We start from the raw sequence: 72,089 nt of genomic DNA, 5'->3' as shown, positions 1-72,089 counted from the left end.
TTGAAGTTTCAGCACAGGGCCATAGAAATTAGCTCCATCCAGCTTAGCACCCCAGCTCCTGCAGTGGCCAGGAGCAGATGATTCAGAGGAAGGCGGAAGAATCCCTTTAACAGACAATTATTCCATAATTGTCTATCCTAGGCACTTATACAGCCCACGTTACCATAGTATTCAAGCACCTCACAATTTTGAATGTGTATATCTTTGCAACTCCCCTGTGAAGCAGGGCTGTGCTGTTACCCTCATTTTACAGATGGGGAACTGAGGCAACACAGAAACAAAGATATTTAGGCACCTAAAGATGCAGATGGAACTGGGTGGGGTTTTCAGAAGTGCCTAGGCACCTAACTCCCTTAGAGGAATCCCCATCAGGGCCTATCTGCATTTTTAGGCATCAAATACTTTTCAAAATCTGGTCCTTAGTTACTCATCCCAAATCATGAGTTACTTTTGGAGATGTGGGCCCCAGGTGTTTTGTTTTTCCTCAGTAGTTTTACTTCAACAAGATCCCAGGAATATGCCAGACTAGTTTACAGTAGCCTTACTTTGCATTTGTCAATAATTAATTTTATCTGCCATCCTGTCGAAGTGCTTCCCATTCACCTCTGAAGTTCCTCACTCTTCTTGAACCCTGAGGAGCCTAAATAATTTTGTATCCTCTGCAGATTTTGCTACCTGTCTCATCCCCCCTCCCCCTCATGTCCAGATAGCGATGTGGGAGGTTGTGGTGAGTTATGATGACAAGGTGATGCTGGAGAAGGGCAATTTAGCTCCTGTGACTCTAGCTTAGGAAGTAGAATCCATCACAGAGGCTCCACGCAGAGGAAGTCTGTGCTGTAAACGTTTGTGCCTGTCTTGCAGCAGCTGCCAGCAATGGGGCTGCACCATCAGGGTAGGCAGGATTCAGGTGTATGTACCACTGTGTCATGAAAACCTGCTTAGAGCAAGAGGAGGTGACACAATGGTATCACCCGAGTTTGGTATTTCCTGGTGTTTCTGCACTGGCGTTCACATCACCACTACCACCAGGGTAGGGGCATCGCTGCCGGGACATGGGTATTGGTCTCTGTAGTGCAGGGGTCGGTAACGTTCGGCACGCGGCTCGCCAGGGTAAGCACCCTGGCGGGCCGGGCCAGTTTTATTTACCTGCTGATGCGGCAGGTTCGTCCGATCGCGGCCCCCACTGGCCGCGGTTCGCCGTCCTGGGCCAATGGGGGCGGCGAGAAGCGGCGCCGCGGCCAGAGTGGCATGGAGTGGTTAGCTGGTCATACTCTAGCTCCCTGGCATCCTGGCACACCCTCCACCCCTTACATACGCTACCTCCCAACTCTGTTTCCTTATTTGGTTGCCACTCTCCTGCCTGTTGCCTCAGTGTACACGCCATGTCCGTCCATGATGGCCCCTTAGAAAGCCCTAGCATGGGAACCAGGGCCTGCCAGCTGGCTCCATTCTGCTTGCCCTCTCTTTCCCTGGACCTGCCACTGCAGTGAGCTGCTTCTGGGACCCCCTGCCTCTGCAGTTCCATCCCCTGCTCTGTGCAGCGTGGAGGCTGGATTGCTTTCTCCATTGGTGCTGAATATTTTATTTTGTGACCTTCCCATAATCAGGTGCTTTATCTCAACCTTTTTTTTTTAAAAAAGATTTTAATAAATGTAACCTCTTTAAATTGTGTAATTGTCACTTTCCTAAGACCTTAGTGGAGCAGTAAGGGGGAAAAATATGTACCGAGCAGTTTTGGTGCATTGATAATTTATTATCTAATAATCTCTTGTCTTCCTTTCTATTCCCAGCTTTCTCATTACTCGTACATGGCTTAATGCCCCGTTGCTAGCAGCAGGGCTGCGACGATATTGCAGAGCCAATTCTGCTCCTCGTTAGGGTCAGGATGCAGTGGGGGGAGTGGGAGCTGTGTTGGAGGTACAGATCCAGGCAGGATATAGATGTAAAAGACCTGAGGCTGCCACGGGTGCTGAGTGATTTAATTCCCCTCTTTATCAGGGGAGGGGATGGTGATGGTGAAGAACTGCAGTTTCTGTGGTGGATGCTGTTGAACCAGTTTATAGGACTGATGTGATTCCAAATACATACCTCATGCTCCAGGAAGGAGGCTGCCGACTGTGCCTGGCCAGCTGTGTGTTCACGTGCTGACATATGTTTAGTCAAATCTTCCCTTCTGCAGCTCTTTGTTATATAGATCTTCAGTAGTTTGCAGCACTCTGAAAGCAGGAGTGTGACGAATTCAGCCGAGAGTTCACATTCCCTTTGCATCTCAGTCGTGGGTGAAGTGACTCCTTTATACAGAATTTGGAAGAAGCTATGGGATCCCTTAGCGTGAAAGGCACAGTATTGATCCTAAGGGCCAGATTCTTACACACCTAGGCCTTGTCTACACACACAAGTTGTACTGCTTTATCTATACTGTACAACTGCCCTACAGTGGTTGCAGTTATAATGGTATAAAGTGCTTAATTTCGGTATAGCGGTTGCTGTACAGGAAGGGGAATAACTGTACTGGTATAAGTGTTATAGCCGTGCTGGTCCCAGGATATTAGAGAGACAAGATGGGTGAGGTAATATCTTTTATTGGACCAACTTCTGCTGCACAGAGTTCTTCATCAGGTCTTCTTCAGGACCTGAAGAGCTGTGTCACTTGTAAGTTTGTCTCTTTCACCAGCAGAAGTTGGTCTAATAAAAGATATTACCTCACCCACCTTGTCTCTCAAATATGCTTGTATAAGGCACCTTTATACCAGCATATCCCTGCTCACGGTAAGGGTTGTACTGGTGTAACTATACTGGTAAAAAATCACACCCTTAATGGATATATTGGTACAAAACTGTGTGCAGAGCAGACCTTACTCTAACTGGATCAAGTGGGGAGTACTCAGTATGATACTGCAGCAGAATCTAACCTTAAGCTAGTAGACATCAATTCAGCATGGTACTTGGTTGTAAATGGCCTAATTGTGTTTAGTCGTGCTTAAGTACTTTTCTGAATTGAGGTCTTACTATCAGTGGTTATAATAACTCAGCTATTATTTAGATCTGAAACAGGCCCTCGAGTTTCTCCATTCCCCAGTGGAACATGTGTTTCAAGTTAATGAGCTAACTCCTGTCCAAGTTAAATAAGTATCTATTATTTGTACTGCTGTGCCAATTGAGATTGGAGTCCCATTGTCCTGGGTGCTGGACAAACACAGTGAGAGACATTCCTGGCCCCAAAGAGCTTCTGGTCCAAATAGACAGCACAGGCTCTGTCTTCTCTGCCAAAGAAGGTGTGCTTTCACGTTGCGATAGATAACAGTCGAGCTGTCAAATTGTAGTGGAGACAAGGCACCTAGCTAGTCTAGGTCAGCCCCAGGTGGGAAAGTTATAGGATTGACTTCACCGAGCACAGCGAGGTAAATACTGCCTGGGCCTTCTCACCACTCAGATATTACAGCAAGACGGCTATCTTGAGTTTTCTATCTCAATGTGAAAACACACTTTATATTCCAGTGAAGAGTTAGCAAAAGACAGAGAGTGAGAGGAGAAACAGTGGCACGGAGAGGTGAAGTGACTTCCCTACGGTCACACAGCACATAAGAGATTGAATTGGGATTATAACCCATGTCTCCTGACTCCTAGTTCAGTGTCCTGCCCACTGGACCATGATGCCAGCATCGACTGTCAGGACTATATTTCCAAGGAATCAGAGATTGGAAACTTGTAACTTGTAGTGGTACAGTAGTGCTGGCATGCATTGCTTTTCGTCTCGTCAGCCTGCCGTCTTTCCATTACGGTTATAAATGGAAAATTCTTTCCTTTACAGTTTAACTTCAGATGAAAATTTGTCTGACAGCTTTACCTCCACCAGAGAGCTTCTCACAGAAATAAATTCATATGGCAAGTCATTTCTGAATCAGAGGGTTATTAATGAAGAGCCAGCATGGGTCATATAACTGGTGACTGCTGTAATTTGCAATTATTTATTGCATTTGAAAACATGTGAAATTTGTACCATCAAGGTTTGAGATGGATAGATTGATGGATATGATTCACTGAAATTGTATACAGCATGATTGCAATAAGGATCTGGGAGGTTAAATGAAAACACTACTGGTTAGCTACCAAGTGTAAATTATTTACTTCAGTGCTTTAAAGCTTTGTATGTTTGTAGATTTGCAGCTGACACTGGTGAGGAAGGAGCAAAGTGATACAGAAAACAAGTTTTAAAAATGGTGGAGCCAGATACATGTAGTGTAGCGGTGTGCTGAATAGGGAGCAAGAGCTGAGCTTTGACTACAGGGTAGAGAGATGTTGCTAGTCAGAGAGCAGAGCTGTATCGTTTTATATAAAGAACAAAACAAGAGGCATGGTTCGGTGGATAGGGCACTGGGAATGATGAGACTTGGGGTTCTGTTCTTGACCTTACATTCATTTGCTGTGTGACCATGTCCTTTGTGATGTAGCTTAGGCTCAAATTTTCAAAAGTGGCCTTTAATTTTGAGTGCCCAGTTTAAGATATTTAGGAATCCAAGCGGAGCAGCCAAAAATGGAGGTACATCAAATTAGAGTCCACTTTTGAAAACTTTCCCCTTCACTGTGCTCTGCTTCTCTGTCTGCAAAATGGGGATAGCACTACGTATCTACCATTGTCCAGGGCTTTAAGGTTTCTGAGAGTCCTTGGACTGGCACCATTCCTGAGTTCTATTCCTGGCCCTGCCGTTCCACTGGTGTCTGCATGCAAGGCTATGTAGTCCTGGCTATGCCACTTGAGAATGGGTGAAAGTCATCAACTTATAAGGGCCTCAACTGGAGTATTGTGTTCAGTTCTGGGCGCCACATTTCAGGAAAGATGTGGACAAATTGGAAAAAGTCCAGAGAAGAGCAACAAAAATGATTAAAGGTCTAGAAAACATGACCTATGAGGAAAGATTGAAAAAACTGGGTTTGTTTAGTCTGGAAAAGAGAAGACTGAGAGGTGACATGACAACAGTTTTCAAGTACATAATAGGTTGTTACAAGGAGGAGGGAGAAAAATTGTTCATAACCACTGAGAATAGGACAAGAAGCAATGGGCTTAAATTGCAGCAAGGGAGGTTTAGGTTGGACATCAGGAAAAACTTCCTGTCAGGGTGGTTAAGCACTGGAATAAATTGATTAGGGAGGTTGTCGAATTGCCATCATTGGAGATTTTTAAGAGCAGGTTAGCCAAACACTTTTCAGGGATGGTCTAGATAATACTTAGTCCTGCCATGAGTGCAGGGGACTGGACAAGATGACCTCTCAAGGTTCTTTCCAGTCCTATGATTCTATGAACAGTGCACGGCTCACATAGGGAGGGAACCAAGTGGCAAAGTTCTGATCCGGACCTGAACTTTGACATGTTGCAAAGGGGCTTGGGTCAGATCTTCCTGCTATTTAGGCCCATACCACTGTTTCCCCAAACCCCTCAGTTCCTTTTTTTTTTTATTAAAGGGAGTAGGATCAAGGGGGAAGAATAATCAGTTTTAATATTCATGGCAGACTGGGATATCTTTCCTTGCCAACCAGTGCAATTCTGACATAAGCGTCAATCTGAATAGTGCTAGATCACTAGATCTGACTTTGAGCTGGCCTCATCGAGGGAAATTCATCCCTGAATAAATTAGTTGGTGACTGACAAGAAAATACTACAAATTATGTATTTGGTTATTTTATTCAGTTACCTGTGGAGCAGGTTGAATAGTGGAGAAATGTATGTGTGAATGCATTGTGATATTTGACAGAAATACTGTGCAACCAGCACCAATCCAAGTTCTCTTGTGATGGCTCCATGACAGCAGGAGCTTCGTGAATCAGACACATGAACAAAAGCAAAATCTCCATCCTAGGCCAGCATACATTCTGCCAGGCATTTTTAGTGTCATGGCAGGTTATAAAGGCTAACTACTATAGTCTTGTGACATTCTTCACCTACAGCTGACAGCCTCTGGAAAAGGGTGCAGAATTCTGTCCTCCTTTTGAAATCCTCAGAGGAACCAATACCAATCTGATGCTTGCAAGTGAAAGGCCCACAGATCAGATTGAGCTATGGGAAAGCTTATTGCCATCAGTGGGAAATGGGCTTTTGGAGAAAGGGATTTGATTCACAGAGCCAAACCATTAAGTCAGGGGTGGGCAAACTTTTTGGGCCAAGGGGCACATCTGGGTGGGGAAATTGTATGCAGGGCCAGGGCAGGGGGTTGGGGGTGTAGGAGGGGGTACAGTGTGTAGGAAGGAGCTCAGGGAAAGGGATTGGGGCAGAGGAGGGGTGCGGGGTGTATGAGGGGCTCAGGGCAGAGGATTGGGGTGCAGGAGGGGTGTGGGGTGTATGAGGAGGCTCAGGGCAGGGGGTTGGGGTGCAGGAGAAGTGGGGGGGGGAAGCAGGGGGCTCAGGGCAGGGGGTTGGGGTGCACAGGGGTGTAGGGTGCAGTAGAGAGCTCAGGGCAGGGAATTGGGGTGCAGGAGGGGTGCAATGTGCAGGCAGGGGGCTTAAGGCAGGGAGTTGGGGGGCGGGGTGCAGGAGGGGTTCAGGCTCCGGCCTGGCGCCGCTTACCTAAAGTGGCTCTGGGGTGGCAGCGGTGCGCACTGGGGCCAGGGCAGGCTCCCTGCACGCCTGCCCTGTCCCCAGCCCCATGCCACTCCAGGAAGCACTGCAGACCCGGGGGAAGGGGGGAGGGCAGAGGGCTCCGCGTGTGCTGTCCTTGCCGCGCCTCCAGGTACCTCCCCCAAAGCTCCCATTGGCCGCGGTTCCCTGTTTCTGACCAATGGGATCTGCGGGGGGCGGTGCCTGGAGGCAAGGGCAATGCACGGAGCCCTCTGCTCCCCCCGCCCGGGGGCCGCAGGGAAGTGGTGCCGGCTGCTTCTGAGAACTGTCACTTCTTGCTATAGTCTGTGTCTACATTGTGGTTTTTTTCACCCAACGTAGCTACAACAATGCAGCCATATCAGTGTAAAACCCCAACGTATCCATCTAACCTATATGGCCCACGTCACCATAATATCTGCACTGTTCGTGTGTGTGTAAGGACAAAGTGAAGATGGGATGCATGCAGCTTATCAACTACTCCCACACCAACAGAAAATCTGGAAAACGTGGCCAAGTCCACTAGAAATTATGGTACGAAAAAGATGCCACTAGGAAATATCAGTGTAATGGAATGAAACTCACAGAGAAAAGGGGGGACTAATTCACGAGGCAGCTCAGAATGGAAATAGCAGCACTGAACAGTATATCCAATCTGTTCTGAGCCATGACTCACCTCTACCACCATGTGTGGGATCTTCTCCTTCCTCACTTGGTTTAAAATGGTCACAGAGAGAGAGACCTTCTAAATGCAATATGTAATTAACCCCTGGAACTCACTGCTATTGGATATTGTAGAGGCAAATTGCTTTGTACAATTCCAAACTGGATTAGACATTTTGAGGCAAATTTTCAATTTCTCCACACCATCTGGGGACAGATTTTCAAAAGAGCTCAGCACACTGTGCTGAAATCCTCTGAAAATCTGGTCTTTTTTGAGTAAAAACAGAAGCTGAAGTGATGTTAATTATGGCACAAATGACAAGGGACCTCAGTCCACTTGCTTGAGAATGTAAGCTCATCATCAGCTGGACTCAGGGTGAAATTTCACACATAGTACAAGTGTCAGGATTTTTATGTTTTCTTCTTTTGAAGTATCTAGGACTGGCTCTTGTTGGAGACAATAATAGCTTGTTGTGAGTTGTTTTTAATGGAAAATTGGGTTCTGACTATGTGAAATGTTTTATGAAAAGTGTCTGCTTTCCATGGAAATTTTTGATTTTTCATTGAAAAATGGAACCCCTGAAAACAGAAATATTTTAATTCTGAAATGCTGCCACTCTGCACCATGGGAGTTGCCATTCACGTGATTCATGCTGCTGTTCCTGTGTGGATTGGGATTCCCATCCAAACGACATCTCCTAGGATGCCCTGCAATCATGCAGCTACCATGATGGTCAGCCTCTACTCACTGAGAGGGGTGCCTGTGGTGCATCCTGGAAGATGTAGGCCAACCAAGGAGCCTGCTCTATAGAGAAGAATTGGAGCATGAGGTACCCAAACTACAACTCCCATGAGGCCTGGTGGTGGCATTCCAGAATCAAAATATTTTGATTTTCAATTTTTCTCACCAGAATCTTGAAATCTTCCATGTGGAGAGGGGAACCCAGTTTCCAACCAGCTCTCGTGACAATGTGTGTCTAGGTGGCTCATTGAGATGCAGCAATTCCAATGTAGGTGAGGAGAACTGTGTATGGTTTGTGCTCCATGTGAACTAATTTTCTGAATGGGAGTGCAAGACTCCTGTGATCCTAAGGCCTCCACTGTCTGGGTGTGTCTCCTCAAAATGTAATAATCCTCAAGGTCTCCCCAAAGTGCCCAGAAGCAGTTTATGAGAAATAGGCCAAGTTCTGTGCCCTGCTTTGCTGAAGAGGACACACACTGATTTATATTCTGCTGTAACCCCAGCTGGGTCTATTCCACACACATACATTGAGGCTGCTGATCTCTCCTCCTAGCTGCATCCCTTGGATCTGAAATGAAAGCAGCATAATTGGATGCACCACCACAGCGGTCAATGACAAAAAGCATTTTTCTAAAAGCATCCCCCCCGCCACCATTGCAGAAAGATTACATCTGCTGTGATAAACCAGCATCGCTCCCCGTTGGTACCACTGCTAAGTAATTTACCCTTCCAGAAAGGAGTCTGGTTATTGCAATACATTTGCTGCGGCCATCTAGGTGAAATTATTTGTTTCAAACAAGGAAAAAAAATAGGAATTTTGCTTTCATATTTTCCAATAATTCAAACTCCTTGGAGAAAAATGAGATATAGACCTAGAGTCAGAGGTGGAGAACACCCATTACTGAGCATGATTAAAAAAGGATGGAGGCAAGAGGAGAGGACGGGGGTTCGGACACACACACACACAAACCAAAGTGCAGGAAAGATACAGACCTAGCTTGAAAATGGTCTAAAGGAAAGAGGTGCTAAAAACAGAAATGGGGATTGCTAGAAGAAAGAGGTGTGTACCTGTCAGCATGAAGGGGTTTCCATTGGGACTAGGTGGATGGTTCAGGGAAATAAATATGAACCTGTTTGGACTATGTATGATTCTGCCAACCCACATTTTGATACCCAAAGGGGGGGCGGAATTTAGACTTTATTAGGATTGCCAACCCTCCAGGATTGTCCTGGAGTCTCCAGGAATTAAAGATTAATCTTTAATTAAAGAATACGTCATGTGATGAAACTTCCAGGAATGCATCCAACCAAAACTGGCAACCCTAGACTTTGCTGGATTTGGATGCATCAAAACTTTGGGGCTCATTGTCCCAAGGACACCCTCTTCCCCTCCCCGCCTTTTCTGTATAACTAGCAATATGTGTACAGTGCACACTAACCAATCTGGAGTCTTGGTCATGCCTGTCCCCCCTCACTCTTCCCCTTGGACATGCTGTAATGTGATCTAAGGCAGTGGTTCTCAAATCCGGTCTGCCGTTTGTTCAGGGAAAGCCCCTGGCAGGCTGAGCCGGTTTGTTTATCTGCCGCATCCGCAGGTTCGGCTGATTGCAGCTCCCACTGGCCGCGGTTTGCCGCTCCAGGCCAATGGAGGCTGCGGGAAGCGGCGCAGGCCGAGGATTGTGCTGGCCGCCCTTCATGCAGCCCTCATTGGCCTGGAACGGCGAACCACGGTCAGTGGGAGCTGCAATCGGTCGAACCTGCGGACGCGGCAGGTAAACAAACTGGCCCAGCCCGCCAGGGGCTTTCCCTGAACAAGCGGCGGACAAGCCTTGAGAACCACTGATCTAAGGGGAGAAAGGGAATCATTTGGATGGACAGTACATTTCTTGCCCCTGGGATCCTGCTTTGGCAGCAGCTAGCCAGCAGCAATGCAATGTTCATTGCCTCCTGCCCACTGGTGTGTCTAGGCCCCCTTGGACCGACTGCTTTGGCATGCTCATTCTCCACTGAGAGTAGTGTGAGTTTGGGTTTGGCGTGGCATTGTGATGAGATCAGAAGAACTGCAACTGTGGGGATTAGAGCTGTCAAGCAATTAAAAAAGTTAATCGTGATTAATCATGCAAATAAAAAAATTAATCACAATCATGCTGTTAAACAATAATAGAATACCATTTATTTAAATATTTTTGAATATTTTCCACATTTTCAAATATATTGATTTCAATTACAACACAGAATACAAAGTGTACAGTGCTCACTTTATTTTTATTATAAATATTTGCACTGTAAAAATAAAAGAAATAGGTGAATTGAAAATACTAATACAAGTACTGCAGTGCAATATCTTTCTCATGAAAGCTGAACTTACAAATGTAGAATTATGCACAAAAAAACTGCATTCAAAAATAAAACAATGTCAAACGTTAGACCCTACAAGTCTACTCAGTCCGTCCTACTTCTCCTTCAGCCAGTCGCTCAGACAAACAACTTTGTTTACATGTGCAGGAGACAATGCTGCCTGCTTCTTGTTTACAATGCCACCTGAAAGTGAGAACAGGCATTTACATGGCACTGTTGTATCCAGAGTTGCAAGATATTTATGTGCCAGATGCACTAAAGATTCGTATGTTCCTTCCTGCTTCAACCACCATTCCAGAGGACATGTGTCCATGCTGATGGCAGGTTCTGCTCAATAAAGATCCAAAACAGTGGAGACTGACACATGTTCATTTTCACCCTCTGAGTCAGATGCCACTAACAGAAGGTTGATTTTCTTTTTTGGCGGTTCGGGTTCTGTAGTTTCTGCATTGGAGTGTTGCTCTTTTAAGACTTCTGAAAGTATGCTCCACACCTCATCCCTCTCAGATTTTGGAAGGCACTTTAGATTCTTAAACCTTGGGTTGAGTGCTGTAGCTATCTTTAGAACTCTCACATTGGTACCTTCTTTGTGTTTTGTCAAATCTGCAGTGAAAGTGTTCTTAAAATGAACAACATGTGCATCATCTGAGACTGATATAACATGAACTATATGGCAGAATGTGAATAAAACAGAGTAGGAGACATACAATTCTCCCCCAAGGAGTTCAGTCACAAATTTAATGAATACATTATTTTTTTAACGAGCATCATCAGCATGGAAGCATATCCTCTGGAATGGTGGCCGAAGCATGAAGGGGCATATGAATGTTTAGCGTAACTGGCACGTAAATACCTTGCAGTGCCGGCTACAAAAGTGCACACATCCGTTGGCAATCCTAAAGCTTCCAACCTGGATCACATCGTAAAAACTGGAGGGAGAGAGTGGAATAGCATCAGAGATGTTGGAATGCATGTATTTCGTACCACCATGTTTAACATCTGGGGAGTATGAGATGAGGTTAAAGCCATCAATACCATAACATCATGCTACGCTGATAGCAACATGAGTTTCTTGCAAACAGATTATACCAATACTGTGACAAGTGGCTAAAGCACTAATGATGCTGCACTTGGCTGTTGACAGACCCTCAACATTAAACTGAAGAATTTGCAGCGCCAGTCAAATGTTAAAAGTTGAAGAATGGCAATATATTGGGGTTGCATTCAGATGGCATGTGATCATGATTCACTGCTGAATTTGGTCTGCGGGTTGGATCAGTACAGATGGACAAGCCAGGATATCAGATCTTAACCCATCATAGGGGTCTCAGATTTGAATATGTGGAGCTGAAACACCCTAAAATTTTGGGTCTGGGTCAGAACCAAACCACAAGGGGCTTATTTCTGGTTCAGTGCAGCTGAAATCTTGTAAGAGCCAGTGATCTCCTGAGGTGTCGTCCATTTGTGGGCAAAATCTTATGTAGAAGAGTTTTTGGTGATATTGACTCCAAACCTCAATCCCAGCTCTGATTTGAACTCTGACCTTAAACTCCAGATTAGACCCATCACCCCCTTGACTCATCTCCAATTATCGTGCTGGGTATACAATTCTGCCACCCTTAATTTCTCTAGTTAGCAAAATACGAGGCTTGCCATTCAGAGGCTGGCTTGGACAAAGAAGATTTCTTCTTGTTTTTCAATAATTTTGCAAATGCTGTCATCTGAAGGTAGGTGCTCATCCTGGCCAGCACTTGGGAGTCTAACGTTCTTCCCAAGACTAAGACAAGTGTAGCTGTGTGTGGAAAAAAGTGCCTTTTATTTTCTGTTAGGAAAAACAAGGAGAAAATGAAACAAGAAGGGAGCAAGATATTTACAGCTGAAGGGAAGAGAAAAGCAGCAGGTTTAAATTCCTGCAGGAAAAAATGAAGGGACTATTGTGGTCATCTAGTCTGACTCCCTGTATGACACAGGCCAGAGACCTGCCCCAAAATAATTCCTAGAGTGGATCTTGTAGCAGAACATCCAATCTTGATTTTAAAATGGTCTGTGATGGAGACTCCAACACAACACATGTCCCTTGGTAAGTCGTCCCAATGGTTAATTACTCTCACTGTTAAAAATGTATGCCTAATTTCCAGTCTGAATTGGTTTACCTTCAACTTCCAGCCATTGGATTGTGCTACACCTTTCTCTGCTAGATTGAAGAGCCATTATTACATTTTTGTTCTTGAGGCAGGCTCTTATAGACTGTAATCAATTCATCCCTTAACCTGCACTTTGTTAAGCTAAATAGGTAGACTTAAGGAGCTCAATTACTATAAGGCATGTTTTCTAAATTGTGAAGTCCTATCCATTTAAGAACTTCAAGGCAGCTTACAAACACTTTACCTGTGGCCTCACGACAGTGTTGTATGAGGTAGGTCAGTATTATTATCCTCATTTTACAGATGGGAAAATGGAGGCACAAAGATGCTAAAAGCTTGTGTCTACTTGGGGGTGGATGGGTAATGCACTCTATGGGGATGTGATTTCTAATGCACACTGTGTTGCACATTAATTGGTTGGTGTAAACCTTGCTGATGTGCACTAAGGGTTCCCTAGTGTACTTTAAGGTAGTACTGTTTCAAACAGCACTATGATAAAGTGCACCAACAGGGTCTAAATGCACAATTAATTTGCAACTCAGTGTGCTTTAGAAACCACACCCACATAGAGTGCATTTAGTCCACCATGTAGACAAGCCCCAAGAAACAGGAAGTGTATGGCAGAGCCATTCATAAAGCCCGGTTCTTCCGGTTCCCAGCCCCATGCCTTAATCACAAGATGGCCTTTCTTGTAGCTATGAAGATGGAACCAGAGGAAAAAACTGTGAAGAGGCTGTTGATAATGTGTCATTTCATGGGGAAAACTAGATCTTTCTCTTTCTTTCCTGTCATTTTTCAACATTGTAAAACATTTTTGACCAAAAAACCCCCCAAAAGTGAAAAATTTTCACTGATTTTTTTTCAGCCAGCTCTATTGAAAACTTGGTGCATTTCTGGGGGATTGAAGGGGGGAACTTGTTGAGAGTTCTTTGGAAGGGAAGGACTTACCTCAGGCATAACCTTCACAGTGGGGCTACAGCTTGAGAGTCCATAGATTTTTAAGACCGGAAAGGTTCATTATGATCATCTAGTCCGACCTCCTGTGTAACACAGGCCAGAGAATTTCACCAAGTGTTCCCTGCATCATAACTTGTGATTGAGCTAGAAAGACATCCAGTCTTGATGTAAAGACTTCAAATGACAGAGAATCCAACATATCCATAGACAAGTTGTTCAAAAGGTTAATTCCTTCCCTGTTCAAAGTGTGCACCTTGTTCCTTACAGAGTTAAAGGGACAGCTCTGCTTTACTTATAGTTCCTTCCTTAAATTCTCTCCCGCCAAAGGCTTGTGAAGCTTCTGCACCTCAGGGGCCCGGGCAGTAAATTTAATATTTCCCATGAACATGCAGGTCAGTTGATGGCTGTCTGACACACTTGAACATGATTAAATATCATGCGCTCGTCTCTGAGGAATCAGCAGTGGGACTGGATGGAACATAGTTCCCCAGGAGACTATTTTGCAAGCTGAAAATGAAAGCCTAAAACCTATCAGGATGTCTCTCCAGCTCAGAAAGAAAACCTTACAGGAATTATTCTGAGCCTTGTTCCTAATCAACCAGACCCAGTGGAAAAACTGTTATACTGAGACCTAATCAAGAAAGACCCAGCAGGGTCCAGCTGTTCCTCCAAAGTTAGAACTAGCAATGTGCCAGGAATCATGAAAGCTAAGCAAACTGCAACCTCTCAAAGCTTGTAAATGGAAGCCTAAGCAGATAAACTATCTGGAGAATGCAGCGGAGAAAGTTAGACATTACCAGTCTAAAACCTACTACTCTGAAACCTATCTGGAGAATGGTTGCACTCTCTAACCTGCTTAGATTCTCAGTACACGAACTGGCCGGATAATGACAGACAGATCCTCAAATCACAATTGAAAGTGTTGTGAGAGAGCTTCCTCACTCTACTAACTTTCAATAATTGGGGAAGCGGTTGCAATAGAGTTTGTGCACTGCAGTGGAAGAGATCTATTAAGAATACTTTCCAGACCTAAGCTGCTGGAGAGAACAGTTAATTGAAACTACAGCACTTATTTTAATTGTGTCTTCCTGTAAGCTTTTGCTTGAATTGCAGTGCAGAACTGGCTTCACCACTCTGATAGTTTCGCTGCTGAGCCGAGCGACTGTACAGTATCAATATGTGTTTCTGCATTAGATTGGGGTTTACTTTTTAATTTTTTGTTTAAGTTTAGCAGAGTTTCAGAGTTGTGCAGCATTAATTCCTGGAATTCTCCCGTTTAGTGGGAGAGGGCTGTTTTCCTGTTTTCAGTTCCCAGCGTGCCCATAGCCTCAGTCTCAACTTGTGGAGCTCCCTGTTTCCCATGCTGGAGTGGGGGGCTGCTCTACATCACGCTGGAATGGAGCTGTTGCTATTTCTCTAGCCCTCAAGGTTCTCTCAGCCCTATAGTGAATGTTTTCTGATCTCTAACACCCAGTGTTCCTTACAGCTATGTCTGGGAAAGGCTGTCTCCATACCAGTAACACACTCTTAGGGTGAGAACCTCCCTCCTGCTCACAGTTCCATCTGCCCCATACTAAGAATAGACTAGCTTCAGACTTTCCTTGACTTTTTTCCCTGCATTTTTATGAGCGTCCATCTCTTGATGGTGGTGGGCAAAGTCCTCTGATTAGGATTTCTTATCCACTGTCCTTCCTATTATCCACTTCAGCTCAGATGATTAATTTCTCTTGCTCGGTAATAACTTCTGCTACACGCTTTGCAATCTTATCAGTGAAAACCTTACCACAGGCTGCAGTCTGACCAGTCCCACTTACATCAGCCTTGCCCTGTGGATGAAAAAATGAGGGTGATCTCCTTGAATAAGGGACCCAAAAAAGATCAGACGGATGCACGTCTCTGCTCTCTTTAATGTATCTTTAATTCTGGAAAACATGTTCGATGCACTGCAGCCCTGTTGGCAATGGCTTCAAAGAGTCCTTGTATGCTCCACTTTACGTATAACACCCCTTGTTTTTTGGTTAACTTGTTGAAATCAACAAATGATGTGGCCCCGAATGGGTGCATAAGGGGTAAGGGCACAAAGAGTCTTCTCTTCCCCTGTATTTCCTGCACGGGGTCCAGCCATAGCTACGCTCCTGCTTCCAAACCCCTCACTAGCATTCCCCCAGCCAGCAGAGGAGGAGTGTGCTGCACCAGCCTGTGGATGCATATGTACCCCCTGTGCACTGGGTCATTCTGGGAGGCGCATCACTTCCTGAGCTCCTTACTGAGGTGGCCTAATGTTTTGGCACCATGGGCCTGAATCAAAGTAATTTCTACTGGTGCAAATAATGATACAAGGATCATAATTCTCATTTACCCTAAAGACACTGTATGCTGCTATGGCAGTGTCAAGGCCCTCACGGGGGAGGGATAGCTCAGTGGTTTGAGCATTGGCCTTGTAAACCCAGGATTATGAGTTCAATCCTTGAGGGGGCCACTTAGGGATCTGGGGCAAAATCAGTATTTGGTCCTGCTAGTGAAGGCAGGGGACTAGACTCAATGCGGTCCCTACCAGTTCTAGGAGCTAGGATATCTCCATTAATTTAAATTTACATTGCCAGAGTGCTATAAAGATGCCAAGGTATAAATGAGAATCAGGCCCATTGTTTTAAAAATCTGATCACCTTGATCTCGGATGGGATCCCCTGGGAGCAGCAAAACTGTCCAGCAGAAGGTTGCTTTGTTTGCTTGGATTAAAAATGCAAATGTTTTTAGGCTGTGAATGTAGAATGGGGAGAAAAGAAAAGATGAAAAAATATTATGCACTTCCGATTTTTAGATTAATGCTCTTCCTCATAAAAGTGAGAGTGACATTTATTTGGCTGGCTGTATAATCCATGTTAACAAGACAATTAGTATATGATGAAAGTTATTATCGTCCTCGGCACGTCAAAGTCGGGGCTGCTGCCGGATTTGGAATGGAGCCTCGATTCATTTCTTATTCTCAGCAAAAGATAATATTGAATTTTTCTCCGAAGATCTTGACAGCGTGTAATTAATATTTTTCGGCATTAAATAAAATGGAGCAAAACACAGCAACCCACATTAAAAGAAAAATCAAACAAAAATGAAGATTTTTTTTTAAAATATTATATTTTGAGTGAATTCCACACTTATGAAAGGTAACTGTTTGACAGCCACGGGTGCCTGCAGTTCTGTTTATTGACAGAACAGGTACAGTGTTGATAATGGCAGCATAAGCTTTTTTCAAGCACCATGGTATATCTATACTAGGATATTTTTCCTAGGGTTTCTCACCGTTGCTTGGACTGGTTCAGTGCCATCAGTGCTAGCAAAGGTGGGAACCCTAGTGTAGACAAGACTCCAGGTGGCCAATGCATTGTATAACCCTACTGAGATGGAGCAGGCCTGCAGAAAATAATGCTTACAATGTTAGTGGTGGTGATCTGCAGCCTGTTTCCATTGGCGACTGCTAGTGGAGTTGAGTCAATGGTAGGTGTGGTAGGAAAAAGTTAGCAAAAATTGCCCACACTAGACAAGGCCTGTATGTGCTGATGTGCTGCAGGCTTCTCCCAGAAGGACTCTGCCTCCCACAATAGCTGTAAAAGGGAGGTTCAAGACCCCCTCCTCAGCTAATGAGCAATAAGCACCAAACGTTTGGCTGCCTGTGCATGAGGAACTGGATTAAGACCCTCATTTCACATGGGCTGCTGAAGTGATCTGAAGGTATGACCATGGTCAGACCCTGTCTACCAAGGCTGGATCAAACCAGCACTCTAGTAGAGAAAATCTTTGAAGCATTTCTTGCATTTCTATGTATTTCTACAGGGTTTACCACAATGGGTCCATGAATCTGATTTGGGCTTTTGGGTGCTACCACAGTACAAATAATACCTTATGGGGGAAGCTGGTAGCAACACCTCTTTTTAGGTTGCCTAATGCAAGAATCTTTTATAATGGAAAGCAACTATTTTTTTGAGAAGCTTGAACATTTCTGTGGTTTGCAGCTGGCCTTTGAAATTCAGCAGGGAGGAGGCCCTCACGCTAGAGAAGTGCCTTTTCTTTGTCCCATGAAATTCCATTCAGGTTTAGTGGGCTTATTAACTTTTCAAAGTTACCTTTTCTTTTCTGTTGCTTTGGCTGTTGGCAAAACCTTAGCAGCCTGCCAGAATAACTGAACATGAACATTTGAAAGAGCTAAACCCACACTGCTACCAAAGCAGTCCCAGGAACCCTAGGGGCAGACAGCACACCTGCTGCTGGAGCAAGAGTAGAAAGAGACCTTACCACGTTCCGCCAATAACCCCTCGGACCTGTAGATGGCTCCAGTGTCCCATCTCTTCCTTCTGGGGGCACCATGTGAGGCAGGAACTGCCTTAAATTCAGGGTGGAGAGAGAGAACTGGGCCACTCTTCCTCCAGCTACCTCCTGGACCCAACATGCAGGTTCAGTGCCCCATCCCCCCTCCCCTTTAAGATAACAGCCCTACATTAGCTGGCAGTGGGAAGTTAGTTCTGAAGCTGAATTGCAATGCCAGTGATGGATGGTGGGAGAGTTGCTATAGGACCAAATCCTAGATTTTGTTTTTTTCCCCCTTTTCCTTTAAAAACAAACACACAAGTGTCACAGGGTAACTGGTGTCTGTTGATAGACTGAGCCCAGCGCCCCAGGACTGAAGCAGGTGAGCCCAATCCAGCTAATTAAAGAGGGGCTCTAAAGTGCTGCTAGTAGGCAGCTGGAAGGAAGGACTGGGACAGGCTGAGCTCTGGTCAGCAGATGCCACACTGGAGTGGAGCTAACCCTTGTGATGGGTCCCTGGAGCAAGGGGGTCAGGGGCTCAAGGAAACAACCCCAAAGCTGCGGCTCCAAGAGGGGAGCAGAGCGGGAGGAGGCAAGGAAGCTGTCAGGAGCAGGAGAGCCAAAGGTCTCTGGGACGGGTGGCCCTGAAGCCTGGGGGCCAGTTATTGACTTCAGACTGCCTTCTGGGTGTTTGTTAACCTTTGTTATAAAAGAATAAACCTCCTTGACTGGGAGTGCATGTTTGGAACTGGGGTGCTGCCCTCTCCCACCCCGGTGACACCAAAATATTACATAGGTTGCAAAGTCAAGCACTTGAAAGTTAAGAAATGCCAGAATTTAGATTGCATGTGCAGCCTTAATTCAGCCCTGCTGTGTGTATGCATTATGATAGTCTTTAAGTATATGAATGCATGCTATTTTTTCCAAAGGTCCTCTGCCTCATCTAGTGCACAGGATGGACAGTGCTCAGGGAATGAATTAGGGCTGCGTACAGAATGGGGCTCTTGGTAGAATTCTTTCATTTGCATTGGAAAGTGTGTGGAGAACAAGGCAGGCCACTTCCGCAAGAGAGAGATGGATTTGTGAGTAAGGCAGGCAGATGCCACATAGAAGAATTCCCTGCCTCTGCCACAGAGGTTCTATGTGATGCTGGGCAAATCACTTAACCCCGGAATTTTGGTGGGTGGTCACTAATTGTGTGTGTCTCATTTTCTGGGTGCCCTGGGGCCTGAAGTGCTGAGTGCTCACGGCTGCAACTGAAGTCAGTGGGAGCTGTGGATGCCCTGCATCTTTAGCAATGTGGTCTGGAGGAATGGGCACAACACTGGGCGGAAGGAGATCCTGAGTTCTAATTCTGACTCTGCCCTTGATTCACTCTGTGTCTCATGCAAGTCAGATTGTCTGTGCTTCACCATCTGTATAAGGGGGCTAATAATTCTCACATCTCCCAGGGGAGATGTGGTGATAACGTCATTAATATCTGTGAGGCAGAATGGTGATGAACACCGCAGAATAATCCAGAGCAGGGGTTGGATTGAGTGCAGTAAATAAGGCAGGGGCCATTGTATGAGGATAAAAAGAAACAATGAACAGCTGTCTCAGTCCTTGAACACTAGCCATCCTGTGCACTGAATGAGGCAGGGATATCCAGGAAAAAACAGTGTGTAATTAAAGGCTGTATCATCATTCCTACAGATAAGGGGCTGAATTAAGGTTGCATGGACATTATAATAATTAAAGAGAGGAAAGGAGACGTTCAGCTTGGAAAAGAGATGACTAAGGGGGGGATATGATAGAGGTCTATAAAATCATGACTGGTGTGGAGAAAGTAAATAAGGAAGTGTTATTTACTCCTTCATGTAACACAAGAACTAGGGGCCACCAAGTGAAATTAATAGGCAGCAGGTTTAAAACAAACAAAAGGAAGTATTTTTTCACACAACGCACAGTCAACCTGTGGAACTCCTTACCAGAGGATGTTGTGAAGGCCAGGACGATAGCAGGGTTCAAAAAAGAACTAGATAAATTCATGGAGGATAGGTCCATCAATGGCTATTAGCCAGGATGACAGGGATGGTGTCCCTAGCCTCTGTTTGCCAGAAACTGGGAATGGGAGACAGGATGGATCACTTGATGATTACCTGCTCTGTTCATTCCCTCTGGGGCACCTGGCATTGGCCACTGTCAGAAGACAGGATACTGGGCTAGATGGACCTTTGGTCTGACCCAGTATGGCCGTTCTTATGATGGGACATGTTGGGTAGTGGGGACTGGAAAAACCCTGCTTACATTAGGCATGTAAATACCATTTAAAAAGTTAACCTTTTAAACGATTAAAATATTTCATTTAAATGGTTAACCGATTAAAGGGCCAGCCGGACGGCACGGCTGAGGCCGATCTGGATGGACAGACGGCAGGGCTTGGGCCAATCCAGCCGGGGACGGCATGGCTGGGGTTGGGGCTCCTCCGGCTGGGGCCAGCGTGGCTGGGGCCGCACCAGCCGGGCAGCGCTGTTCCACCCACTCTGGCCGGCGCGGGGCCACTGTGGCTGCTCCAGCCAGTGCGGGGCCAGCCCCGGGGCTAATGCTTAAGGCGGGTTAACTGGTAAGACTAATGCTTACCGGTTAGCTGGTTAACATTTTACATCCCTAACTTAAATAAAACAGATCAAATTCACCGCTGTGGTAACACCTTTGGCTTTAGGAGAGTTAATCCTGGGTGAAATTAGAACAAAAGTCTTTGACAGATAGCAAATATGGCAGGGAAATTGCTGAAAAACTTTAGAGAGGTAAAAAGATTTAAGGGTAAGTATGAAAAATGTAAGTGTTTCTGACAGCATGACAGAGACTTTTCAGAATCATATTTCAATTCCTATACGAGACAGTTTTATTCAGGAAGGTCACCAGAGCTACTGTGACTTGTACATATGTTTGTGCATAGAGACAGAAATGTCACTGCAGTGTCTGTTTTTTCCGATTGAGTTCTGTATTTTACAAACCCAGTGCCCCCCAAAAATTCTTAGCTGTGGGATTGAGGGGCTGGTGTTCTTTAATTACTCCAGGGCTGGCTTATCTGGGAAAAATAAATTCCCCCAACTGGCAATCTGATGTGTCCTGTCTCTGGTTATTCCAGGCCCAGTTCTTCTGCAATGAAGTCAATTTTGCTTTAACTACAATAGGAGCAAGATTGGACCTTTGGACTGGACATTTTATAGAGAACTGTTGTCAGCCGCGTGCCCGGATCAGCACTGGAAAGGGGATTAATTCCATCCATCAGTGGAGCAGACTAAATGGCTTTAACCAGCATATCCGACTGTGAGTTGTACCTATTACCGACGTGTACAGAGTGCTTTGCAGAAGCAGTGATTTCTGCATTTTCTCCTGCTGTTGAAGTACTAAAATAAAATTGCTCCCAGCTCTAAATAAATGATTTGTACACGGTTTATCCTGGTGTCTGGGCCTGGGCCAAGCATTGGTGTTGTTTTAATAATTATTCTGTTCTTTATCTGCTTGATCGGGCTAATGTCTGATTTTTGTCTGCTGCTAGCACATCTTCCCCCAGAATCTCAGCAAAAGACAGCCAGACTATGCAAAAATTAAGCTATTTTCCAGACATATAAATGACATGTTTTTGTGTGTGTATGGATTCACCTTTTAGGGGTATTTATTGATTAGCTCCACCTCGATCCTCCAGCAATAGGAAAAGAACCATTGCTCCACTTCCAAGAAACAAGAAGCTCATTGGGAAGAAATACCGTGGACCATCGAAACATACCACAATGGAACCAGCATTTGGGGTGAAATCTCCCAGTGGTGCAGATCCACGGAGGGGGGTTCAATGGTGCGAGCCCTAGTGTAGACAGTGCTCTGGATGGCTGCTGGTATTTTTTTAAGCACAAGCAGGTCTTATGAGATGGTGGTAAAAATGCCTGGAGTCCTCTTGGTGCTGTCATTCCCACGATGGTTATCATGGGTGGATCTGGATCCTTACTATAGCAGCAGTGAGGGATTTCCTCCAAACCTGCTAGTTCAAGGAGAGTTCAATAGAGAGGCAAAAACTTGAGGTGAGTTGCAGAGAATCTACAGCATGGTCTGTGACAGCAGACACATGTGTTGTGCAGTGGGCTTCCTGCGCAGTCTCTTCAAAGGGAGAATTTATTTTTCATCTACGTGATGAGCACACCAGGTCTCTGAGAGAACTGGAATGGGGGAAAACCCCAACAAGACTCTCTTTGGAAGCCAGAGAGCTCCTTAAAAGAGGATGGGGCTCTCTTTACCCATATCTGTACCATAGCACTGAGAGGGAAGGAGGCGGGTCTGTGAGCCTACTGTGCTGGGGTATCCTCTGGGTTAGATCTATCCAACAGTCTAGTTCTCTTTTCCCACTGCCCTGTCTCTTTAAGACATTGACATTATTTTCTGCTGCATTTGTTCTCTATCTTTTCTGTTCTATTTTGGATGTCCCCCCCTAGGGAGGGAGGATGGGAACAAAGGCCCAGATTCTCAAAGGCATTTAGGCTTCCATGGATTGGTACAGGCACAGAAATCATGGACTGACTGAGCCATTTTTCAAAGAAAAATAAAACAAAGTGGGAGGGCGACTGAGGCCATAAACTTTTGCTGATGTAACACCACAGTTAGTATGTCGTTTGTGCCGCGTGCATAAGGAGTGCTTGTGTCGATGCATAGTGCAGTGCACCATGGGTAGGCTACCCCTCGCTCTCCTGGCTCATGAAACCATACACCAGCCATGTCCACAGCACCAAAGAAAGGTTCAGCTATTGGCTCAGCCGGTGCAGAATGACAGTTGAATAGATTGAAGGGATGCTGGAGTTTCTTGCTTACAAGATTGAATCTCAGTGAAAAAAATCCCAGTGATTATAGATGCCCATTGTGTTCTGCATAATATCTGTTAAGCAAAGGGGGGAAAGTTGTCGCCAGGATGGTGGGCTGTCTGCTGTGAGTTTGAACACCCAGACACAGCAAATATTAGAAGAGCTCAACATGGAGCTATACAGCTGGAAGGCTTTGAAACAGCACTTTAACAGTGAGCCACAGTAAGTCATTATGATTCACTCTTATCTACCTGGCCCTGCTGATGTGATGTATGGTGCTTGGTGTGCAACTATGAATATGCCACTGTTAATGCATCTATTTAATTCTGTGGTGTTTGCTGTACATTTCTGATCATTACACTGTGTGTGTCACTGATCCTATGAGTTATGTCACACTGTACAATAACAAGTAAGTGGGTGTTTTCAGTTCTGCTGCAGCAGATATCATGAACTAATTAAGGTGAACTATTTTCCAAATAATAGAATTATACTGAGTAACAAAGCCAGTGTGAAAAAAGCGCTGTGCAATTTAAAAGAAAATATATTAAATTCTCTTCCATTACTTATTAAGTTTTTTAACAAGGGGAAAGAATGTTCATGGCCATTTTAGCTATCCATACACTGGCCTGTGAAAGCCACAATTGCTGTATGTGAAGCTGTGTTTGTTCTTCCTGTTCCACAGTGTGGAGTGGCTGGGGTAGGGATGCAGCCCCTGATGCCATGTGGAATGTTGAGGGTGGATGTTAGTGAGGGGCTGTAATGGAGTTCTCCATGGACTGCAAAGGGAGACAAGCCCGTGATTGATGAACCTGTCGTGCCACAAGAGTGTGCAGCATCTGTGTTTTCTGACAGAGAAGCCTTATTCTGTCCTAGTTCATCTCCCTCTCCTTTTTCTGGGCCTTTCTTCTGTCTGCTCTGTCCTTCTCCAGCCAGTCTGCAATATTCATCCTCCAGGCCCTCTGCTCACAGACCAGTGCAGCACTGGCATGCAGGATCTGGCTGAACACGTCATCCAGAGTCCTCCTTTTTCTCCTCCTTATCTGGCTCAGGCGTTCCAGGGTGTGGAGGAGGACCCCCTCAAGGCCACAATGGCAGCAGCTACAGGTAAAACACACAGAGGTACCATTGTCAGCCTGGTCACAACGTGAAGCAAAAGTTAAGATGCCGAACTCCCCTCCTTCCCTTGCTCCCCTAAAGTTTTACACAAGATGTGCTTATTCACACTTCTGCTTCAGAGCGCTTGTGCACGGTGCCACTCTCAGCACCAGCTGTGGTGAGTCTAGCCCTCCAGGGGCAAGAGACGTGAAGAGGGAATTGCTCGGTTGCATGAAACTCGGAGTATAGGGCAATGGGACTGACTATTGGCACCATTTTCCACAGGCAGTGGTGATTTTTAGTGGATATCTCACGCCTGAGAGTAACAAAGGCACAGGGAGAATAGCTGCTGCTGGCTTCCTGAAGCCACCGGGCCTTTATGCTGCTAGCCTATTTACTGCAATGGTGTCTGCTAAAGCTATCACGGACTGGTGTCCTACCGCGGAGGAAGAAATAAGGTTGCCATCCTTGGAAAGCTTTGGGAGAGGAATGCAGGTACCTCCACCAAAGTTCCATTAAGATCTCTCAGGAGGATTCAAGGGACATCCCAATGTACGTAAATAAACTGGTTTGCATGTCCCCCTTGCCTAACTCTACAGGGGAATGAAAAGCCGATAACAACAACTCTGCCTCTTTTTGTTGTAACACTAGCTCTTCTAGTATGAATAAATTAATGAAAAGTTGATAGCAGTGCCCTGTTGGCGGCACCACTGGTACATCATTGTAATGGGAAATATATTTACACGCTTATCTGAGGTTGCTTCCCCTGAATCAGGCTCTCCCATGCTCAACTGCCAGGAGTGGCTGGCCTGCCATGAAATCTCCAAGAGGTCCTGGCTCATGGCCAATATCTTCTGTCTACTCCAAGCCAGCGTGCATCTGGAGTGTAGCCAGCATGGTCAGCTGGGCAGTTGGACTCAATGGAGAGCTGCTAGCTGTGGTTGCCAAGCTGGACAATCAGGAAAAGGTATTTCAAAAATATGCAGGACTTTACAGGGATGTGGGCTTGTGGTCTCTGTGACTCCTGGGCAATGGAGTTCAAAATTGTGACCAGAGAGGTCAGTGTCAGGCATTGTGTCAGACAGCTGTTGGAGGACTGTTACGGTTGACGTAGGTGATGTGGTGTCTGCACTCGTGTTGCACTGAGCTTAGTACATCGACCATGGCTCAGTGCTGCTCAGAGGGGTGGTGTTACAGTGCCACTGTAAAAGGGCATTTACATCGGTGGGAGACATTTAAGTGTAGACACATGGACAGCTGGGTCGACGCCAGACAGTTTACATTGACCTAACTTTGTAGCGTAGTCCAGGCCTGAATACAAAACGTCTTTGTAATTTCCTCACACAGAATTTGGAGGGAACAAGGCTAGACAAGTTATCGTATGAGAGGTAGAATTTTGGATCTAGATTAGGGCAACGGGCTCTTACAGTTTGTTGAACCCTAGAGAGTGTGCAACTGCCAAGCAGTCCGTTGGTTTTTATTGAGTTGTGTTGATCAGATTTGGATGGAAGAGAAAATGAGATAAGAAGGATGGATGCAATAATAATATCCCTATAAGTAATACTGAGGGTAAAACATTGAGCTTCACCGGGAGCTCTTTAAGTACCTGAAGATCAAAAAGGAATTCTATGAAAAGGGGAAGCCTGGACAGATAGCTAAGGGTGAGTACAAAAGAAGAGCACAAGCAGGTGGAAGCAAAATCAGAAAGGCTAAGGCACAAAATGAGTCCGGGCTCCAGTAGTGGGGAGTAGGAGGGCGAGATGTCCTGCTCCTCTGGCAGCTCTGGCTCAACTGAGCTGGAGGGCCGGCCTTTTATATTTCCAGTTTCTGTCCTGCCACTGTGCTTCCACTGGGGTGGCTGCGGGTATCCCAGTTCTGCCCATCGTGGTTCTCTCCCCATCCGTTAGGAAGGGAGACCAGGTCCCCTCACTACATAGATACATAACACAAGTAATATTAACAAAAAGGAGGAGGGAACACAACCCAGAATAGGGAAAAAACAGGTTAAAGAATATGTAGATAATTTAGTTGTATTGAAGTTGGCAGAGCCTGATGAAAGTCATTCTAGGGTACTTAAGGAACTAGCTGAAGCAATCTCAGAATCATTAATGATTTTCTTTGAGAACTCCTGCAGGATGAGTGAGGTCCCAGAGGACCGGAGAAAGGTACTATGTTTACCCATCTTTAAAAAGGAGAACAAAGAGGATCCATGGAATTATAGACCAGTCAACCTAACTTTGGTAACTGGAAAGATACTGGAATAAATTATTAAACAATCAGTTTATAAGCATCTAGAGGATAGTAGAGTAATAAGTAACAGCCAGCATGGATTTGCAAAGAACAAATCATACCAAACCAGCCTAATTCCCTTCTTTTACAGGGTTATAGGCCCAGTGGATGGGAGAAAGCTGTAGATATGATCGATTTTGATATTTAATAAGGCTTTTGATAGTCCTTCAATCAATCTCATAAACTAGAGAAATGCAGTCTACGTTAAATTACTATAAGGTTAGTGCAAAACAGGTTGAAAAATCATACTCAGAGAGTAATTATCAATGGTTCACTGTCAAACTGGGAGGGTGTGTCTAGCGGTGCCCCAGATGGGTCTGTCCTGGGTCTGATACTGTTCAATATTTTCATTAATGACTTGGATAATGGAGTGGAGAGTATGAATACAAAATTTGCAGATGACACCAAGCTGAGAGGGGTTCCAAGCATTTTGGAGGACAGGAATAGAATTCAAAAGGAGCTTGACAAATTGGAGAACTGGTCTGAATTCAACAAGATGAATTTCAGTAATGACAAGTGCAAAGTACTATACTTAGAAAAGAAAAATTAAATACATCGCTACAAAATGGGGAATAACTGGCTAGGCAGTAGTACTGCTGAATAGGATCTGGTGATGTTGGTGGTCACAAATTGAATATAAGCTAACAATGTGATGCAGCTGCAAAAAAAACTAATATCTTTTTGTGGTGTATACATGGGAGAAAATTATCCCGCTTTAATTGGCATTGGTGAAGCCTCAGCTGGAGTATTGTGTCCAGTTCAGGGCACTCCACTTTAAGAAAGATGTGGATAAAGTGGAGAGAGTCCAGAGGAAAGCAGCAAAAATGATAAAAGGTTTAGAAAACCTGACCTGTGAGGAAAGATTTAAAAAGCTTGTAGGGTGACCAGACGTCCCGATTTTATCGGGACTGTCCCGATATTTGCTTCTTTGTCCCTGGACAAAAAAGGAAATTTTGCCCTCCGCTCTGGTGCTCGTGCCCCCCTGCCCCGGGCTCCGCCCCCTTCTTCCCTCAATGGCTCCCACCCCAAATCCCCGTCCTGGCCCCACCTCTTCCCCAACCATGCAGCATTCCTCCTCCCTCCCAGACTTGCAGCATGGCGGCGCAAACCTGAAGGGAGGGGGTGGCGGCGGTGCCTGGAGCTGGTGAGTCAGCTCTGGCACCCAGGCACCGGGCAGGCGGGCAAAGGGGAGCTGGTAAGGGAGGGAGACGGGGGGCTCAACTGTGAGCCCCCCTGCTGTGCCAGAGGGCTTCTGCCCGGGCTGCTGCACCCGGGGCCGGGAGCGCAGCCTGGAGGCTGCTCCAGCCCTGCAGCCCGCGGGGCAGCGCGGTGGGTCCGGTCGGGGGCAGCGCGGAGCGGGCAGGGGCCAGGTGGGCGTTGCGGGGGTGTGGGTCGAATCCCTGCTGCTGCTGGGGAGCCCCGCGCCTCTCCCTCCCACTTGCGGCTGCGGCTCCTTCCTGGCGGGACGCGCCCCCCGGCCTGCCCCGCGCACATGCGGCGCCCGTCCAGCTGCTCCTTCCCGGCGGGAGGGAGACTAGGCGCGGGGGATGCACGCCACATGTGGCTGGGGCAGCAGGAGGCGCGTCCCTCCGGGAAGGAGCCACAGCCGTGAGCGGGTGGGAGAGGCACGGGGCTCCCTGGCAGCAGTGGGGATTCGGCCTCTGCCGCCCACCCAGCTCCTGCCCGCTCCGCGCTGCCCCCGCCCGGACCCACCGCGCCCCGCATATGCCCGTGGCGGGGCGGGAGGCTCCGCGGGGAAGGCAGCGCACGGGGTTGGGGCCTGCTCATGCCCCAGGCCCCTTTAAAACTTTTTTTTCTCCGCCCCCCCCTTTTTTTTATCTGAACATTTTCTTTAAACCATTCCTCCAGCCAAGAACCAAATACAATTCTAGGCTAAGTTCACGGGTGATGAAAACAATGGTGTATGTGCCTGTAGATGACACAGCGTTTCTGACCAGTTTCTGATTGTAGCAACATTCAGTCATTACCAGGCTGAATTTGTATGAGTGACATAAAGGTGAAATGCTTTCTAGCCCATTGTTTTGCTTCTAAGACATCCAGTCCCATATTAATAAATTAATAGTCCATTGTTCTTGTACATTATTACGCAGCAATAAGCCATGACATCTTCCCTTCCCTCTTTTTAACCAAGTAACTTTGTTTGAAACTGCAGCAGTCTCCTGAGTTACTAACTCCATCCCTGTGTTTAATAAAGGAGGTGTTGCTTGGTTATAGACAGTGAAATACAATTTTCAGATGTTGCTGCTACTATCAGCAGGGTGTAATAGAAACTCATTATAGTTCACAAGTCTAATTTAATTACATTTTCCTCAAGAACGTTACGCTGGCTCAGCATGAAGTGGGACTCATCTACATATATTCAGACTCAGGCTTATCAAAACTCATTAATATCTACAGTGAAATCATTTTAGAAAGTCAGGGAAGGCACTAGGTTCCTTCTGTCAGCTAAGCCATTTGCCAGCCAGTGGGTGAGTTTTATACAACATGGATCTGGCCACAACATGGTGGGAAATTAACCAGATCTTGGATTTAGTATAAAGAAGTATGGAGTAGAATCTAGCTTTCTGATTGTAATTCTTCTTGAATGATAATTATGACTTGGGACTAGTGTTTTCTCTCTTGATCAAATCCTGAAGGCCCTGCTTGGCTTACCCTCGGTCTTTCCCCAAACAGAATGTTCATTGACTTCAGAGAGAGTCTTGTGAGAGCAAGTGCTATGTAAACACTGAGTAAGGACACCAGGATGTGATCCATTGGTGAAACTAAGCTACAGAGAGGATATGTGACTTGCTAAAGGCCCCACAATATGTAAGTGGCAAAGCCTGGAACAGAATCTAAAACAGTTGGCTGCCTTATCTGCTGGACAACATTATCTCCCCATCCAAAAAAGTGCCAACTCTCAGTCCAAAAGGATGGAACTTTTGTCACTGAGGTAGGTGCTCGCATACAATGGTGAAGAGCCTGGCATAAAACCTTAGGTAGCTAGATTGGAAATATAGACAGCTTAGATAGATAAATTGCCTTGAAAATTGATTTTTATGATAAGTGACCTGGCGGGAGGTGGGATGGCTGAAAATCAACCTGAACTCTCATAGACCCTTAAAACTGAAAGGGCTAGGAATATCTAGCTTTTAATATTCCTATTTTCAATATTCCCCCTTCTCTGCTCCCTCCCCCACCCCAAACCCTCTGGTCTGAAAACTTCTCTGCTCCTCTTTGTCTCTAGGCATTTCTAGCGTGCTCATCACTGAAATGTGCACTAGAAGCTATGGAGAAGAGACCAGAGGGGCCAGGATTTCACTCTTGAAGTCAATGGAGGTTTTGCCATCCACTTTAATGGAGTCATGATTTCACCCCCAACGTGTAAGTTTGCTGCTATGTCTTCCACTCCCAGCGTTTTGAGATTTCATCAGGAATGGGTCATGTGAAGCACAATGTTCCTTTAGCTCTTTTCACACATGCTTTCTCAAGGGCCACCATGGAAATCCAGGTGATAACACACATGCAGAGGCCTGTGTCTTGGGGGACAAATGGGAGAAAGGGGGAGGTTTTCATTTCCATCACAGTCATTAGTCATTAATTCCCTTCATATGGTTAACCTGGACTGAAGTCCCCACTGTACTGAGGAGTCTGTCTTAATGACAGCTAAAGAGTTACTACAGTTCCTTCCTAATCTTCCTGTGAGTTTTCTCCCTAGCTCAGAACAGCCATATTCTAAAGAAGCGATTTCCCCAATCTGTGGTCTGTGCAACAGTTGGGGATGACCTGTGGAGAGTTGCCAGGTCATGTGGTGCTGGATCCACCTCTTTGTTTCCAGCTATTGAATAGCAGTTCCATGTCAGAGACCACTGATTTCATGTCAGTCCCTCCACAGGCTGCTTCCTTTAATGATACAGTTCAGTGTGATCCGGGCAGGGCCGGCTCCAGGCACCAGCAAACCAAGCACGTGCTTGGGGCGGCATTCCGGCCATCCTTTTTTTTTTGCTTGGGGCGGCAGCGCGTCCTCCATGGGGGGCGCCCTGGAGCCACTGTGGTTCATGTCGGGGAGCAGCGCTGGCACCGTATGGCTGGGCAGGCTCCGAGCGCAGGACACTTGGGCTGGGGGCCGCTCTGCGGGGCACACAGAGCCGCCTGCAGGTGCCGCAGGGCGGCTGCCCACCCCCCAGCGCAGCCCCCCAGGGCTGGGCGAAGTGGCTGAGCCACCCAGGGGCTGTGGCAGGGCAGCCAGGAGCAGCAGTGGGGCCCTAGAGGGGTCTGGTGCCCGGGGCGCTGCTGTGTGGGGCCCGCGTCCTGCTATCTGGGGCTCCGCTCCCTCTGGGGCTGCCCTGCCCCGGCTCCTTAGCCCCGTCCCGGGGCGGTCTCCCAGCTCTGTCCTCACGGGTCCTGGCTGGTCCTGGAGGCGGGAGCCCCAGCTGGAGGGACCCTGGGCTGAGGCACGGCCCGGGAGCCCCGCTGCTTTCCCTGACCCTGCCAGCGCCAGACCGGCTGGAGGTGAGGGGGGAGAGGGTGGAGTCAGCACTGGTGTCGGGGATCCCAGCGCTGGGGCGGCAGGGGGTGGGGTGGAGAGCCCAGGGTTGGGGCGGCAGGGGGTGCAGGTGAAAGCCCAGGGTTGGGGCAGCAGTGGGGTGCGGGGGGAGCCCAGGGCTGGGGTGGGGGCAGCCAAACTTTTATTTGCTTGGGGCGGCAAAAAACCTAGAGCCGGCCCTGGACCTGGGCACACCCTGATCTGGAGGAAAAGTTGTGTAACTGAAAATCCCAAACTACTCATGGGCCCTTGAGCCTTCTGCTGTAGCTAAGACTAAGAGAGTTTCATAAACCTAATTGCTAGATCAGCTTGAAGTGACATCATGGGTTGACACTTGTCCAGGAAAGCAATTGCTGCCGCTTGATATGATGAGACGATCTGTGGGAATGGTGGACACAAATGCATGAAGAAGCATAGAGCAGTAGAACTATGGAGGGCACAGGACAGAGAACGGAAGAGGTGAGAGGACACAGAGGAAGGAGAAGAAACCAACCATGCATACGGTGTGCTGTTGCACTGTCTTCTGCACAGGGACCGGAAGGCCAATCTTCTGCTCTCTGTTGTTGACTTCAAAGTGAGCAGGATCGGTACCTAGAACTGCAGCCATTCATTGCAGAGGCCCACACTGCTTCAGTTCTGACATCAGGTTTAAAGAATGGCCCTAGGTAAACATTAGGGGGTGGAATCAAGGAAGTATAGGATAGGGAATCACCTCTATGTGCATGCCCCCTCAGGAAAAAAAAAATGAAACAAATCCTGAAAAAAAACAGGAGTAATTAAAAGAAGACCAGAGCTGGCAGCGCCTCCTGTATGTTAAACTACATGAGCTACAGGGGATAGTGCTCAGATGGTCAATAAAACCAGCCCATTTTATTTTATTTTATTTTATTTTATTTTATTTTTTGTGGTTGCATGTATTGGCAAAGTTGTGACAGAAACATTGCAAGGGATTGATTCGTAGATAGAAATGTATCTTGGCTGCTTGTGGTTTATTAATAAGATCAAGATAACAAGTGCTGCATTATTGATCAAACCCACAGGGACATTTCCCTTCTTTCTTCTTGTCGATGAAATCCTGTTGTAATTATTTTCTTTCTTTCTTGTTCTTTTTATTTTATTTTATTTTGCCTTTCTAAAAAGATCTCTGGAGCTGCAATAATGAAGCGAATGCAAACAGTGTCAATCAAGGCGGTCAGGTGGTAGACAAAGGGGTGGAGGTGGGAGACAAGTTAGGTTTGCGGGGAAGGGAAGATGTATTGGGGTTGTGCAAAAGAAGTGCAGTTTCTCTCTCTGGCTGTCTCTTGTTTGGAAGCTACCATGGTAGATGATATAATTTGAGGATCCTAGATCTTGGATGTCTACTGTCCCCCTTTCCCTTCTTAAATGTTAGCTTTTTAATGCTAGAGTAAACCAGGAGCCAGAAGTTCATGAAGCTGAAGGGAATCAGTTAGTTGGTGGTCTCTAAGTTGAATGATAGCCATACATTATTTCAGCTGGCTTAAAATTTCTCTTATGCCTAGCGGGATTGACCGCTGTTCTTTGCACAGCAGCTCCAACATGACCAGAAAGGAAGTGAGAGGGGAAGATAGATTTTATATTCAGACATAGTTTGGCAGGTTCTTATCGTTGCACTCAATAGCTGGCATATTCATGTTGCAGAGGAAGCAGAAAGTGAATTCAATCATTTCTGTTATGAAAATTCCACAGCTTTTTATTATGCTTACAGATGGTGTCTCATGATTCTGAGCTTTAAAACCGGTGCTCTGCATTTCTAATGCCAAGGTAAGAATGTTCCCCTTTTTCAGCCTGCGTTGCAGTGGGGTAGACACTCCCTATTTCCCTCTCACACCCCTGTTGATTTCTCCCTTATCTGAACATTTTCTTTAAACCATTCCTCCAGCCAAGAACCAAATACAATTCTAGGCTAAGTTCATGGGTGATGAAAACAATGGTGTATGTGCCTGTAGATGACACAGCGTGGGGATGGAAAGTGGCAGTTGTAGCAGACAAAACAACTGACTGGAGGATAGGGCTTGTCTAGACGAACAGTGAGTGAGGTGTAAATCGAAAGCACACTAGAGTGTCGTGTGCTAACAGCTCCTGTGGACCTGCCAACCATGCAGTAAAAGTTCCCTGGTACACTTCAATCTACTCCACTTTGAAACAGGAGTAGATTAAAGTGCACTTGGGAGCTTTTAGTGTGAGGTAGCAGTGTCCACATGAACAATTAATGAGCTGTAGAATTACACCCCAGCTTGCTGTGCACTAACTCCATATAGACAAGCCCTTACAGGAGCAGATCCCAGAAGCAGAGCAGACTAAAGAAGGGCTGCCCTCTCACAGGAATTTCCCCCACAGCCTTTCTGTGGCTACAGCTTTAAATGTGGTAGAGCAATCAGCTGCAGCCCTAAAGTGGCCATTTTGCAACTGGCCACATCTTTCTCTAACTGAGCTGGTTGGTATCTGATATGTTTTTCCATTTGTTTGTTCTGAGGAGATGGCATCCTCATGCAAAGGTAACTCAAAAGGTAAAATATTCTGAAAAGGTTCAATCGGCTTTGCAATACTGCCCATATAGTAGTGTTTGGGCAGGAGTTTCTGGGTGACAGCTCAGGGCCTGTGGAAAAGACAAGTCTCCTCAGCTTTGCTTCATGAGGCCCCACTCTTAATCCAATAGTCATGCTAATGCTATGATGTTATATAATAAAACCTGGCATTTCTATACCATCTTCCAGGAGGAAATTGAGTTAAGCCTCCCACAGGATGTAGGTAAGAACTATATTAGCTCTCTAGGTGGGAAAACTGACATCGAGGGCCTGACTCTCTTTTGCCCTGCACGTTGTTGTACTGATTTACATCAGTGCAAAGTAACGATCAAAGCTACCATTCTGATCTGGGAGTGTTTTACACCCCACTCATGCTGGTGGAAATGACTGTGCATGCTGAAGGGCAATAGTGAGTTCATCCCAGAGAGAGGCGTCTAGGCACTAGGGCTAGAGTCACAAGGGGGACTTAAAAGTTAGGTGTTCCAACCCCTCTGTGTCTTGCTTAAAAGTGGAATTCTCACCCTGAGTCAGGCACCAGGCTCCTATACAATGCCTGGGGAGAACTAGGTGCATCAGAAAGGGAGTCATAGAAGCTAGCACACTGGGTTGGAGGTGGGGTAGGGTAGGGTAGGGTGGGGATCACCTAAACTAGCCAGTAGGAAATGCAGAGGAGAGGTATGTGGCCTAAGTCCAGTCCCTCGAAACGAGTTAGGCACCTAAGTCCAGGCCAAAGGGAGCACTCCCTCCACTTGGTATTATCAGCTGTGAGCCCTTTCTGGGAGTTAGGTGCCTAAGCCAGGTCAATCCTTTCTTGCCAATAACCAAGGAGGACAAGGAGATGGTGATACTTGTCCCTCTTGTATCCAGTAGCCCAGTGGGTAGGGTACTCACGTGAGAGACCTGAGTTCAAATCCTCTATCATACAAAAGCTTTGGGTTGACAATCAGTTTCAAGAAAAGGGGTGGAAGAACCAGTGTCTGACATTACGTTAGAGAGTAAATCTCTTGGTGTCATCAACAGCTTTTGCTTCTTCGGTTCTATGATCTGCAGGAGTCTTGACCTGAACTGACAGAACTGGAAAAGCAGCTAAGAATTTCGGGCTATTATAGAAATGTTTATGGAATAACAGCACACTATCAATTAAGGTGAAGATGTGACTCTATGAGACGTGCATGCTGTCATCCCTGCTTTATGCTTCGGAAAAGGGACTCCGTATGCTAGGCACATCAGGAGACTGAACAACTTCCACATGAGATGCCTGCCTAAGCTTCTGGAAATAAAGTGGGGAGACAAAATACCGAACACAGGTGCTGGAGCGTGCAGGATTGACACACTTAGAAACTACTATCAAGAAGAGGAGTTGCTATGGCTTGGTCATGTCAGGAGAATGGGAGGAGACCATATCCCCAAGAACATTTTGTGCAGCACGATTCAAGACCGCTCTAGAAAACGGGGATCGTGCTTTATGGCAGTACCATAATGTGTGCAAAAATGACATGAAGTCATTTAACATCAGCTGGGAGGAGCACGCAGAATCCCGTTCAACCTGGAGGGAATATCTGACACTGGGTGCAGCTCAACATGAAGTAGCTTTGATGCAGAGGATGGAAGCAAAGCGAAAAAGAAGAAAGCAAAGTGGTGCCTAAATGTTGGCGCCTAAATGTGAATCTAGCCCTAGGTGCCCAGCTTTACCTCTAGGCACCTAAACACCTTTAGAAAGGTCCTGGTGCTGGATTCTCAGGTTGTGTAATTTGGCATAGCTCCATTGACTTTAATGCAGATATACTAATGATTACCATCTGATAATCTGGTTGCTGATTTTCAGAGGTGATAAATACTCACAACTCTGGTTGCAGTTAATGGGCTCCACCCTAGTTCTGCTGGCTGGGTGCTGTTGAACAGAGAGGTTCTTTAAAGGGGCAGCTGAGAATTCCCTCTGCCCCTTAGGAATCCAGCACCATTTCCGAACACCTCCGCCCCCCCGAATGTAGGAGGTATGTTGGATGTGCTAGGGTCAGGAGGAGCACATGGCACTCTGACAAATCATTGCCACCCTAGCCACTGATGGTATACCACAGGTGGTATAAGTTAGAGCAGCCCTTGGATGGGGGGAGAAGAAAGATGTCTTAGAGCCACCTTCTTCCTGTCCCTCCTCACCTGTGCCAAGTAGGATTCAAACCAGTGGGAGTTGTAGATGCTGAGCACCTCTGAAAATCAGGCCTTTTGTGTCTTCAAGCTGAACACCCAAAAACGGACACGCCCAGAATTACCAGAAATGTTGCTCCAAATCTTCTGACTCCCCATCCTGTATTTTAACAACTACATCATGTACAACTAGGCATTTTCAATAGGCCCTGCTTGGCTACCTTACTGGTCTGAATTAATCTGTTGTCTAGGGTCATAAGGGAATGTACTACAGCACTGTGCGTCTCTGCTGAGAGAGAAGATTGCTTTCTTGCGTTTTCATGTTGTCCATGAATGGCATAATCAGAGACAACTATTGTTCACTGGTCAAGTTCTAATTTCCTTGCTATGCTGGAAGATTGAGATGGATGATGAGGGAGGTTGTTTGTCTTAGTAGTGACATTGTGACATAGCGGCCAAGTGCCCGAGATGCTGAGTCAAAAACAGTTAATAATTCACCTTGTACCATTAAGTTTGGGGGAGGAGGGGACAATACCAATGAACATTTAAGTGGTGGGATTTTCCACTGTTGCCACTAAACTTTAACTCTACTGATTACTGCCATTAATAAAGGCCTGCCACCATGTAACTAATGAGGACTCTGTCCCAACTTTACTTAATCTAGGGCCTTTTTTTTTTTTTTTTTTTGGTCCCTCTTGGTAGTACAATGCACGTTACAGTTGCAAGGTTGCTGAATCAGCTGCAGGTGAATCTCTGGGAACAAAGGTGCTAGTGAGATTAATGGTGCATCATGGGAACTGTCTTCTAAGGGGTGCATTTGTGTAAGAGAATATATATATTTTAAATAACACCATTCAGTGTTGAAATAAATGCCTTCTTCATACTGACTTAGCTTTTCTAGTCTCAGCTCAGATTTTTGGAGTGGTTGAAGTGTCCTGTTCTCTTGCTGTGTGTGATAATACTTTGAATCTGTTGCAGAAGTACAGAAGAGGTGTTTGAATGCTCAGGACTAGATATAGCATCATGTCCTCTCTGACCTAATTCTGAACTGATGGGTACATTCACTACTAAGGGAAAGAGGTGAGAAAATATGATGCTTTATAAATCTATAATGTAGTAGCTCTTCTGCCATGTGGTAGCAGATTTTGAGGCTTTCCAAGTCAGTTTCCTATTGCAGGAGAAAGTGATGTAGACTTTGGGTATTTCCTTAGTGCAACTTGTTTATTTACATTATATACAGCAGTCCTTGAGCAGAGGTAGTCACCAGCAGCACACAGCCCTAGTCCCCTCTTTCAAGAATCTCCACCCAAACACTGATGTCTTATTCCTAGGAAGCAACTCTGCCTCAAAAATTGACTCTTAGGGCAGGTCTACACTACCACTTGTAAAATGGTAACAGCGCTACTTGGTGTCCCCCCACACTCATAATATATAATCTCTGTAATTTATTGAAATGCTATTGTAACTGACTCTATTTGGGATAATAGCTTCTTTTGTACTTAGGACATCCAGCATTAAACCATGAACCCCTACTGCTTGAGCTAAAAGGCTGAGGCTCCAACTCCGTAAATTGTTCTGTGTGGCTAGGCCCCCATTTACTCCAATAGGACTCCACAAAGATCTACCCATGCAGGATTGAGGCCTAAATCCTTCAGCTGGAAGCAGTAGCTGACTTTTAAAGGTCTTAGGTATGTGCAGTGGCTGTCATTGTTATGTAAAGTGGTGGCTGTGCCTGCAGAGAACCAAAGGTCATCCTCCATTTTGGAAGGCTGCATTCAGGACTGTAGGGAGGTGCAGGCTTCCATCAACACCAGACTCTGGGTGCTGTTATTACTTATATAATGTTTAAATAAAAATAACTAGCATGCTAAATACAAGCTTGTTATGCCTCAGTCAGAACAACTACTCCTGGTACCAGAATTGGACCAATTTGAGAGTGACCAGGAAGAATTTTCACAGTGAATCCAGAAATTTCCAAGTGAATCCAAAGGGGCAGTACAAGAATTCCATGGACTGAAGCAGCAAGGATGAATGGCCTGGAACCACCACCAGCATTAAGGATTGGGAGCAGCATGAAGGAGTGGTGGAAACCTTTCACAAACCGGTTTTTGTTGTATGTGACTGCAGTGGATGCGGACACAATAAGCAGTGCTAGGAAAATGGCCTTATTAACTGTAGCTGCTGCAGAGGCCCTAGATATTTGTAATAGTCTCCATCTGTGGCTAGCAAACAGAATTGATTTAGATAAGGCCCTTCCACTGTTAAAGCTTATTGTGCACCAAGAAAGAATGAAACCTTTGAACTATCCCTCTTCCACATAAAGGTACAAAAGGCACAAGAAAGCACTGAGGAATATGGTACTAATTGGAAGGTTCATAGCCAGTCTTGCAACAGTGGTCTCTTAAGACAGTGGTCTCCAAAGTGGGGTGCACGCAAGAGGATCCTTCGGGGTGCGCGACAGGAGGAGTGCCGCCGGAGCAGTGCCGCTTTCTTTTCCCCCCCTTTTGCAGTTCGGCTGGAGTCCGAGCGACTTCCCCCCCCCCAGTTCGTCCGGGAGTCCAAGGGGCCTTTTTTTTTTTTTTTTTTTTTTTGGCTTCGACGTTTGGGCTGGGAGCAGGGGGTGCGTGCGCAAAAATTTTTTACTGTTGGGGTGCGCCATCAAAAAAGTTTGGAGACCACTGCCTTAAGAGATTCCCTGACTAGAGAGAGGCTGGTGGTAGGCTACAGAGATGAGAATGTATTTGCTGAGGGGATTGTGAGCTGATGTTGGAAAAAATCCTACAACTCTGCAAAGCAGCAGAACAGGCAGCATTACGGGTTCAGGGTCTAAGTCAGGAGGAAAATCAAGAAATTCACACAGTGGAACATGACAGCTGGGCATAAGAGGAGAACATATTAGGAAAAGGGGCAGTACAAGAAAAGGTGTCAAAAAGTTGCAATAAGCAGGCAGCCCAACGGTTGTGTGGGAGATGCGGGTGTGAACATGCATTTATAGACCGCACTTTTGTTCAAATGCTGGAATATTTGTCAGACAACGCAGGCAAAAGCAAACTGTAAATGCAGTGAAGGAATGCATAGATCGCTCCAGTGAGGAGGCACTGTACATTGATTCCATATAAAGCAAGTGTCACAGGCTCTGGTGGGTGAAAAGGAGATCACAGCACTGCTAGCTAAGCTGAAAATGGGTAATGGCTGACCAAATCTGTTGTGCTGAGTGCTGCTGAACGCACAACGGAGACTGAAAGTGAGTTTCAGCTGAAGGAGACAAAGAAAAATTGAAAAGCATCTTTGCATGAAGCTCCTTCTGAGAGAGGAATTTTCCTCCTCACCAGAGGAGACAGATGGAAAAGGAACAACATCCTGAATGCTGTCCGGAGGCTCCTGGAGGCATGGGGCATAGAGAAACTAAGAACATCCACTGGACAACGGGAAAAGATTCCAGCCTCCCAGAAGAAGAAGCTTCAGGAAGAGTGATAGGGAACATTAAAGATTTTGCCAAAGCAGAACTAGATTTGCATTTCTAACCCCACATGTTTTAATATAAAGCAAAATGCCAATTTCAGAGCTGGGTAGGACTGAGACCTCCAGATACAAATGCAAGTTCAAATTTCAGTGTTTTTATAAAAAGGGTGGTGTGGTGGTAATGGGGGGGAGGGGATGTGTGGCATAGCTGCCATCATTGTGTCAAGTCATGGGTGTGGCTACAGAGATTAACGGTTAACCTGTATGTTGGAAAGGGGGGTTCAAGACTTCAGGCCGTAGTCAACACCAGGCTCTGGTTTCTGTTGCATTACAGTCCTGTAATGTTTAAATACAATCTCTCCATGCCTTAATAGAAACACCACATGAAGTAGACTGCCACAAGAGGGGGACAAAGACCTACATTTCCCTAGTGTGGGTTACATTATGAGAATGGATGTATTTAAAAATCAATCCACAAATAAATGACTAAAGCCCTGAAAGTGCAAGTCCTGGGAACAGCATTGCAGAACATGTCGCTGTTGACTGACAGCTGGTGTGACATCATTCCCCACCATTGCCACTTCCTGGAGTTGGTACTTCTGAGGAATGTGATTAGATAACGTCTCCTTCAGCAGTTTCAAACTGAGGCTGTTGGGGCTCAAGTATCCTCAGCTGGACTCATCCTCCAGATCATATTAATTACTGCAACTTGTTCCAGAGAACTATTCCTTAATGCCATGGCTAAATGGTCCTGGAGGCTGACCAAGGCCCTGGGAATTCCAGCCAGCAATAAATTCTTCAATTCTCAATCTACTGAAAATCCTGGCTCTTCATGCTTGTAGGCCATCAGTCAGTCACTCTATTATGTAATGGTGCCTGCAGTGATTCATGGCCCTTTCTACATATTTCTCAGCCTGATGCAGAAGACCCAGATTGTGAGTCATGGTCCTTAAAATATGGGAATGCTGATAATGAAGGGACCACACAAAAAACAAACTCTGGAGAAATTCTGGGCAGGTAGTTGCTGTCATTTTAAGGACAGGTTGTGAGCATTTTCCCTTTTGTAGAGTTTGATATAGAGAAAAACAAGCCAAGGTAAAAGTTCAGAGCAGATATACGGGTTTTTGTTCACTGTCTAGATGTGTTCTCATTTATATCTGTGCAAAGTGGTTGTAAAATACAGAGTCAGAGTAGTTGCAGTTTATGCTCTATGCAGGTATAAATGATCTTTGCTTCTGATCAGCCCCGTCCCAGACTCTCCTGATCCCAGCACTGTCCTAGCTATAGACCAGGGGTAGGCAACCTATGGCACGCGTGCTGAAGGCGGCACGCGAGCTGATTTTCAGTGGCACACACACTACCCAGGTCCTGGCCACCGGCCCAGGGGGCTCTGCATCTTAATTTAATTTTAAATGAAGCTTCTTAAACATTTTAAAAACCTTATTTACTTTACATACAACAATAGTTTAGTTATATATTATAGACTTCTAGAAAGAGACCTTCTAAAAATGTTAAAATGTATTACTGGCACGTGAAACCTTAAATTAGAGTGAATAAATGAAGACTCGGCACAGCACTTCTGAAAGGTTGCCGACCCCTGCTATAGACTTTCTTATAAAAGTCTGTGTGGCACTCTGTACCTCAAACCAGCACCCTGGAACCCCCACATTCACCACTGTCATATAATTATGATAAGTTTTGTACAAAGTATGCCTTGTAAGGTATCATTTTAAAAGGCTTGATCTGTTGAACATTAATATCCTGTTAAATTCTATGTGCTATCATTGTATGTGAGGTTATGAAGTTATGCTATGTGTGTGTTACTGAAATATGTTGTGAGCTTGAGAAAACCCACAACCAGCCTTTTAGGTACAACAGTGGAGTATCCAGACATGCTGATGGTCCATTGAAGGGAATCCACTCTCCCAAGACCATCTCAGAGAGAACACGTATACAATGAACGGCGGCTGCTTGACCCACATCATAGCAAAAGATCTTTCTAGCAAGCTGGAAGTAAGAGGGAATGAGATGGGGAGCAGAGCTCCTTCTCTTTTGAGAAGGGGGAAAGGAGAGTAGAGCTATCAAGAGGAAAGAACACTCTACTGAAAATGGATAATGACAAGAAATTCATGAATTGTTATTCAACAATTGATATGGGGCAGGGCAGTTCATGAACCATGTATCAAGTGAATATTATTCAGTCCTGCATGAATAATGAGAGAATTTATTTGTGAATAATTAATTTGATGGTTCTGGAAGGAAAATTTCATCCACCCCATTATTCCTGAGTATTATTGGACCAGCTTTTCAACATGGTGTGAGTTTAGATAGAGCACTATCAATCAGGTATCCCAAGACCATCAGAGAATAGGAGGTCGATACGGATTATTGCTACTAAAGCTAAACATGCGAAACAACTATTGCATCAGACTTGGATATAAAAGCTTCATGTGGCATTTTTTATTTGCCTTGTGCTGTGTCTTTGTTTTTTAAGGAAGGGAAAAGAACATGGAATTAGGTTATTTGTGGGTGCATAAAGTTAAACAACAGAAAAATCTCTCAGTGGAAGTTGCTGCTGTTTTCTTCTAATTTGTTTTTTGACCACAGGATACGTTATTCTCCGGCATCTTCATAAACTGAGGAATAAAACATGACATAACTAAGATGTACGGTGTACTTTTCAGCTAAACCGCAGGACTGGCAAAACATTACCATCATTTTTCTGTTTTTTATTTGAAATCATAAAGAGTTAAGTGCAGCAGTTTGCTGTGGTTATTTCCCTCCCCCTCTTCTTGAATAAGAAATGAAGAAAGACGGAGGCAGTTAATTTAATAGTTGGTTGGGAAAATAGACTGATCTATGACATCATTAATTGAAACAAAAGGCAGAGAATGTTCAAGCTGCAGAAGATGTGCACTCGGAAAATGAGATTAAATAACAAATGAAACTTCAGGTGTCAGACTCACTACATTGGTAATTTCTGCATAATTTAGGTGGTGGATTTTTAGGGCTAGAGAGTGGAACGGAGCAGGGCTAGTTGTAATGGTTCTACTATAACTCCTGTCTTCAGAAGATTTCACAGCAGGTGGTAAACTTTTATTAATGAATCTTCACTGCACCCTTGTAAGGTAGGTAGCTTTTCCTACCCCCATTTTAAAGACTGAGAAACTGAGGCACGGAGAGATTATCTACTTTTGAAATATGGTCCTCAAAAGTAAGCCCCATAACCCATATTTAGGCACCAAAATACCTGCTTAAGGCATCTTACTACTTAAGAAAGAAGGCAAAGAGGTGGTAGAAAATGTCTAAAACGGATGGTTATTTAGATGCCGAAACAGGTTAATTAGATGCCTAATTTTAGACACCTTGTTTGTAAATTTGGCCTTCAATGACTTGGCCAGACTCCCACAGCAAGAAAGAGAGACCACAGAGAGATTATTCTGCAATCCATTGGACCTTATTCTTGGTTAAAAAAATATCAGCTTCTCAGACTAAATTTTGCATTTAATCTCTTCCCATTACTTTTAATCCTATTCACCTTCCTCCATTTCCTGAGTGTTTTCTACTGTTTGAATACTTGCAGATGATTTTTATATCCACCTTTGTCACTGTTTGCTCTAGCAATACACATTTAGTTCTCTTAATCTTTTATTTCTTAGAAATCAGCCTTCAAGGCCCTGAATCATTGTTGTAGCTGTTATCCACATTCATTTACACCTTTCTAGTACTGAGTGGCCAGAACTGTACAATGTCTATAGCCCACCGCTTCAAGGTGGAGAGTTGCGTAAGCTGTTTTATATATGGGACTATACTTGCAGACTGTGCTCTGTGATTTTATTAATATGGCTCTGATCCAGCAAAGAAGGTGCTAACTTTAAACCCATGGATAGTTCCATTGACTTAATGGGGCTACTGGAGTGGTTGAAGTTAAGCATGTGTTGAAGTAGACTGGACTATCGTCTATAGCCCTTCTGATCCATAGTCTGAAATCTCTGCCCAGCTGCTAAATATAGTTTAGTGTGCTTCTCTTTTTACTGGTACCACCAAAATAATGCTACAGTAGACACGTTGTTGGAAGTTAGTTGTTGATCTTTATTGATTGATAATACTGATCTTTGATTTAAGGCTCTTCAAGCATAAATGCAGATAAAATTGTTACTTTGTAGTACTTGATACCCTATGTTTTCAGTGTTTAATTTCCTATGTATGTATTTTGGAAGGGGTGGTTCATGTATTCTTAGATTGTGTATTTGAGGCAAAAATGAAATCTGTGTTGTGTAAAGGTGATGAGGTTTAAAGCTGTGGTTCTAACTTTTTTTCATTTGTGGACCCCTTTCAAAATTTTGAATGGAAATCTATTGGCAATCTATTGTCTGTATATATAGTTGAATTCTGTTCAGTCAGTTTTCAGTCTAAGTCTTTTGCAGACCTCTTAGACATAGTCTGTGGACCCCCAGGGTCTGCAGACCAAAGATTGAGAACCAGTGGTTTAAAGAAGAACAGGAGTACTTGTGGCACCTTAGAGACTAACAAATTTATTAGAGCATAAGCTTTCGTGGACTACAGCCCACTTCTTCGGATGCACTGTTAGTCTCTAAGGTGCCACAAGTACTCCTGTTCTTCTTTTTGCGGATACAGACTAACACGGCTGTAACTCTGAAACCAGTGGTTTAAAGAACATCATCTCATGGGGATGTTTTCTTCTTTGGGGCAGTCAGTCATTTAACATGACCAGGGTCATTAGTATTACTTATAGGTTAAGCTGAATTTAGTGACCATGAGAGAGTTGCTTGGAGCTGTGATAAGGAACCAAGTTACAGTAGACCTGATTAAACATGGTTTTGATTCAGTTGATTTGATGACCCTATTGTTTAGTCTGACCCAAAACTAAGGGTGTTACCATTGCAGAAGATGCTGGAAAGCCTAAGGTCGGAGTGAAGCTTTAAGAAACAATATTCTTCCCCAAGGAAATTGGTTTGAAGAAGTTGACAGAGAAAAAGAGATACCTATAGCACAAGCAGCATGTTACAAATGCTGCGATGACAGGGTCATTCTGCTGCAGCAAGAGTAGTGCCTTGCGCTTATACAGTACCTTTCATCTAGTGGTCTCAAAGCACTTAAGAAATTATGTTTAGAAAGAGCTATAGTGTATCCTGTATGCATCAGGGTAGATGGGGTTAAAATATTTCACAGGAATAGGCAAAGGCAGATGTCTGTGAAGCATAACTGTGCAGCTGTGTATCTTTTTAAAAGGTGCTGTGCTTTGAAATTTGAAATTTTAGGGGTGGAATGTTAGCACAGAAATTAATTTTTAGACATCAGTGCTATCTGGTTAGTGTAATTGCTTATTATCTGCTTCCCTGGGGTTTAAGCTCTTGGAAAAGAATATTTGCATCTCAGCTCTTGTTTAAAAAAAGGAAAAATCTTTCAGAGGCCCTATTCAAGTTATCTGATGCTAAAACAATTAAATACCAAGAGGAATGGTTTAAAAAAAAAAAAAAACCTTTAGAGAAGTCAGTTACACCTGACCCTATCGGCTTCTTCTGAGAAGCAGCAAACTTTCATTGACATTCTTCTACTGACTGGCACTGCTGGAATCTAGTTGGTTATGTGATCTGCCATTGCATCAGACTTTTCCACACCCATCCTGGCTGGGGCCTACAGGCAGCTCCCAATCTCTCTGATGTATTAATTCACTTCCATAAAAGACAGATCAACATTTAGATACTGTGGAGACTGATGCTAGAGAAAAACTTAAGACCGGCAGAGAGCACTAAATATCATCATTACCAAAATAGCAATTGGGTTACTAGTGGCACAGTGGTCAGAATAGCCTTTCAGTGCTGGAGATCTAAGTTCAGATCAGGTTATTATGTTTAAAAAAGAATGCCCAAGTTTGTGTACCAAGATCCAAAACTATCATGGGCTAGACTTTCAGAAGTGTTTATTACCCAGCAGATCCACGTATTCTGGTGCCTAAATGGGAGATGACCTCTTTGAAAATCCAACCCCATGTAATCACCAAGGGTAGTTTCAGCTCAAGAGAAGCCCAGGGATGGAGTTGCAGATGAGGCCTGAGATGCATGAGGCTTCCGATACCATTATTGTGGGTGTTGTAGGAGAACCTAGGTTGATCAGGCCGGGATGATCTCGCAGTCCCTTGCTACTATAGCAACAATATAATTTATGGAGCTAAAATAATAAAAGCCGGTCGGTGAAACAAGATGATAGTTCTACAGGAGAGTTTAGGTGACTCAAGCTTTTCTCTGATGCTCTTGCCACCTTTTCAAGCAGCGCCCCTCATTTGGGAGTCCTCTTGTGTTAGGCACTGCCCAAACCCAGAATAAGAGACTGTCCTTGCCCCAAGGAAATTCCAATCTAAATAGACAAGACAGAGGGTGGGAGAAAGGAAGCATTGTTCTCTCCAGGTATTGTTACAGATGGGGAACTCTAGTGCACTAAGAGAAAGTGACTTGCCCAAAGTCACATGGGAAGTCTGAGTCCAGATCCAGTGCCTTAACTACGAGAACAGCCTCCTTCCTCTCTGAACTTGCCATAGCCCATACCGCTCTTATTCTTAGACTATATGTGCTTTGGGGCATAAACCCATCTAACTCTATTTGTACAGTTCAGTGGGGTCCAGGCTTGCCTGGGGCCTTTGGGTGCTGCCATAACGTAAACATTATATCATAATTATTATCATTCAGTGGGTAACACAGTTGGCCATAGAGTGTGGAAAACAGTAAAGTTTTCTCTTTTGTCAGTTAAGGGTAAACACAGCCATAAACTATGCTAATGTAAAACAACCACAAATTGAGGCATTATTTCAAGTTATTTGTATCACAATTTTGTTCCATTCACAGTTATTTTCTGTATGTAAATAAGCTCCACAGTGAGGAGAAATGTTACACTATAACTCAGTTATCTGAGCATTAGAGAGCAGGGGGGGGGGGGGGGGGAGATCAACCAAGCCCCTGAATTGCAGCCAGCAAGAAAAGCTTATGGATGATATCATGGATTTTTTTTTTTTTTGGTTACAAGATTAGATTTATTTGAAAACAATATGCTGAGATTTGCTTTCTTCCTCCAGCAACCTGCATTGCTCTGTAAATCTGTAATTACTATTTTCATTAAATAGTGTGCTGTGATTTGAATTATTAAAAGCTAAATGGTTCAGTGTAGATTCTAAATCAATGAGAATTTCTAGCCCATTAAATAAGGGACCTTATGTGAGTTAGGATATAGCCTTCGATGAGAGCAATAGCATCTTTAGATACAAACAGAGAGTCCAGCGGAGGGCAACGAAAATGATTAGGGGGCTGGGGCACATGACTTATGAGGCAAGGCAGAGGGAACGGGGGTTATTTAGTCTGCAACAGAGAAGAGCGAGGGGGGATTTGATAGCAGCCTTCAACTACCTGAAGGGGGGTTCCAAAGAGGATGGAGCTAGGCTGTTCAGTGGTGGCAGATGACAGAATAAGAAGCAATGGTCTCAAGTTGCAGTGGGGGAGGTCTAGGTTGGATATTAGGAAAAACTATTTCACTAGGAGGGTGGTGAAGCACTGGAATGGGTTACCTAGGATGGTGGTAGAATCCTTAGAGGGTTTTAAGGCCCAGCTTAACAAAGCCTTGGCTGAGATGATTTAGTTGGGGTTGGTCCTGCTTTGAGCTGGGGATTGGACTAGATGACCTCCTGAGGTCTCTTCCAACCCTAATAGTCTATGATATATAAGGCGATCTGTGGGGGTACAAAAGTAAACAAGATTATTTGGAACCTTACTTGCTGTACTTCCTACATGGATGTGGATTGTAGCATGATTATTTCTGTCCGTCTGATTTTCATAAGGTTTGATCTTGCCCCAGTGAATTTAATGGCAAAATTCCCATTCATTTCAATGGGAGCAGGACAGGGTCCTTAGTCTGTCATTAGAGCTGGCCAAATTATTTTTTAATTTGGTTGGGAGGGGGCAATGCTAGTGTGGAGAATGGGGGAGTTATGTGTAGTATTTTTTTCATAAGTACCACTTGCCCTTCAAGTTACCTGCATGATATTTTCCTGCCTGAATGCATAGAATTAAATCAAAGGAGTTATTAAAGGGAACAACGATACAAGTCCCTGAGGAAACAATAAGGTAGCTGTTTATGGGAGAATACTCCATGGTTGGCTCTATCCAGGCTGAGAACAGTTTACTCTTCCCCAGGTTAAGTGCTTATTAGGATCAAAGAAGGATGCCTAACCATTACAGGACCCCAAGCCTAGAAAAAAGGTGAGCTAACTAGGGTGACCAAATGTCCCGATTTTATAGGGACAGTCTTGATTTTTGGGTCTTTTTCTTATATAGGCTCCTATTACCCCCCCAACCCCGATTTTTCACATTTGCTGTCTGGTGACCCTAGAGCTAACGGGGGTTGCCCAGGGAGTGTCAGTGAGAGCTGACAAGCATGCACTGAGGGACACAGAGAGAACATGCTGCAAGCAGGACAGTTTGCTTCTTCCAGCCAGAGACGAGGGTTGGCTGGGCTGAGGGGAACTTCCAAATGCTTGCAAGGAAAGAGTAAGGTATAGGTAAGGGGAAATGTGTATAGTTGTTGTTTTAACCCTTTGTTGTGCATGCTTTCTATCTTTGGATGAAAGAATAAACAATGCTTGGTGTTGAAGAAGCTGTCATAGGCTCCCAGAGGAAAAAACTTACAGGTTCCAAATTGAGTTGGGCCCATTGGATTAAATCAGTTGGGAAATGGGGGAGAGGGAGCCTGCAGTCCAGAGGACTAACCTATGAGTGGTAGGACCATGTAGTTCCCCAGAATGAGATGCAGGAAGTCAGGCCTATCACCTGAAGGGTGCACTCAAGAGGGTCCAAGGTGCAGCTCACCCTGTAACTGGGACAACCAACAGAACTTTTTCCACAATGTAGCACAAAAAGCATCTTTTAAAAAATAAAATACAGCAGAAATAGAAGATTTTTCCCATTCATCAGTGTGATGGGGTGTACCAACCCCGTACTGCTGAGGCAAGGGTTAAAGACCTGCGCTGGGCCCAAGAAGACACCCCCCCTAACCCATGCTGGGTATACTCCCAGTGGATGGAGCATTTAAAATGGAGCAACTCAGCTCAGTCAGGGTTGACTGAGGAGAGCAGTCGCATGTAGCAGCAGCAGCCTCCTGTGGAGAAGCCACTGGGACTGCAAACACCTGGGATCAGACCTCTTAGCCAAGTCCCTGGGAACCCTTCAACCACAGAGACTGAGGGTGAATGCTTGCTACTGCCAGCGAAAGGGACTCCGGAGATGGACCAGAGGAGAGCCCAGGAGGGATCTCCAGGCCAGCCTGAAGCAACAACGGCAGGACCAGAACAAGGATAGAATGTGACCCAGGGAGCATGCATGTGGGCACCAGACTGTCAGCCACAGATGAGGGTTATTGTTTTAAAGGGTCCTGGATTGGAACCCAGTCAAGTAGGGTGGGTCCTGGTTCCCCTGCCCCACCCTGATCCCTGAGCTTTGGCTGCTAGCAAGGCAGCCTTGAGCTCTTGCCACTGGGCAATGCTTTCTGAACTGTTGTTGCTAGGCAGGGTAGCCTTGAACTCTCACCATGGGGAGATGCTTCCTGAACTGTTGCCAGTAGGCAAGGTGACCTGGAGCTTTCACCAGTGGGCGACACTTCCTTGAAGTGTACCAACCAGGTGAGATGACTCGAGATTACTGCCATTAAGTGGTACTGCCAGCTGTGGGAAGGCCACCACACACATGCACACCCCTGACACCTGGACTAAAAAATATGACAGAAGAAAACATCTTTGAAAACTAGTTGAAGTTCGCATTCATAATTTATGTAAGCCTATAGTCAGAAGCTTCAGAGTGGAAGGAGCTCTCTGCTCCCTTTGTTGGTGGAAAGGGAAAAGAATGGCTATAGAGAGCTTCATTTACATGTTACATACCCATAATTCCACTGGTTCTCCTTCTTCTATATGGAGTCAGCTCTTTGAGTCTTCTCCATTCCAGTCTGACTTGAAGTAATTCCTCAGAAACTCTAATCAAATCCTTTTATATAACACCCATCCAACTAGTTTTGGGTCTTCCAACCCTTCTCTTACCCTCCACTAGTACATTTAACATCCTGTTTTCTGTATATTCTTCCAATCTTCTTTTCACATGCCCAAACCATCTCAGCCTGATTCCCTCAGCTTTTCTATAATTGGTACCACCTTCACACTTCCCCCAATTTGTTCGTTCAAAAGGTGATTCATCCCTGTAACTCCAAGCATTCATCTTAACATTTTCATTTCCCCATATTCAAGATCTGTTCCTACCTCTTCATCAGTACCCAGTATTCAGAGCCATACAAAAGTGCAAACCTAATTACCATCTTGTAGATCTTACTATTCAATTTGATAGGCATTCTCCTATCGCAGATCACTCTGTTCACTTCTCTCCATTTAGTACATGCCTTTCCTGTTCTGCTTATAAATTCACCACAGGGTTCTCTGTTATCCTGTACTATCAAACCTAAGTACTTGAACTTCAGTATCTTTTGGTAGTGGCTGCCCCCTCACCCCACCGACGTCCTCCTGCAAGGTATCATCAAATCTACAGACCATATATTTCTGCTGATTTTCATGTCATTTCTTTCAAGTACACACCTCCATCTCTCTAAGGCTATGTCTACACTACAGATCTTATGGTGGCACAGCTGTATCGCTGCAGCTACACCGCTGTTAGGTCTCACGTGTAGCTGCTCTATGCCAACAGGAGAGAGCTCTCCCATTGACATAATTAAACCACTTGCAATGAGTGGTGGTAGCTATGTCAGTGGGAGCGCTGTCCACAGCAGCGCATGTAAGTGAAACTTATGTCAGTCAGGAGGAGTTTTTTTCCAGGACCAACAGAAGTTTTACCAACAAAAGTGCTAGTGTAGACATAGCCTAAAATCTTCTTCCACATCCTCTTTGTTTCTCCCTACCCTCCATGAGCACTACATCTGTGAAAAGTATGCACTAGGGTGCCACTCTCTGGATATTTTCTGTAAGTGCATTGAGCACCAATATGAACACAAAGGGCTTTAGTGCCAAGTCTTGATATACTCCAACTCTTACTAGAAACCATTCAGTTTTTCTACATGGCCTTCCAACTGTGGTAACAGCACCCTTGTATATGTCCAGGATGAGTCTGATATAGTCTTAAGATATCTGTTTCATTCTCATACATCAACAGATGACTTCTCTTGGAATGTGGTCATTAGCCTTCTCAAGATCAATGAATACTATGTACAAGATTTCCCTCTTTTCTCTGTATTTTTCCACAAGCAGTTTTAATGCAAAGATAGCATCCATTGTTGACTTGCACGGCATGAATCCAAACTGATTGTCACTGACCTATACTTCTCTTTGTAATCTCTTATCAATAACTTTCTCCCAAATCTTCATTGTGTGGCTCATGAGTTTAATTCCATGGTAGTTACCACAGTTTTGTCACAGCCTTTTCTCTTAAATATTGGTATGAATGTGGTCTTTCTCCAGGTATCAGGCATCTTCTCAGTCCTCATGATGCAAACAAACAGTTGTGTCAATATATTCACACCTACTTGCCTCAGGCACTTCCATATTTCCGCTGGTATTCCATCGAGGCCAAGAGCTTTATTATTTTTCATGTCGTTCAGGGATTCTGCAACTGCTTCTTCTAGGACTGGTGCCATCAGACCTTGGTTTGGTTTTATCAAATGGAATAGTTCTCTTGGAGTCTCTTCATTCACAAGCTTTTCAAAGTAAAATCTCCACCATTCCTTAATCTGGATCTCATTGATTAATATATTTCCACTTTCATCTGTAATGACTTGGATCTCACCAATGTCTTTAATATTCTTATTGCAAGTCTTTTTACCAGTCTATGTATTTTTTTTCTCACCCTCCTTTGTTTGAAGATGGGCATATAAGCCTTCCTTGGCTTTAACCTTAGTAGCTGCTATCTTTCTTCACTATCATTTCGGCTTTTTTATACTCCTGAAAATCCTGTTCTTGGAGTGTCACTTGCCAAAGTTTAAAACCCATTTTCTTTTCTTCATGGCCTCTCTTTCTAATTCCACCACCAGATCTTATTGGAGAAAGGCTCTCACTTTCGTTTCACCAAGCAGGCTCTTTGCACATTCTTGAATGTTGCTTGAAATGTGCTTCCATCATTGATTCATATTTTCTATTCACCTTTCTAAAGAGATCGTCTCAAACCCTTTTTTGTTTCAAACTCTTTGCTAACTTTAAGCTTCCACTATTTGGTTTTCTATACTGCTTCAGGCTGTTTTCTTCTGATATATGATATGTATCCATAGTCAAGAACTAGCATTCTGTGTTGAGTTGTAATGCTTTCCCCTGGGATGATCTTAAAGTTTTTGTTGTTCAGCTCAGCTTGGTTTAATCAGGAATTAATCTATCTGTGCCCTCATACTACCACTCTTATAAGTAATGAAAATGTTCTTCCTTTTTAGTGAAAAATGTATTAATGACTACCAAATCATAGGTATAGGCATAGGATTTGTTTCCCCTTCCTTGTTCCTATGCTCATACTCACAGCTGCTGTGGTATCTTTTTGAAGTATTTACCATCTCTCCCCAGGTGATGATTTTCATTCTTTATCACTTTCCATACAACAGTGTCCATTTTCCCAGAAATCCTCTTTTTTCCTGTTCATCGCCTCTCACCTATAACATTTAGGAGGCCATTTTAAAGAGCTAACCAAAATTACTCTGTCACATATTCTATCCACAACTATTACACATTCCCATATCACTTTGTCTGAAACTGTACCAATTCCATTTCTCTTATTTGACATGCCATACTATGGTAGCTTACAGTCTTTCCCAGTATCTCTTGCCTTTGCCTGCATTCAAGAACCAAATGGAAGGGAGCAATCTGTACTTTCCATCAATGTCTGGGCCAGCTGTGCAGTTTTTCCAGTTAAGGTCCCTGTATTCCAATATACCAATCTTATTTTCTGGACTTTGACTGCATCCATCCAGAATGATGCAGTTAGCACTTGGATGAGGGTGTTATGCTTCACTTCCAGGAAATGCCCTAGTCACATAGGACATAAAAAGGACAATTTCCTGGATTTATTAGGCTAAGTTTTATGGTCGGCTGCCAGCCTGATGCCAATTCTCCTCATTTTTCAACCAGGATTGGCTAAAGCAGAGGTTGGTTACACCTGGGAATCAGCCTAACTGTACCAGACTTAGACTTTGACTTTGCTAGGGAGTAAGCTCTGAGAGAAACAGAAGGGGAAAAGGCTGTCTCTGCGTAGTGAAAAGCTCATCTCCAAGTAGCAGGCACTCTGCCTCAAGGTCCTACATGCTCTTGGCTTCTCCCTATTGAGAATTCTGTGGTGCAGAGAGAGCACAGAGCACACTGCTTGATGGGCGATGGTGCAGAGAGGACTCCTCACCAGAGGCTGGTGGGGCAGTAGCAGTGCTGAGACTGCTTCAATGAGGTTCCCCCCTACTCAGATGAGCTGAATCACCCAAGGTGGGTCACCTCAAGGTGAAGCAACAACGGCAGGACCAGAACAAGGATAGAACGTGACCCAGGGAGCATGCGTGTGGGCACCAGACTCTCAGCCACAGATGAGGGTTATTGTTATTGAGCAAGTGGCTTCAACTGGGCCAGAGCCAGAGCTGCAGAGAACATCACCCTTAAACGCCGGGACTACTATTCACTGGCCCAAACCATGAGTAGGATTTGTGGTGGGTTGATAGTGCCAGGGAACTTTTGCTCGTTGTGTGTCCAGAGGCTGGTGGGGAGGGAGTTGAATGGACTGCTGCAGATATACTGGGTGCTTTAATCCTTATTTGAATGTTATATTATTGCTGAGTTTTTCCAGATTTTATATCCCCTGTTTTTTCTAATATAGACTCGGAGGGCTTGCAAGGGGGGAGGTGGTCTGCCTGCTAAGGACCACTGCAGGAGGGTTTTTTTTCTGGATGGAGGCTCATGCAAGTTTTATTATCCTTCAAGAGGAACTCTAGATATATTGAAGCCAGTTCTAATTGCTGCTGTGAACCATCTAGCAGAAAGGTTACATGCATATAGTACCCACCCAAAGTATTCTAGGTGCTCTATGGTCAACAAGGTTACTACCTTGGAGCATTTACCGTCTAAATAGACAATGAGCAGGTGGGAGATAGCATGTAACAAAAGCAGGTAAGTGAATGATGCATCTTGTTAATTCCACATTTCTTCTGGGCTTGAGGTTGGGAATTGGGTTCACGGACCTCCTAGAAGGGGCATGTTTCAGAAGGAGGAGACAGAGGAGGCAGTGAACCGGATCAGGTGTGATGATATGGTTACTTGCAGTATATGATCCTGGATGGAACTTCTTTCAGTGTCTATAAAATGAAGCTCCTTATCTGGCCACAGGATTTGTCCCAGAGTGACACAAGGCTCTTCCTTCCCCCAGTGGTTGATCAGGCTTAAGACCCTGAGGAAAATAATTTATTTAAATTAAAAAAAAGTCACAGCGGCATCCTGGGTAAATGCTCAAATTTCACTGGATATGCACAGAGGCTAAGTTGTCGTTCCTCCCCACCTCCCCAACTGCTGTGATTTTTCCAGTAGCTAGGAGGCAGAAGCAGGCATCCCTACTTCTGCTTCCCTGCTGAGATGGTGGCTATATGTGGGGGATTAGTAGGCCAATCCCATCCCAGAAGTGGGGGCAGGGAGGTGGCAGGCCAGTCCTATCCTAGGGAGTGAAAGAAGGGGTGGTGTCTCACCACATGGTGCCAGGCAGGCCCACCCAGCCTGGCTTTGGGCAGGGATCCGGGCCCAGGTTGCTCTGTGTTTAGCTCTGGCCCTGGCAACCACTGCTGCTTCCTGTCTGGCCAATGGGAAGAGGGGAGCGATGCTGACAATGCAGTGATTAGGAGCCCCAGACTGGCCCCTTCCAGTTGCTCCTGGCAGGCCTGGGGAGACACCACAGGAGCTGAGACTGGGATCCATTCCCCAATGTAGCCAGCATCACCACAGCTTGGAACATGAACAGGAATGCGAGGGGGCCCTGTCCCTGCTGGAAGGGGAATTGGGGGGTGACAGGGCCCTGCCTCCACTCGGGATGGGGAATGGATCCTGGTCTTAGCCCCCCTCCAGCTAGTGCTGCAATGTCTCCCCCGGTGTTTCCTGGCAGCCCCTGTAAGGCAGGCTGGTCCAGGCTCGGACTCCTAATTTCCATGTTGTCAGCATTGCCCCCTGCCCCTCAAGCTTGCTGGACAAGAAGCTGCAGCAGTGACCTGGATCAGAACTGAGCGTGGAGTGAGCTGGACCCTGATCCCTGCCCTGGGCTGGGTAAGGTTAGACAACTGGTGCCATGTGGTGAGACACTGTCCTCACCTCTTCCCGGCTGTCCCTATCCCTATCTCAGGATATGACTGGCCTGCTGTTTCCTTATTCCTCTCTGGGATGGGACCCACCTACTAACCCCTCACAAGCAGCTGCCACTTCAGCAGGGAGTTGGATGTGGGGAGGTGTGCTTCTGCCTTTTTGCTTCTGGAGAAATCATGATCTTGGGCTAATTTCATGATTTCCATGCAGTCTGTGAAATCATAATTTACGTGGGGCCTTAATCATGCTGCCTGTGCAGTGCTGTTGGCACTGGGAGCAAAAAATCAATTTATGCCTTCTTAGGCTATGTCTACACTACTGCAGTAAGTTGACCTATGCTACGCAACTCCAGCTATGTAAATAACGTAGCTGGAATCGACGTACCTTAGGTTGAGTTACCACGGGGTCTACACCGTGGGCGTTGACAGGAGAAACTCTCCCGTTGACTTATCTTACTCTTCTCATCGGGGGTAGAGTACAGGGGTCAACTGGAGAGCGATCTGCAGTCGATTTGGTGGGTCTTTACTAGACCCACTTAATCAACTGCTGGTGTATCAATCTCAGAGCGTCAATCCCTGCCCTAGTGTAGACCTGCCCCCACAAGGGACTGAATTTGAGAGCGCTCACTGGTAGCAGAAGCAAACATGGTTAAAATACAATAGTCATTGGTGGAGATGGCTCCATAGTCCAGCATCATGTTCAAATGATCCACGTGCCATTTAAGTATGGGATTCCATTCCTCTAGGATCAGCGCAGTCTTTCATTCTTCAGTGTGAAGAGCTGATGTAAAGCGCTGCGTAAAATAAACCATTTGCCGTGCCCACGCTCAGAAGTTTTAGCGGGCCTACAAAACCCAGAATCAATGCTGTACATTCCTGAGCACCATCTACTGACACCATGTCACCATGTTAATGAGCTAGTATTTACATATGTACAGAGATCTGTTCTCCAAGGCACTCCTGGGGCATTCTGAGGATTGACTGAACTCAGTTTGGTATGTAAGCTTTTCAGATAAAGCATTTAGAGACCAAGGGCTAGGTCCTTAGCCCTTTGCAAGTTCTGCTTGCACTGCTGCAACAGTGCAAAAAGGGGATTTACAGCAGAGTTAAGGCCGAACCTGAGGACTAGGGAAAGGATGCATAGCTGTTACTTTACCAATATTACTTTGTGTTGCAGCCCATCCTACTACTCTTGGGAGATGTGGATTTAAATTCTACCCTCATTGCCAATGTTTTTTCCAAATACTTTTATCTCTGCTTTCCTTCCCCTGTTCCTATGTGCCAGGGAAGTTACGGTGGACATCTGTTTTCTAAATCCAATGCACTGAGCTTTTAATTGGCATTGGAAATAAATAGACTAGGATGAGGTCTGTCTGGGGCTTTTCTCATTGTGTTTTTGCTGGCTGTCATGATGAGGCCCCCATGTAATGCATTCTAATGAATCAGCACCTTGCAGATGTGAAATAAATTAGTCTTGTGAAAGAACTTTGTCATAGAAGCAGCATAAACCTTGCTATATTACTCTAAGGTTTCTGATAATTGCTGTTGATTGGGGGGAGGAGGGGAAGCCATCCAGAGGAGAAATGCAATTTGTTGCTGTGGCCACTAGCTCCCAGATTTATTATCTCTTTGCTTTCACCCTGAGTGTTGTAAAACACCCTGCAAATTCAGCAGCTTCAATGGATTCTTTTTATTTTATGGCTATTTTTCAGAGTACATTCTTTCTGCAAGTTTACAAGGGCCAATGTCTGCATCCTTGTGAACTTAGAGGGCACCAGCTGAATGCAACCCTCTAGTCACCCGGCAGCCCCCTCTCAACCCTAATGCCTTTGCCCTGAGGGATCCCAGAGTGATTTACAAACTGGAGAACACCAGCCATCAATGAAATGCAGTCACCTACAGGATAGAGCCGAGCAGTTCTTCGGCTAGGCACAGCAATGCTACACAATGCTTTAAGACAGGGAAGGAAAGAGTGTTGATCGAATGTAACTCAATGCAGTTAAGTCTGCAGGGGTAAAATATAATGACCCAAGCTAGAATTTAGCCTGGACCCAGGAGTTAACACATCCACTCCTGCCCCCTCCCCCAAAAAAAGAATGTCATGGGAGATTGTAAGGGCTGTTAGTAGTGAGGGGCTCTTGATTCTATGACTCATCTGAGAGATAACAGGGCACCCTTTAACATCACGCCTAAGCATTGGTTCAGTCCTGATTTAGCTGAAGGTGTATTATTGTAACAGGGTGACCATCCCCTTAAGGGTAGTAAGGACTAGTGGTCAGGCAACAGCTGTTCTATGGTTTGCCCCTTTAACTCCTGGGGCTTTTGTTAGTGGATGAAGATGTAGGGAAGGCAAAGATAGGTGTTGGGGGAGAAGATGGTTCCAGGGGAATAGTTAAGGCTTGGGGAAACCCAGGATACTCTCTTTTTAAAGGGCTTGCGACTAAGAGCCTTGTCGTGTGGGCAGGTCAGGGTTCCTACCTCTCCTAGCCAATCGTGACAAACTCTGGGAAGAAAATTGTATTTATTCTGTCTTTTCCCTCAGAACAAGAGAGAGAAAAGAGAAACAACAAAGTGCTATGAGAGACTTCAGACTGGGTAAATGCATGAGATTTCACGTTCTCCATTGCTGAAACCAAAGGATTGATCTTTACAAAAAAGGAAAGCTACAAAAGAATGTAAATTGTATCTGCAAGGAGAATAAATAAATATAGTTTAAAGATTTAAATTCCTAGGGATACTACTTGATACTAAATTACACTGGAAAGATCATATAGGCTGTTAAAGAAAGGAAGGATCAACCTATTTAAAAAGATTGCTGCTATTAATTGGGGAGCAGATATGAAAACACTGCCAATGGTATTCAGAGCCTTACTTGGACCAGTTCTCAATTATAGCTGTTTAGCTTTTAGGTCAGCATCAAACTCGGTAAATTAGATTTAACACAACAGGTACTATGCATTTTAATTACAACACCCATATGCACATTACAGATAGCTGCTAGTGAAATGCCAGTTACACTACAAGTGAAACTACTGGACCTAACTTTCTGGGCCCAAGTTAATGGGAATCACAATGATGAAAATACTAAACAAATATACAAGAATTGTTGGGAATTCTCTAGGCCACCTATAGCACACAATGTTAGAACTCCACATGCCCTTTGAGTTAAAATGTGAATGCAGGAGGTGAAAGACAAGGAAAAGCTAAATGAAGTCAAAATTTTAGTCCTGAGAACATTAGTTATGGATGGAAAGCCACATGTCCAGATGTAGATTTAGATTTATTTTATAAATCTAAGGGTAAAAAGGAGACAACAGGTATAAAAAAAAAGTGGACCAGTCTACAGATGAAAAGTGGAGTTGTTTTTGTCAAATTTTATGCAGAGGGGTCCAAACAAGAACAAAACAAAAGAAAACCAGGAAGAGTAGCAACATCATACCGTACACCAAAATTAGACATTAGTCCATCTAAAAGAATGTCCAATTCTGTAGCAGTCATAACAGCTGAACTAGTGGCAACAACACTAGTGTGAAACTGGATCTGGGATGTATAGCCAGCAGTGGCGGTCATTGTCTTGAATTCAATATCAGCCCTTATGGCGATCAAAAAGGATGTCTCCATACTGTGACAAAATTCCTCCTCTATCTTGCTGGGTCCTGCACTTATTGGCAGATTGTCTTGCCTCAGAGATTCACCATGTGGGTTGGGGAACAGCCCAGAGACCTTCCCCTCTGGGAGAACCCACAGTCCAGGTCAATTGGGAGGTTTGGGGGGAACCCAAGCCCGCCCTCTACTCTGGGTTCCAGCCCAGGTCCTGTGGACTGCAGCTGTCTATAGTGCCTCCTGTAACAGCTGCATGACAGCTACAACTCCCTGGGCTACTTCCCCATGGCCTCCTTCAAACACCTTCCTTATTCTCACCACAGGACCTTCTTCCTGGTGTCTGATAACTCTTGTGTTCCTCAGTCCTCCAGCAGCAGCTCTCACCTCTTGCTCCCAGCTCATCACACTCCCACCACAAAGTGGGGGGTGAGCTCCTTTTTAAAACCCAGGTGCCCTGATTAGCCTGCCTTAATTGATTCTAGACGCTTCTTCTTAATTGGCTCCAGGTGTCCTAATTAGCCTGCCTGCCTTAACTGGTTCTAGCAGGTTCCTGATTACTCTAGTGCAGCCCCTGCTTTGGTCACTCAGGGAAAGAAAACTACTCATTCAGTGACCAGTATATTTGCCCTCTACCAGACTCCTGTACCCCACTGGTCTGGGTCTGTCACAATACACAGAAGTGATTTAACCAATGAAATTATATTTCTAATAACAGAGTGAGCACAGATGGGAATACATGTCTCATTAGCCTGGATCCCAGCACGTATCGGGATAACAGAATGAAATGGCAGACAAAGCAGCTAAATGTGCTGTAAGAAGTGGAGAGATTGGCACAGAAATGCTTGTGAGTAAAAAGGAATTCAAAAGCCGAATACAGAAAAATTTAAGAGAGGGAAAGGCAAAAAAATCGGATCAATGAAAAAAGAGGAAGGTTTGGTTTGAATTGTGCCCTAGAGTTGAGGATAATGACATACTTCAGGGCCCAGTTAGGAACAATGAAGTGATTTTGTTTAGAGTACTAACTGGCATTGTAGTTCAAACAAAAAGCTTTTTTGAATAAATGAAGATGGACTAATAATGTGCTGTAAGGTAGAAGAAACGATTGATCACCTTTTATGGGTATGTAAGGACTTTGATAATGAAAGGGAAAAGCATTTTGAGGAATTTAAAAGGCTTAAGGTTACAAGTTACATTGTTATTTAGTAAAAATAGCAGGGAAATGGGGTAGTGCACCTCTACTCCGATATAATGCTGTCCTCGGGAGCCAAAAAATCTTACCGCGTTATAGGTGAAACCGCATTATATCGAACTTGCTTTGATTCACTGGAGTGCACAGCCCCGCCCCTCCGCAGTACTGCTTTACCGCGTTATATCCGAATTCGTGTTATATCAGGTCACGTTATATCGGGGTAGAGATGTATTAGAAAGGCATTGTTACATTACCTGAAAGACGCAGGGAAAATGAGAGAATATAAACAACTAGGGATGTTGGAATTATAGCTGGTGGAAGCTATAGACAATCCAGTCAAATCTGCTTTCCTCAGTTATAGGATTACACGGACCTTCCCTGGTGCTCTGAGCCCACTCGCTCCCACCTGCCACCTTCCCACAAAGTGCTCCCTTCTCACTAGGGCTTGGCATCTTGCTTCCATATATGTCATTACAAGGGACACCTGTCCTTTACAGGCCCAAATTTGTCTCCCCATTGACAGACCAGGTGCTAGCTCATTTAATTACTTTAAAGTATGTCAGAAACACTGATTCAGCAAGTGTCTATAGAGCACGTTATCTGGGTTACATAAATGAACCCCACATCACTGCAAACTTCCCACAGTGATATTTTACTTTTGTTCTTTGGTTTGTTGTGTCCTGTATTTGGGCTATGGCAGGCTGAATTTCCACCTTTCAGTGCGTCAGCCTCCCTTATTCCCCCACGGTAGGAGCATGATTCCTTTGTGGGTGACTTGACAGGAAGAGTGACTTCCTTCTACCCTTCAGGAGTCACAGTACTCCTGCGCTTGCCAGACAAGAGCTTAGTTAATTAACCCAGTTTTATTGACTGTCTCCTTGGCTTGTCTTAATCTCTGGGGCTCCTGGTAGACAACAGCAAAGGATTTTTGCCCCTCTTTGCTAATGATTATGTTGGAGAAAAACAGAGTTCTCACTCTAAGGTTGGGTGCAGCAAATCAGATACACTTTATTCTCTAGCAATTGCATGGAGGGAGAGAGTGCGCTAGGACATAGGGTTTCCCCGACCTAGGCAGGTCTTTCTAAAGATAAACAATTAGAGCCAACATTTATACCTTCTTTACAGACAATAATGAGCAACAGCTGCATATTGTTTATACATATTCCTTCTTGATATCTTATTTCTCTCAACAATTTCTGCTATAGTCTGCATTCCATTTTTATCTTAACACAAGGTCAAAACAACCTCTCTCACAGTTCTTTTCCACTCGCTCGCACAAACCCCGCTTCTACAAATCTCGCATTATTAGGGTTCAGGTTGGCCTGTTTCTTGCTCTGTCTCTTAACCAAACCACACACAAATCCTCTTTTCCCTTTCACATTTCCACAGTTATCAGCTCATTTTCCTTGCCCTTCTATTTCATTGGAAGCCATGGCAAAGCACACGACTTAGGGCTGCAGACTAGCATTGCTTCAAGGATTCATGCAAACCACATGGTAAATCATCAGCTGTATAACAATTGCTACTGTTTGGTGAACCTGCAACAAGATCAGCAAGGAACTGGATTGACTTACCTGAAGGAGTTTGAGTAGAAACAAGCTGCTCTGTAGAGGACATGCCATTACTTTCTAGGTGGCAGTGATGCGTGCGTGTGTGTGTGTGTGTGTGTGTGTGTGCAAACCTCACACCAGACAGGAAAGTGTTAGAGTTGCTATGGGATCATCTCTGGAGAGCAAGAAGGTAACGTTCTCTCCTTGGCTCATTGAGTCCTCTACCTCTTTGCTGATACTGTGAACTAGAGGACAAAGGGTGATGGTGGTTTATGTGATGGGGATACTGTCCCTTGGAAACAGAGTTGAGATCACTAGCTTAATTGCATGTGGGGCCAGATTATCATCCAATGTGCATGACAGAGCTCTTTTGAAAATCTGGACCTAACTGAGGGGATAAGCACTTGGAAATATGGCCCATAGTCTACTAGACAGCCAACAAATACTTATGACTCTTGGGCATCACTCAGCTGTGTTAGATTCATACTACAGTAATAACCTAAAGGAGAATTGGGCACAGAGCCTATCACCTGAGCCATGTTACCTGTCTTATCATGGGATCAGATTTTCAAAACAGCTCCTGGGCAGATCTTCAGGTGCTCAGGACCCATTTAGGCACCAAACTAAGGGGCAGATTTTCACAGATGTTCAACTCCCAGTGTGACATTTAGGGCCAAGTTTTCAAGAGCTCTGCACACTATGTACACCCAATGTGCTGATCTCTTTTGAAAATCTGGCCATTTATTGTGGTGCCTAAATGGGAACTGAGCTGTTTTGAAAATCCTGGGCCCAGTTGTGAGTGCTGAGTGCTTCCATAAATGCTGGCCTTGCTGTTTGTTTCAGCCAAACAGGGCATTCTCCAAAGTTCCAGGGAATGGCTCAGTGACCCAAAGCAGACAGGGCAAATAAACTAGTGAATCAAACATTCACGAGATCTAGCAAACTGTTTGACACTGCAGTACACTAATTATCCCAATTATCTTGACAGCCTCTTGGTCCAGCGCCAGCTTTTTAGCCTGTTCCCTGATCCCTGTTTAATGATGGATCACTCCTGTAGTTAATTTTTATATTTATGAACCTGCCGTCATATTCTGTGGGTCTGTTAAATGTTATGTGCTGTAAAATTGTTTATGATTAATGTTGACCCCTGTGCTTCCTTAACTGCAGTGTATTATTATTGTAAATCCTGTGTTCAGTCTCCTATAGTTATGTGTTTTCCTTTCCCCTGTAGAGACAGGCCACAAACTGACTAGAGGCAGCTGGTCCCCTATGGTAGGTCATGGACTAACATCAAATGAAACAAGCAGTGCTTGTGAAGCAGAGTGTGGGTAAGGGAGGAGGAGAAGGGGAGAGTGCTGTGTTTGAAGGGTAGGATGATAACTACATTAGAAATATTAAGGCTAGGTCTACACTACCCGCCTGAATCGGCGGGTAGAAATTGACCTCTCGGGGATCGAATTATCGCGTCCCGTTGGGACGTGACAATCGATCCCCGAATCGATGCTCTTACTCCACCAGCAGAGGTGGGAGTAAGCATCGTCGACGGGAAGCCACAGAGGTCGATTTTGCTGCCGTCCCTACAGCAGGGTAAGTCGGCTGCGATATGTCGAATTCAGCTACTCTATTCACGTAGCTGAATTGGCGTATCTTAAATCGACCCCCCCCCATAGTGAAGACCTACCCTAAGACTTTCAAAAGTGACCTGTACTTCTGGGGTGGGTGTCAATATCTGGGACCTAACTTTAAAGGAGTCTGACTTTCAGAAACTCACCTTCTGAAAATCAGGCTTTTTTAAGGTGTCTCAAATTGGGCACCCAAAAATGGAGTCATCCAAAATCACTAGGCATTTTTGAAAAATCTCAAACTTATATCTCAAGGTTTCTTTTCATTTAGTTTTTATTTAACACTCAACATAACTAGTAGTGGTTCTTCCTTTATGTAGAACAACTACTCGCTATGTTGGATGAACTTTAAAATCTTTGCTAGTTTAGATAAGCATCCAAACATTCAGGTTAGGGAAGGCAAATCCTGGCAATGATTTGGAATTTGTAAAAACCCTAGAACTTGTCTTTTAAGTTTTAGATGACAAAAAACCTTTTCAAGTGTAGCAAAACAGTGTTTGTTTGTTTTGTTTATTTTTTCTTTATTTCCCTCCTAATAAAAGGCATTGTTTTTCAAAGGAAATGTAATTTTTAAACCTGTGTATTTCTGTGGAAACTTGTGCTTTGCAAACCCTACAGAGTCTTGTTTGGAATTTATTCCTGAATCTTACTGTGTGTTAACCAGGCAAATATATATATTAAAGATACAGCATCCCACAATTTGGACAGGTCCAGAGGCAAATGGAAATCAAACCTCAGTGGTTGTGAATTTTGTTTTAAATATAGAAGCCATGATTTTTGAATAGGTTCTAAATCGATGTACAAGCTGAACTCCTAGCTCTATTGAAGTCAAGGGAAGTTTTGCCACTATTGTTAATAGAGTCATAATTTCCCTCATGGATTTTAAGATCACTAGAATTTCACCTAGAGATGTATCTACAACAATAACACATATTTTCTAGAAAGAAATCCAATCTTGATTTAACGACTTGAAGTGATGGAGAATCCATCACATCCCTTGGTGATCCAGTGGTTAATTATCTATTTGGCAAAATGGTTCTGGCTATGTCTACACTACTGGGGTAAATTGACCTAAGTTGCACTACTCCAGCTACGTGAATAACATAGGTGGAGTAACGTACCTTATGTTGACTTATTGCGGTGTCTACACTGTGCTGGGGTGATGGGAAATGCTCTCCCGTTGACTTACCTTACTCCTCTCATCCCAAGAGTGGTCATCTGGTCAGAAGACAAGATACTGGGTTAGATGGACCGTTGGTCTGACCCAGTATGGCCGTTCTTATGTTCTTATGAGGTCTTCAGTTGCTATCCAGGTGATTCTTATACATATTTTTGGGAGTTTGTTGGGATGTTCCTGTGATGGGCTGTACCAACCCCACACTGGGCCAGTGGGGCAGGACCAATCACTGTGGGCCCAGGAGGCCATGCCCGCTCACCCCTGCTGTGCATACTCCAGGTGGAAGGGACAGATAAAAGGAGGTGGCCCAGCTCAGTCTGGACTGGCTGAGGAGGAGGAAGGATATATTCTCCAATCTTCTGCAGATGTGCCTGCAACTCTCCAAGCAGTGGGAATTGTGGTCCCGGACCACAGTGCAGATGACCTGCCAACCATGAACACTGACTGGGACGCCGAGCCGCTGCAGCCAGGGAGATGCCTGAGATGCACCTTGCGGTAGGAAGTGACCCAGGGAATGTAGTAGAAATCAATGCTTAAACTCTTAATGGGGAATTTTCTGGCTTCGTAGGGCCTTGGTTTGGAACCCGTTGGAGTAGATGGGTCCGGGTTCTCCTATCCCGCCACTTGCCACTAGGTCTGGCCACTGTTTGGTCTGCCCCATCCAGAGGTTCAGAACCCCCAGGTGCTATTGCCTGCCCCAGCAAGGAGGTTTAGGGACCATAAACTGTTTGGTTGTCCTGCTCCACCTGGGGGCTGTGGACAAATTGTTTGCTCGACCCTGCCAGGGGTCCTGAGCCCTCCTTGTTGCAATTACCGGATCCTACAGGGAGTCCCAATGACAGTGTGATGGGGTGTACCAACTCAGCACTGGGCCAACGGGGCAGCCCCACTCGACTTGCTGGGCCCCCCATGACAGTTCCATTCTCACACTTCCTCCGAGGGTTGGTCACATTTGAAAAGTCCCAAAGCCATCATTTGGACTCCTTAACAGAATGGTTAGCTTATTACACACAGGAAGAAAAATGAGATCTAAATGGCAGCCTTAACGTAGAAATGAACAGTAAACTCCCTAGCTTTGTTTCCAGATATATTGACCAAGCACAATGAGGTCTAACACTCATCTCGATGGCATTGCTCTGTCCATAATGTAATGACATTTGAAGACTGTGTCCCATCACTTCCAAAATTTCAGGGAATGTTCTACTATTGATTGCGGTGACAATTGGAAAACCAAAACACTGAAAAAGCCTGACTACCAACCAGTGCCAATTTGGTGCTTACAGGCATAGTATTGTGACATCAGAGGTAACCCAGCTAGTCATCGCTCACTCCCTCTAGTTCATTTATATACTTCAGTCCCATTACTTGAAGTACCAATAGTGTCCATCAGAGCTTAATCTCATGAGATTACCACTGCTGGTTGGCAGACTCAAGAGATTTGTGTAGTCTGGATGAATTTCAGCAAAGCATCCAAACTTTGGGGTGACTAGTCTCTGAACCATTTGCTGTTCATCATTTCTTTACAGTTTTTCCCACTTCTGCACCTTTTAGATGACACTCTTGGGGCTAAATCTCACAGTTCTTAACCAAATAATACTTTGGATTGCTTTAAACGGGTGTTCTGCATGAATGACTAAAGGATCTGGCACTTATTTTGAACTGTACATATCAGGCCGGAGTCTAAGCTTATATCAGTTTTTACGCTTGGCAACTTCAGTTCAGCTTCTCCTGATTTACACTGCTGTAAATAAGAAACAGAATCAGACTGTATCACTTTTAATTGTATACGCTGAACACTTCACTTGGCTCATTTCACTTTGCTCTGGTTCTTTTCACTTCAGTAGTTTGGGTTGCCTTGGATTTCTCTCCCTGAAGTGTCTGGGCCATATTTCTGCTGTCCTTTGGATTATTTTCTCACAATTCAGTGTTTCCTTGTAACTCCGCATCAGTTAGTCTTTACCTGCCTTATAGCGCCAGGCACTCCTGCCACTGCAGTTTGTGTAAATTTCGCTAGTACTTCTGGCTAGTTAACTAGGTCACTTTGGGGCTCAAGCCCGAATTGATGCATTTCCTCTGTCTTTTGTATGCTCACCTCATCTTATCTTGTCTAAGCAATAAAAGAAAAGAATTTACCCTGTGCAGCACATGGGCCAACCTGTGTCAGACAAACCTCTCACCTGACATTGTCAGATTCCATCTTGGATGCTGCCCATGGTATCAAAGACTACCACGTACCAAACAGGGCATATTGTCTTTGAGGAAGACATTGGAACCTGGGCCTCTTGCTAACAACTAGATTCAAATGGCCAAGTTCTTTATTACTCCGAAGCAAAGCACTTTTTGTATGATCTGGACAGCATCTTCAAAACAGCAGCAATTCCATGCAAAACATAAACTCAACATTCTAATATAGATTTCTGATGCTGGGTTGGCTTAAAGTATTTTCTTGTACTTGTGTAGCTTTTCAGTAAAATACACTGTGGCTCCTACAGACTGCCTTTGCAATCCAGCCTGTGGATATGTGGACCTGATTCTGCACTCACTCACTCGGATGGAAGTCAGAACTATGCCTGAGATGAGCTCAGTGGAGTTACAACTGGTGGGAGAGGAGAATCAGGCCCATACATCTTTATTTATTTATTTTTAAAGTGATCTGTGATCCTCTGGTTAAAATCAAGCCACCACCTTTGTTTTGTTTCAAGTAGAAAGGCAGCTGAAGTCTTCCCAACTGGAATTTATTAGAGTGATGAAGGCTGGTCATCTTTCTAGCTCTGTTGAGAGCAGCTTAATTCCTGAAAGATACCAGTTTGAGAGAGAAGAAAAACCCCTGGCATGGATGTTCACCAAGGTGAATACTGGATGATGTTAACCATCATAAGTCATAATAGTGCAACCTGTTACCTCAGGGAAAGGTTCCTTGTCACAAGTGCTTTTGCTCTGTTTGATTTCAAACACTGTGCACATTTTTCCAATGCGTGAGAGCCAGCTGCACTCAAAAGTAGAGACTTGTAAGCAGTGAAACTCCCAGAGCTGTGCCAATGCTATTGCTAGCCCAGAATTAGCCACCAGTATTTCAATATATGGACCTAATTTTCAAACTTGGATGCCCAAATCTAGTATTAGGGATCCTCAATTTAGTACCTAGGTGGTTGAATGTCTATTTTTTTGTACCTCAGTGCTGATATGAGATCCAAATGCGGGGTTTGAGTATGCTGGTTAGGTGCTCAAGTTTGAGAACAGGGCTCTGCTAGCTGTCTGATGAAGTGCCTGGTGGCTAGGCAGTAAAAGCCATATCTTTCACAGGCTGTGGCCGGGGATGAACTTTCACAGCTATTTGCTGACAGCAGAGGAAGGTTCAGATTCAGGCATCCTGAATTGTACTCCGGGTTCTGGGAAGAGCGTTCTCTAGTAGTTACAGACTGTTCTGTCTCTGACCCCCACTCTGTCTGACCATGTCCCCTTCAGCCTGTCCCTATCTCAGCCCTAGCCTCCCTTCCCTGCTTCAGCTCCTCAGAGCCATCCCTCCTCTCCTCCCTCTCCTTGGTTTCTTAACCTAGTCCCCCATTCTCCTCCAGTTCCCCATTCCAGTCATCTGACTCCTTCCAGTCTCCCCTCTGTCCCACCTTGGCTGCTCATCCCAGCCCCCCATCTCTTCATCCTAATTTCCCCTTTTCTTACACCCCCATCCCCGGCCTGCACCTCATCCCCCTTCATTTTAATCAGGCTGATTCCTCCTCCTCCTTCTCCATACTGCATGAGCGTGAGCAGGCGAAGCACTGAGATCACAAGAGGGACGATCTCCCTGCTCTTCCTTCCACTGCCCCGCACCACAGTGGAGCATGCTCAGTGCAGATGGAACTTCTGGAGAATTTAGCTGTGGAACTCTAACAATTCTCTACTGAGCATGTGCAAACTGAGATTTTCAGAGAGGTATAACTTTGGCAGGATTTTCAAGAGGATGGCACATCCCTGCCAGCAGAATGAGCCCTCTGGCAAATTTAAAGGGCCTTTCCTAAAGTAGGGGACTGCTGGAGCTTCTCAACAAAACAGATGTAAGAATGATTTTAGCATGGGGAAAACACTGTATTGTCTCCTAGCCTCATTCTGAGAATCAGCTGAACCATTTTTGCTGAAAATTCCCCTCCGTACCCCCAAATAATCAGCCTGTGATAAACCCCTGACATGATTAAAGTATAGCGAAATTATAAGTAACTGAAAATGGGGTCTTATAATGGGAAGTGTCAGCCAACCTTAGCTGTAGGCATCCCTACCTGCATTGCCTATAGTACACTGGATTAGTACATGTGATGTCTCTGGTACCAGTATCTCTAAAAGGCTACTCCATGCACGATGAGTGGTTACCCCTTTAGCTTAAGCGTTAGCAGCCTGTGATTTTGGTTCTGAGTTGTTTCCCCTGAGGGCAGTCATAGCTGTAGGTGGTCCCAGGTCATTAGATATATCCTTCTGTGGTACTACTGTAGCCCCAATTACTGTAGTATCTGAGCACCTCAAATTCTTTACCATATTTTTGTTGCCATTTTATGTATTGGAAACTGAGGCACAAAGAGACTACATGACTTGCCCAAGGTCATATAGTGGTAGAACAGGGCGCTGACCCCAGGGTTCCCCACTCCCAGTCTAGCACCCAAACCACTGCCCTTCCTCTGTATATATGGCTACACTTAATTAAAGCTACCGGCAGGGTGGAAGCTGGCAGCTGGGCAGACTAGCCATGCTAATCCCATCAGCAGCTTGGTATTGGGGATGCCTTTTTGTAGCAGGAGTAGGCAGGCATGGAAGGTGCCATTTCTTTGGTTGATATAAAAGCACTGCATAGCTGAGGACCGCTGGTGGAGTAACATGGATAAAACTAGCATTGCTTGGCATGCTGCTGGACACTAAATCTGTATTGCACCCAGGTGAGGGAGTACCCTTTGTGGTGCTTATGGGCTACAGCCAGAAAGGCCCACCTTTAAACAGGGCTGGGACAAGTGTATTCAGCTTTCATGGGGGAGAAAGGTAGTACCATTCTGAACCAGGACTCAGATGTTTTGATGCAGGAGTAAAAAATAACAACCTGAGACTGAGCATAGAAAAGAAACATTAATAGGCGGAGATCCCCTCATGTCAGAGCCAGGTGTCTATTAGAGAGAGGCCAACTTTTCTTTTATCCATCCCTGAGAAATAGAGAGGTTGGCAGGGAGTAGAGGCGGCCAAAGGGCCCTCTAGGACAACCCAAACATGCATAATCAATGATACAAAAGCAAATCAGCATCCCCTATATGCCAGCCCTTTACCTTTTCTGCCTGTAGCCTCCAGCTCCATCAATTATTTCCTATACAGACCTTGTCAGTGTCAACCTTAGTTTAAAAAAATAGAGAGAGAAACAAAACAAACTTTAAAAAATCCCCTTGGACATATGAATTATTGATGCTCTCTCACTACTTATCTCTTTGGTGGCTGTTGTTTTGGTTTCCTGTTTCACAATTACGGGATAAAAAGAAATGTGCCGAGTTAGGACTCCCCGAAGAAACGTGTTTTTCCCATTTGCCCCACAACACATTCACATTCTGTCTCTCAGTTTCTTTATTTATGACAGAGGACTCATTTTCTCTTTGGTTTTGCACTAATCCTCTCCCTTCATTGACGGGAATGTCACCTAGATGGTGGACCCCCTCCTCCCCAGGCCTGAAAAAGCACTGCCAGCGCCAATAAGCTGTGATCTGTGTGAATGAAACATATCCTGGGAACACTGTGATGTGCTGGGTATATCTAAATCTGATGGCGCACGATGAACACGTTTGAACTCGTTATCTGTGGGTGGCCAAGCAGAGGCTCTCTGTGGGCTGGGAATGAAGACTGCTGATGACATACCTCGTGGGCCCCCAGGAATGTATGCACATATTGGAATAACACCCCACCCCCACTGATCCCAGCCCCGAGAGGGGTATGAGTAATAATCGTGATGCAGTGTGCTCTTGTGAGCAATTCAAAAGCGTTAAGGTATCTTGGAAAAACAAAAGCAATGCAAAACACCTCCTAGGATTTTTTTTTTAAATAAAAAAAATCCCAATACTTTTATTCAACTGACTAAAGAGCTTATGTTAACATTCCCCATTTAAAATACAGCATCAGCCTGCTTGTAAAATGAGCTTTGAAGTGCTGAGCTGACAAACCCCAGGGGAAAGTGTGGCTTTTATTAACAACTGCTGGTGCACTTCAGGAACCTAATTTTAATGTTTAGTGAAAACCTTTTCGACAAGAGTAAAAGGAATCGTCGGATCGGGAAACCCACTGGACATGGCAGAACAAATTGGTGCTATTTTACTGTCTGGTCCCACACTCTGTTATCTGGTTCCTAACTGGAAAGTTTGATTGAAATACTCTTGGGGGGAAATGACCCATTGGCCACCTTGTCTGATTGCCATTATGGCAGGGGCACTGTAAATATGTTGCAATGGACCAAACTTGCGAATATCGTAGATTAGGTGTAAAATTTTCAAAAGCACTTAAGTGAGTTAGTCCCACGGATTTTTCCCTGAGACTTAGGTTCTTAAGACCTAGATCCTCCAATGTGTGTTTGGTGGCTAAATACCTCTGGGGAGCTGTGTTTATGTCCCTAAATCACTTTTGGAAAAGGGACTTAGGCTCCTAAGTCAGGTAGGCACTTTTGAAAATTTTATACCTAGTCTGTTATATTTACTATTATGATCTACTGCAATGTATTTACAGTGCCACTGTGATAATGGCAATCACACAAGGTTCAAATTTGACCCTAAGTCAGTGTTTAGCTGGATCAAAATTAATGCTGCTCTCAGTTACATCTATGCAACCCTAATATTCAAGTGTAAATGAAGGCAGGATAGAGCCAGATTTATTTTAAATATATTTATATAATGTGAAAAGTGGGCCAAAATTCCATCGTCTCATAAACCTATATGATACTGTATAGAATTTTATTTGAAATTAATGGAGGACCAGAGGACCCTGACTCCAGCCCGATTTCTGTGTTAGAGACGGGTAGATTAAGATGGTGAAATCCTATCCTCATTGAAGTCAATGGAAAATTCTCATTGGCTTCAAAATGGTCGGTTGTTCTACTCTGTGTCTCTGTAGCTATAACAGGGAGCCAGGATGAATGGTCGTGCCTGCAGAGAGCCCCATTGACTTCAATGGGGTTTCACATAGGTGCAGCAGACTACCTGTGTGCGATCAGATACAGGATCAGTGCTTAAATTGGGCCGGTACAAGATCTACACATACAAAGGATCCTCAGCCGTAAGCTGAAGGACTTGCAGCACTCTCGACTCCCTGCCTAAGGTTACTTCCATGACAGACTCCTAAATAACCTGGCAGGGGCCCTACCTTATGGGTATCTTTGGATCCAAACCTTGGTTAGTCTTCTCCCAGAGTCCTGGATCTTGCCTAAATTCATCTTAGAGGATGCACCAGCCAACAGCTGTGCTCCCTCTCATTGCCTCAGCTGAGGTGGGATCTCTGGCTATAAATTTGTGAAATTACACAACCACCCTTTCTGGCAAGATCAATATAAAGATCCCTATTTTGTGAATCTAGAAGGTTACAGAATTTGTCCAAGGCCAAAGAGAGGGGTCAGTGTCAAAGCTGGGATTAGAACAGCAGTTGCTGGCTCTTGAGATGAGAATGGCTGATATAGAATGAAATATGAATGTACTGAAATTTTCATATTGCCGTTCAAGTATATTTGGGCCGGATTCATCAAAGGAATAACCAGGAGAGAGATTTTTCATTTGTAGGCTCACTGAATACAGGGCATTATTATCCATTATTTATCTACTTTCACATTTTAATTAATAGTTCTAGTGGCCATTTGTGATTTTCTATATTTATCGAAAGGCAGTACTTCAAAAATATTGAATTATGCTGCTGCCTGTACTTGTGCCTTTTTGTTTTTTAACTTCCCTGCTAATGCAGAGGACCGAAAACTGTCCCTAGAATTTTGCTATAATCTGTAAGTGGATAAATGTGGGAGGAGAACATCATTCATTTTCCATCTCTTTTGGTCATGCCAAAGGTTGGCTCCTTTGTTCCCTTTGCTTTTTACAATGCAGCTGACAGATAAATCAGCCAAGGAGGCTGATGCACACTGGGACCACTAGAGGCCACCACACACCTCATGAAGTAAACAGGCACAAACATAAATAAATAGACTGGAAAAAATCAGAAGTGGGGATAGAGAACTGGGGTTCCCAACTATCCTGGGGAGCGGTGCTGCTAATCTAGGTGCTTCATAAATGACATCCATCAGACACAGCTTTATAGTGTATGTCATGCACAATTCCTTGCAACAGCCAGACATCCTTACCTGTTCTGACATTATAGCATAGGTAAGACTGGGGAGAGTCCCTATTGCCTTGAAATAATATAGACTTCCAAATCTTCACCTGGTCAAAGCAGCACTAGCTAGCTTTAGATGAGGAAGGTTTACTTGATCTTGCGGAAGCTGTTCCAGAAGTATTTGTGGGTCTTAGGGTACATCTATACTACAGGGGGGAGTCGATTTAAGATACGCAAATTCAGCTATGTGAATAGCGTAGCTGAATTCGACGTATTACAGCCGACTTACCCCGTTGTGAGGACGGCGGCAAAATCGACTTCTGCAGCTTTCTGTCGGCAGCGCTTACTACCACCTCCGCTGGTGGAGTAAGAGCGCCGATTCGGGGATCGATTGTCGCGTCCCAACGGGACGCGATAAATCAATCCCCGAGAGGTCGATTTCTACCCGCCGATTCAGGCGGGTAGTATAGACCTAGCCTTAGAGAATGAGTTGCTCTGGAAACTACATAGTAATAATGCTCAAAGAAGTACTAGTTTCGTAGATTCATAGGTTTTAAGGCCAGAAGGGACCATTGTGATTATCTAGTCTGACTTCCTGCATAACA

At 44.8% G+C, this 72,089-nt stretch overlaps 1 long non-coding RNA gene across 3 annotated transcripts; it reads left to right on the top strand.

Annotated features, from left to right (window-relative positions):
• The first annotated feature begins 28,610 nt into the window (after positions 1 to 28,610).
• Positions 28,611 to 37,696, top strand: LOC117885333. 3 transcript variants are annotated; one of them, XR_004647791.1, is made up of 7 exons: positions 28,611 to 28,927; positions 29,222 to 29,358; positions 30,863 to 31,094; positions 32,247 to 32,302; positions 34,117 to 34,211; positions 36,190 to 36,291; positions 37,105 to 37,696. It is a non-coding gene; the product is annotated as an uncharacterized LOC117885333 (long non-coding RNA). The 3 variants fall into 3 exon arrangements; XR_004647790.1 differs by lacking the exon at positions 30,863 to 31,094; XR_004647792.1 differs by lacking the exons at positions 30,863 to 31,094; positions 34,117 to 34,211.
• Positions 37,697 to 72,089: the final 34,393 nt, after the last annotated feature.

This window comes from Trachemys scripta, chromosome 12 (assembly GCF_013100865.1).
Source record: "Trachemys scripta elegans isolate TJP31775 chromosome 12, CAS_Tse_1.0, whole genome shotgun sequence".
Classification (NCBI taxonomy): domain Eukaryota; kingdom Metazoa; phylum Chordata; order Testudines; family Emydidae; genus Trachemys; species Trachemys scripta.
This window is presented reverse-complemented; position numbering and strand designations above follow the sequence as displayed.